Genomic DNA, 71,043 nt, shown 5'->3' with positions numbered 1-71,043 from the left:
AGGACAAGGTTTTTTAGGGTAAAGAGCTAAATAAATGGTTTCTTGAAAGCAGTCTGTAGATTTCCGCATAGGGAGGTGTGCGAATACAGCTGCATTCATGATGAAATGGTCTTTTATCTTTTATCTGTTGAAGGAATAGTTCAACAATTTGCGATATATACCCTTGAGTCTGTACCCTAAATATGAAGCTACAGCCAGAAGGTGGTTATCTTAACTTTGCATAAAACTGGAAATTTTAATTTAGGTTTTAAGATCACTAAATAACGCGTAATATCTTGTTTAAAACTCTCATCAAGAAAGCAAATAAGAGTATTTCCCAAAAATGTCTGAGGAGATATTCTTATAGTAATCAGGTGATTACAAGATATTTATTATTATTATCTATTACAAGATTTATGCTCAAATGTAGTGTGAAGCATTACATTGCACTCTCTATCTAACATAAGTTACACTTCACCAAAATCAGTGAAATACCACCTCGTACTTCTCATGGATGATCGTACGTGGAGCACAGAGCTACATAGTGCCAGAACGAGAAATGAGGCAAAGAATAAAATCTGTTCAAATCTGTTTCAATTTTTATGATGGAAAGTTACACAGTGTTGCTTTAAGAAAACGGAGCCAGCAAACTCGATTTTCGCTTGATGGTCTAAGTTAATTATTTCTTTATCAACAGTATCAGTGGTTGACTGACAAATAGCCTCTCATAGTTAATGGCTAAAATAATGGCTGTGATATCACTGCTTTCACGGTATATTTTACCAACATTTATCATTGGTTCTCCTGTTCTTAAGTAGCTATAGTTGTTAAACAATAACCATAGAGGTAGCAAAATTAAAACACCTTTATGAAACCACTTTTATTGTGGTAAAACTCACTGACAAACCAATTTTAATTTTTTTTGCTTAGCTTTGGGGCCTGGCTGGAGTCATCGATTCTCAGTATTTTTGTCCGTTTATTTTCTGTTGATTGATTTACCATCTCATCATTACTGTACTACTGGGACACACAAGGACATGAAGCGAGCAGACACAGTGAAAGAGAGCGATTTTATAAACAAACCGGGACGTAACAAGACAATGAAATAAGGCCACACAGCCTCAAGAGCAGGAGGTTAGATTCTCCTCTGCCTCTGAATTATATTAGCTTCATTAGATAAGATGTGATTTGTGAGTCGGCCATTTCCTCTGCCCCGTCCTCGCTGACACGCACGATGCTGAGGAGATTTCCCAGAATGTCTCTGCATGACGTCAACCATGTCGAGAGCTGGGCCAGAGGACACTTGCTGCTTGCAAACATACACGACATCAGACACACACATCGAGCGCTCACACACAAAAACACTTGGCGTTCAATTGGTGACATTGGTGAGTTAATGTCTAGGGGATCAGTAGAGGCAGGAAAGGGCTGTAAAAGGGTCAGAGAAGGAAAAGACAGAAGGGCCAGAAACCTCTGGGGAGAAGCCATCAAAAAGCCTGTGTTGAATTATAGATCCAACCTCCCTCCACATACATAAGTCAATATGTGACGTATATAACTGTCTTTCAAAATGCATGAAATACTGGAGGTGCTTTTACATTGATATATATATATTGGAATAGTAAATTCAATATCTTTGTTTCAGCCACTAGAGACGCACAACCTCCCCCTTATTAACATAAGACACCAGGTCCTTTTGTCTTTGTAAATTGTGATGCCTAGACTTTGCACCTAAATACAAGATCCTGCAGGATACCTCAGGTGTAAAACGCCTCAACCTCAGGTTGGTCGGCGCCAATACCTGCAATAGACAAAAGGGTGTGAAAAAACTTCCAGGAGGGGCCGACTCTTGCAGCAGATAAAGGGATGTGAAAGGGGGTGTGCCTCAGATATAAATGTTTAGGTGTCCCCCTAATGCTCGGTGTCTTTCTTCATCTTTGACCGCTCGCGTGTTGATTGACCTTTTCTTTGCGAAGAAAATAAAACCTTGTTGGCTGGCAGAAGTCTCTATTCCATTCTTCACCAGCAGCAGAGAAATTTCCACAACAATATATATATATATATACACACATTATATATATACACATTATATATATCACACATAATACATCATCTGCTAATTCCTACAGGATGATGTACAATGATGCTTTCTTGGAAAATCGTTTTTTAGAGCAGGATTCCTCTCCAACACAGCGGGGATGTGAAACAATATTGTGTGCATACGTGACTCCATAGCTACAGCTCTGGATGCGATGAAGCTTTACTGTGCAGAGTGCGGGACACTGGAGATGTGATTTCACTCTATATAGCCTGCATGCATTATGCATCTATGCCCCGACACACTGGAATCTCACTCGGAAATATGGCCTTAAATAATGAATTTGTTTTCCCTGCTGATACACAAATGTATGGACACAGTGTGCTGTGTATGTGTGAGGGAATATTTGCATAAAGATAATGCAAGTTTTGCGCATGTGTTTGAATAACTGGGTCCATCAATTATATTTTATGTTGCTCCATGAGTAAACATGTTGAAGATGTCAGCATCAGTCGTAGCTCAGATCAGATGTACTTTGTATTGTTCATATTCGTATTGTTGGCAGTTATTGATAGCTCCTTGTCACACTTACAAGGGTTTTCGGTTTTGGTGTGTACATCTTATTAATGTTAATACACAGTATTTTTAATAGATCTAGATTGAGGGCCTGTCACAAAGTGCAAATAAAGGATCATTAGCTAATAATTAATTGTCAAATTGTGACTTTTTTGTTCAAATACCCAATTTATTCAAAATAAGATCAGAGCATTTCCTCCATAGAAAGTATAAACCATGGATATTGTATCTGTGACATCATCCATGTGAAGCTCAAAGTGTGGGAGCCTTTGGCTGTGGCCATCTTGGCTGTCCTGCATCTGCTGCTCCTAGCTAATCTTAAAACAAAGTTGTGGGATCGTCGGTGGACAAAATGATGCGTGGGTGCTCAAACAAGCCGCCTGTGATGGCACTCACCTGTCAATCAAAAATCTGCAAAGACGTGGATCATTGGCGGATCTGACGCCTGGGTGCTCAAACAAGCTGTTTGTCAGGTGGCCATTTGAGAAATTGCAGTCTTCCACATTGGCTTCACTTTACAGCCACGGAGGTTCCCACTTGATTTCCTCCAACTTTGAGGAACTACCATGTGTGTAGAAAAAAAAAACTGATGTCCATATAAGGGGAACAATGTTGAAAGTCCACAACTTTTGACAGAGGGGAAGTGATTTTCCCTGGTACAAATATTGTCACTCCAAAAAAAGTACACTGCCATTCAATAGGAGCTTGTAAGTGAGGCGGGTATTTCCTACTTGAAAGCCTCGTGAGAAGTGAGAAGTGTTGTTTGATGTGTGCCGAAAACCCCTCATTTTCCAGAGAACTGCCTGCACAGTCACAATATATGTTTTTACTGTATTACTTTATTGCATACCAATGCAAATAGTCATATTAATGCAATGTAAATCATAATGTTCTCCAATGTTCTCCATACACATATGGCCTTGAATGATGTATAACACCCACAGATGTAAGCCTGGTAAAATCAGGACATGCGTAGTAGCGAGTTGTAGGGTACAAGGGGATGATATATATAGATTCCCGGAGAAAGAACACACTGTAGCATCAGTTCTCTCTCTCTCTCACTCCTTTCCTGTCTGTCTTTCTCTGTCACTCGCTGTTTGAGTGTGTGTTAAATACAGAGAGTGTGAGTGTGTCGCTCTTTCAAACTGCAGTTAGCTCTTATGTAAGCTCTGGCACTGGGATGGAGGCTACTGCAAGCTTTGGCATCTACTTCCCCTCTCTCTTTCTCTCTCTCTCTCTCTCTCTCTCTGTAGCATCTTTGCCATTCTTAGTAGACGGGGCTCACTATAAATATTTTATATGGCACAGTGCATGTGGGAAAAATGTATTTTTAGCCTCTTTCAGTGCTTAGGAGCCAGCTCTCTGTGAAGCCAGACAGATTTTTGGAGGTGGATTAATTCGTCTCTCATCGTCTGTGCATGCGTACGCACATGTGCATCAGGGTCGGCCTTGATTAATTCGATCAATTCTGACTGCCGTGCACTGGCAACAGTTATAGCATTGATTCTCAATGAGTTCCTTTGAGGTAGGACGCTCTATGTTAGCGTTAAGTTCCAGTTTTAAGGACCTGTGTCTCAGCACATGTGGGATTTTACTCAAGGTGATCCCTCTCTCCCAAATGACAGTTAAAAAGATAGAGACTGTGACAGAGCAAGATGGGAGACTGCAAGGGAAAATGAAAGAGAGAGAGAGCAGAGAGTAAAGCCTTTGCAGACGTCGCTAGTGAGGGATGGGTTGTTAAAATGCAAAGCACACCCTTCCCCCGGCCACAAAGACATGCATGCATGAACATGAGCAGCAGACAGCGGTCACACACTCACAGTCGCAGTGCTGCAAACACCCGAGGATGTAGCCTTTTTGCATTTGCTTAGACACAAGAGATAAGAGAAAGCACCACTCATTGGTAGCCAAGGCATTATCGACATCTTTGGATCATTAGTCACATCAGTGATACAATTTGTGTGTTTCCGTGCATGGGCAGAGGAGGATTTGTTCAGTTTTTTCAATCAAGACACACATCATCATCATCATGTGGATCTGAATGTGGAAACAACAAAGATACAATGCGATTATCCTTCTCTTATCTGTCTCTTTTTTACACCTGATCTGTTGCTTCTATATTTTTCTAACAAGGCTGCAGGTAACTGGGTCGATTACACACACACACACACTCCCGCGCCCAGAGTGCCCTCAATCTAACCTTGAAGGGTCATGATTGGATGAAAGCTCCAACAGCTCATCGAGCTCCCTTCCTCACCCATTTTATAAGCTCTCTCTCCGGTAAGATAGCGGACATAAATCATTAAGTCATTAAAAGGCGGTTGGATGTGCGCTGTATGTAACTGCAAAATAACCGTCAAATAACCGAGCTTTCACTCAGCAAAGTGTAACGGAGCAACAAATGCTATGGCAACAACCTTGGTGGATGTTTTTTTTTTTTCTTCTTCTTTTTTTTTTACAGGAGGATTTCTCTGCATTTTCTCACCTCTCCTGTCTACTTTTCCTCCCTAATTCATCTCTCTTCCTCCTGCCTCTCCTTGCCCTCCTTTCCTCGTCGTCTTCCTGACAGGAGGACAGCAGCCATCCTGACTGCTAATGAGGGACAGGGCTTTTTTTATATTTGTGTGTGTGTGTGTGTGTGTGTGTGTGTGTGTGTGTGTGTGTGTGTGTGTGTGTGTGTGTGTGTGTCTGTGTGTCTGTGTGTCTGTGTGACAGAGTCTGAAGGAGAAAGACGCAGAGAGAGTGTCTTTGTTTGTGTGTGAGTGTCTGTGTGCCTGTATTGGGATTTTGGAAGAGAGTAAGGCCAGGAGCAGAAAGAGAAAGAGTGAAAAAGATAAAGGGAGATGTGCTCTCCAGCTCTCTTCCTTCGATCTGTTTCCTCTCTGTTACTAGGCAACACCTGCAGGCATGCACTAAATAAAGCCTTGTACCCACTATTCACCCCACCACCACCACCACCGCCCCCCTTATCCTCGCCTCTAACTCCAACTCTAACTCTCCATCTCTCTCCTCATCAACCTCATCCATCTCTCCTTCTCTCATTCATGCCTCAACTCTCCAGGACCCCCCTAACCCTTCACCTCATCATCCCAGCAACCCATTACTTTCCCCTCACACATCCTGTGTCGCCCTCTTCCTTCGACTATCCTTCCCTCCGCACACCGGAAAGCAGGGGTGGGTTTTTTTTTTTAGTTCAGGATCTGGTTTGACAGTGAACAGGAACGACAGCGCTTCATGGTTTGAAAAAATAAAAAATAAGTTGAGGACACAGTTAGCAAGATAAACAAGATTACAGGAGCCAGTGTTGTGTTTAAGGACATCTTTTTTGTGCTGAAAAGTAACAATTTCTCAGGCTGCAGGTGTTGAATCCAAAACAACAGTAATGACTTACCTCTAGCTCAAATAGTGGCGGTCACATGTAGATAAATGTGATGTGGAAAAAGCAACGACACAAAGATTGGGTTGCACCAGCTGTTCCTAAATTGTAGATAACTTTATTTATATATATAACCTCTCAAGAGGGAGAGGCATTCACAAAAGAAATACACAAAAGTAAGTTTAAACAATTGAGTCCTGGGCTGCTTTTTAAAGGTGTCCACAGATATTAACTCCAAAGCTAGAGCTTTCCAGACTATAGGAGCCACAGCCTCAAAAACACCATCTCCTTTAGTGTTAAGTCTGGAACTGAAGAACAACCAGCAGACCCTGATCAGAGCATCTTAGAGCTGCAGTAGATCCCTATAATGTGAGCAGGGGTCTTTACAGGAACCTTGAATTGAATTCTGAATTTGATGGGAAAAATCAAGATCTGTGTCACATGAAAACTTTAGGAGAATCAACAGCATGTTGGACTGCCAGGACATGCAGGTCCATGATTCAGCCTCATAATGATTCATGTACAATCTGTGTTGTAGACAACAAAAACAATTAAATTAATCTTTTACTCTTTACTCTAAATGGGTCATATATTAGTAAAATAGCTAGCTGGCAGTGAATGAGTGGAAATATTTCCTGATAATTCATCTCACAGGTTTGTATGAGACATCCCTTTTTAAGGTAGTAATGCATAGATGTCCACTTAGTCAACACTTGTGTTATAGTCAGGCTAAGTATGAACTTAAGAAGAGCTGATGCAACCTGCTCCTGGTCTATAGAGGTTATTATCAGTTCTAATAATAACTTAAACATTTCAGACTTGGCACTTCCACAAAGACTTAATCAAAATCCTACAGTCACTGACTTATACGTGCACATTTACATTCCCTCTGGGAAGCTGCAATAAGTGCTTTGAGGCACTTTCACAGCAAAAAGGCAGTAAAATGCTTTATTATACGGCTAGCACAAAAGAAAAGTGAAAGCGGTTCTTATCAAAAAGAACTATTAAAAAAAAGAATGTGATTTCTAAGAAGTCTTCAAGTGGTTCTTTAGTGCAGGTAAGGAGGCTTTTCATGTTATTTTCTTTAAATGTCATTTTTTATGTTTGCTTTGTGTTTTTTATTCTTCATGCAAAGTGCAGCAGAGCTCCTCCAGAGCACCAATAAACCAGCATCAACAAACCGCCTCCGCAAACATCCACAGAAACACTCTCCATCCTTCCCTCCGCTGTTCTTTTAATACGGCTGCTATATGGAGCATTTCATACATTCTTCAAGAGTTCTGCGGTGGTAAAAGCATCCAGAACTATTTTCTGATGCTGTACTTGTTGAAGATTGTATTAGCCGAGCAGTAAAGTGCAAGAAAAGTTGAGTGCTATGAGCTATAGCTGTTACGAAACAGAGACATCGCTGCCAATTTAATGCTGGGGAATCCCATGAGTACACAGTATTAATGTGCCAGGTGAACAGGTGACCTGACCCTCACCTGGATTCTGCCTTGAACCCTCAATTCATTTACCTTGAGAATATCATTATGTCTTTTGGTGATTTGTCAGCTGAGACAGGATGAGGGCTGAGGTTAGAGAGACACAGAGACAGAGACAGAAAGAAAGAGTGAGGCAGTAGTTTAAGACATCGCACTTAGGGGCACAGGCAGGTAAAGCCAACCCCAAACTGTCACGCTGACGTACTAGCCCATCTTTCTTTCTGTGCTGCTGACGAGGATAAATCTTTGAACCATATATGAGATCAGTCAACCTGACAGGCAGCAAGTAAGTACAGTTTGTAAGCAATGACCCTGGACTGTGTTGTGATCTTGGGTTTGACCGATATGAAGGCATTTTGTACTTTTAGAGTGATCTTGGGTTTGACCGATATGAAGGCATTTTGTACTTTTAGAGTCCTCTTTTTAAACCCTGGTAAATAATAATAATCACATACATACCCATTTTTTTTGCATATTTATATTATATTAGTCTAAAATCTGACCTTATTTTATGTTGTATTTGGCTTCACATGAGGCTCAAGTGATACAAGCAGAGAGATTCATTGTGATGTCGATGGCATTCATCAGTTGATTACAAGAATCGTGAAGAGTACTCATGTCTGCCCTTTGAGGAATTAATTTGGCCTAATGCAGGAGTGGCTGTTTGCTCACCTGTGAGAGATGCTTTTATTACACATTAGAGGTAAACTCAGGCTTAAACCCTAGACGCGGTCCCTGGAGACGGCATGTTCAGACACACGCACACGTTTAGCACGAGTCAAGGACAGAGGACGAGAGGAAAGAAAGGATTAAAGCCTGTGAAAGCTGCAGCATCATACGCTAAAGAACCGGAGTGTGTGCCGGGAGATAGAAATAAAAATCATATAGGACGAGCTCTGTCTTTGTGCATGCGTGGAGTGGGAGGGGAGCTGCTTTACCATTGTTATGTTTGAGGCTGCACGTGCACACATGGATACAAACACACACACAGGCTTTGCACAATAACACTATCAGACAGAGCCAACATCCATAACCGGAGATTTACCAGCGGATTTTGAAAGGGCGAGCAGTTGTGTGTGTGTGTGTGTGTGTGTGTGTGTGTGTGTGTGTAAAGCTGAGTGGGATTTGGTTTAATCCAAACATGAAACACAAGATTCCCCCCACCACACACACACACACACCAACCCCTCCCTCCCTGTAACTCTCTCTCTCTCCCCCTAAGTGTGTGTGTGTGTGTGTGTGTGTGTGAATTTGCCTCAGTCTCTTTTAGTGTTGCGTAACAGCTTGATTATATAATCCCAAACATATATGCATGTCCATGAGGCTGAGCGCTAGAGCGCATGAAGCATGCAAGAGCATCAAACAGAGGAGAGGATGATGTGGAGGAGGAAAAGAAAAGAGAGAGGTGAAGAGGGGACACCATCCACGGTGGATTTCTTGTCTGGATCAGAATGACATCAAACATTTATTCCTGTAAATTCATTAATGCTGATGTAAACTAAAGGTGGCATGTTTTATATTATTAAATAGTTGCAAGTAAAGAATAAAGAAAATGTAAATCGATCTAATAACTTGTCAAATCATATAAGGCCATATACAGAATGTCATGTTGGGTTCTTCCAGTAACTACTGTGAGTACATTTTATGGCTTTTATTGAACATTACTCGAACTGCCAAGAGGCCACCTCCGTGGCTGTGAAGTGAAGCCAATACAGAAGTGCCAAAGACTGCAGTTCTTCAAATGGCCACTTGAGGCTGGCTACAGAATGAGTCAATCTCCATAAGATCCCATAGTAACTTCACAGCAGAAATAAACATGTTTACAGCCTGGTACAAAAAACAGTTTTGGTCTCTATAGTTAATTTCTGTATTTCTGAACTCACCGTTCAAATTATATTAAGCCTTAAAGTGATGCTGATTAAACAACACCCAGGTGTAATTCAATTTCTGTATGAAGCCTTAAATCTTTTTATTAATTAAGCTTTTAATTATCTGCCAATAAATCGATTAGATACAACATATTTCATGCAGAGTAAATGGACACGTGAGTGGGTGCAAATAGACCCTAATTCATGTGGGGTGGCTCCATGAGTTGAAAATGTTTCAACTTGAACTTAGATACTTTCTGGTGAATTCTGAAGAAGGCTGAGCTGCCACACAAACACACACCGTCAAACTACCTCACACATGGTCCATGTGTCCATTGCTAACTAGGTTACTTCTAAAAACAGTCACACAATATCATTTTCTTTTGATCCATTGTTGCTCAAAGTGAAAGAATATGCTGCTGGAACACTAGTTTTCCTCCTTCTCGTCTTTGGAGCCTTGAAAAAGATCATAATATACCCTACAACGGAGGATAGAAGAGCAACAGTGCTCCAATAAATACAATGGTGTATTGAGGGACAATTAAAACCAGAGACTTAAACAGAGAAGACAGTCTGAGAACATTTTGTGAGGTCTTTCCAAAAGCTCTTCCAGTGAGAAAGATCATCAAAATGGAAACAGGAAGTGAGTGGTATGAAAAAAAGTTAAAGGCAAGGACAGGATGGATACATTTAAATAAAAAGAAAAAGACAGGAGGAGGAGAGGATGAAGGAGAAAGAAGGTGAACTCGTGTTCCTTTGCAGAGTTGATGTCATCACTTGGATTAGTAGGTTGGCAGCAAACGTTAAAGCGAAAAAGGCACACCGACAAACCACCGCGCGCTCTTCAAGCGCACAAAAACAGGCTTTAGCCGGAGCGCACACACGTATTCACGCGCAGGCTTAACTCAAACACACACTCCCACATGCACAGACAGGCCTATGACTCAGTAACAACTTTCGCCTTATCTGCAAACCTTTCTCTATCTGTCCAATTCAATTTATTCATCCCCACTCTCTCTCTAACCCTCCATCCACTCATGTCTCTTCATCCTCCCAAGGCTTTTATCATTTTCATGCGCTATCCTCAACTCAGCTCGGAAAAAAAAGAGACTGTTTTTCTCTCCTCGGTCATCCTTGACTGACTCCACAAGCAGCTACCCACTCTGTTATGGCCTCGCTTTTACTCTGAAATACCTTGTTCTCTCCCTGTTCTTCCTCCCTCAGATATATTGTTCAATAGTCAAAGATTTTGTCTCATCTGTCTCTGTCATATAAGCTGCGATGAAGGTTGGAAATCAGCGCGCTACAACTGGATTTACTCTTCCACCGGATCTCCGCACACGTAACCCAAACACTGACCCTTCTTGTCACAGACTTGTCTCCTTCTGCCTCTGCAAACAGCGCTGTCACTGGCATATCCACAACCAGGGGAATTGACATGACAGGCGCTCTACTGCTTGGAAATCCCCACTGCCGTGCACTTTAGAGGTCACAGACCAAATCAAGAAAAGAAGAAGAAGAAGGGAAACAGAGGATAAAGAAGAAAAGTGAGGAGGGAGGTGAGAAGAGAGCAGAGGCGTGCAGGATGCTCTCCGTGGTCCCTCTGTTCTCCGTTCCCTCCTGTCGCCACAGAGAGAGAGAGAGAGGTGAGGGGGCTGGTTGTCATGACGGCTGTTGTCATGGCAGCTGGACTTGGTAATAAACAGGAGGAGAGAGGTCCATCCATCCGTCCATCCAGCGCAGTAAAGCTGCTGTGACAACCGCTGACAAGATGTGGCAAATACGCTGTTGTCACAGGAAGTTTCATTTCGTGTTTTACCATTTACGACACTTCTGTCTTTAAATACATCGGAGGTGGACCAGAAAGGTGTAAGATTTAGGAGTATTTACTGGCAGCAATGTAATACAATATTTATTAGTATGTTTCTATTAGAGTATAATAACCTGAAAATAAGAATCGTTGAGTTTTCGCTGTCTTAAAATGAGCCCCTCATATCCACAGAGAGAGCGGGTCCTCTTTCATGAAGGCAGCCATGTTGAACCACCATTTTTCTACAGTAGCCCAGAATAGACAAACCAAACCTTGATCTATATATGGACTTTTGCTTTTAATGTCACTTTGGCAGCAAGAATTTTTCTTACATGCTGGGACAGAGGGATGTGGGAGAGTATTCATTTGGTTGCAATATGCAACTTCACCACTAGGTCCCACTTAATCATACACACTTAACTTTTAATAAATTTATGCATAAGGTCTTATCAGTTATTAATGTTTATGTATGGATTAAGTGCAATAACTTTGATTCCAAACTTTCCATCTATTGCCATCATCAGGTCAAATTTTTAGTTTGCCCTATGCTTTTGATTTATGACTTCTGGTCTCAGCTCAACAAGCACTGTTAGAATGGTAACATGCCAAAATAAACAAAGTGACTGGCATTACCTACTAAAGATCAGCATGTTAGTATTAACAATTGTTCAGAAATAAAGAACTGCTGTACCCAAACATGGCCTTACAGAGCTCCTAGCACTGTTCACTCTGAAGCCTGATAAAGTTTGTCTTTCAGACTTACTCGGGATTATAGCTGAAACTGACCGCTATGAACTCAAAAAACTTGCATACTGGGGTCCCCAGTTTGCTTATCTGGTAGAGCATGCACCCGATGTACAACAGCTTGAGGCCTTGCTGCAGCAACCCAGGGTTCGATTCTGACCTGCGGCCCCTTTGCTGCCTGAAACCCTGACCATCCTGTCGCTCTTCAGCTGTCACTATCAAAGGTTCAAAAAGCCTAAAAAATAATCTTGCTGGAGACCGAGCTGCTATGACCCCTGGCAACTGTGAGATGTCGTCACCAGACTTAGTGATTACATAACTGTATTTTTTTATTCTTTTTTTAAACAGTGATTTCCATTAGTTTTGGTTTTCATTTTTCTACACTTGAAGAAATATGAAAATGTAGACAATATAAATATTACAACTAAAAAATGTCCAGCTAAAAAATATAACTTGCAGCACCCTTGGCCCGTCCTTAACTCACTTAATTTACCACAGTTTTAAGGGTTCATACTACATTAAGAATCTATTTAATTCCGCGTCGCTGTTTTAATCGGGCTGTAATTTGCAGAACCTAATCAACCTGTTCTCGGGCATGCCTTTTACACTTCAACACATCAGGAATGAGCTTAAAGTCTGAAATAATTTGATCGGTGACACAGTTAACCTTCAACACTTTTAATCAACTCCATATTTCGGCTTAATTACAGGTGTAGAAAATAAGACGGCAGTTAATATAAACCTCTCTAAACATGAGCAACTGAAAAAAAAATTGATGCCACTTTGTCAGTGGAAAAAATTTGTTAAACCATAAAAACAGCTATATAAAATAAGACAAGCCATTTAACTAAAAAGCTGACTCCTGGAGGGGCTCCAAAAATTTTTAAATCTCAAGGGAGTCCATCTCTGGGGAGGGAATCCGTGTGCAGTGGCAGTGTGGGAAACAGAGGCAGAGACCCTTAGAGGCACATCACCCTGCTCTAACCACATAATGTGGTCTTGGGACCTGGTCAACGGCTCTTCGAGCTCTAATACATCTTCAGTCAATCCTCCTTTCTCTCCGCCGTCTCCTCTACATTCTCAGCTGCTAGTCCCCTGGCTGCCGCTGTCAACCTTTGGTTGCGATGATCCGTTTTCATCACCGTTCTCCGAGTCCAGCTCTGCCTCATTTTCCACCGCTTCTACCTCCTCCTCTGCGTCCTTTGCCACCTCTTCCTTCCCTTCATCCTTCAGTTTCTGCCCGAGGCCCTGTTTGTCTCTGAAGACCTCCACACCTAACATTCGTAGGTAATGAAACCGCTCGTTGCGGGGGACGAAGGCTCGGATGGATGTCTTTCCCCTCCAGCCACACAGCTGGATGGGACACTGGGGCTCCGCTGGGGTACTGACAAATAAGAAGATTATGGAGGGAGTGAGAAATGACCGACGACATCATTTCAGAAGGATAATGACAAAGATGACACAGAAACACTTAAAAAGTAAAGAACTTACTTCGGGTTGGGAATATACTTCAACACAATGCTGCCCATAACTGTGGAGAGAATAAAAGAGTCATAAATATAGAGCAACACATATCTGAGAACTGCACAGTCTGACTACCAGTAACTAGTTTTTCCTTTTGCTGGGACCACTAAGCCCCTCTTGTGAGGCTTTCGGGGTCAGTGCCTTGCTCAAGGGCAGCTCAACACCAGGTGTTGAAGAAGACGGTATTACTCACTTTCCTCTTTTATTTTATGCCAGCCGAGCCAAAAACCTTCCAGTCACTAATCCAGCACTCTAAACTCTCGGCTGCTAGAGTATTAAATAGAAAGCTGTAATCTTAATTAGAGAGCATTACTTCTCTCAGTGGTTATTTAATTGTAATCTTATGTTTTCGGGCGAGAATCTTTTGCCGCGCGTTACCCAGTTTCTTGGCCTGAGCGTGAGCGTCGTCCTCCAGTTTGCTGAGGAAAGGGTTCTCCTGAGTCAGCAGCACTTTGATGTCCTCCACGCTCACTCTGATTATCCTGGAGCGAATGTACGGCTGAAGAGTGTAGATACCCTTGCGAGACAGAAGAGAGGAGTGGTTGAAATCTGCAGACCAAATTCCAGATTCTTTACAGTTACACGATGCATACTGAATAAATTAACTAAAAGTTTATTTGAGTGTGAACTCTGCCGTCGAGCCCTTTGGTGTTATTCATCTCTGTTCATCGCTTTGGTGGTGAGAACAGCAATGATCACAAGAAGCTGTTTCTACAGTGAAATTTAGTATAAAAATCAATGAATTTGTAAAGTGTTAACTATAAGCTCTAACTATAATTAAGGGCTGATTTGCATACAAAGAGGATTGTAGGAAAATGTGCAGCTACGGTGTAAGGACACAATGTTGTTACAATTAACGCAGCTTTCAATTCATAAGACGCTGCTCAGCAAAGAACAGGTGGATTTAAAGAAAACTGTTTTTACTCCACTGAAGGTTTAATGTGGGAGGAAAAAAAAAAGCAGTGTGTGCATGTGTTTTTGTTACCTCCTGAGCCAGTCTGAAGGCACAGCCAAACTCCTCTCCGTCACTGTTGCGAGACCACACCTTCACCCCTGTGTTAATGACCTGAAAAACAAGGGAAAACATGCACGCTTGACATATGGCTCAGCAAAACAACAACAACAGCACAACGATGCCAAATTCTGCTGACTTTAACTCTGCTAATTAATACGTCCCCTGATATCACAAACGAGGGTGGTTTTAAGTTTGAATGCTTTATTTTTTTAAAAAGGGACTGACTGTGTTACACGTCGACCATGGTGGTTTAACTGATGTTTACTGAACTGACTCGCTCGAGGCGTCTACTGTGCAAGATATCACAAAGCGGTGAAGGTAAACACAGCAGCTGGTCTCTGGTGTCCCAGCAGGAGTGGGAGGCAACTGTCAGTGATCTGCACAGTAAAATTCAACTGTGCTGCTGATATAAATAAACACACTGAACCTAAAGTGGAAGTAAATTTAGCTTTGCATTATATCTATATTTAATATGAGAACATTAAGGCAGGAGAAAGCCAAATGAAATACTCTTATTAAACTATTAATACTTTGAAAAAGCACAGTTCTGTAGAGATTTTCTGTGAAGCTCGATATAATACGAGAAGGGAAGCAAACGTAGCACCCTGTTTTTTTTTTTCCAATCACCACATCCAGAAGGTGGAGTCATGTGGAGAACAAAGAGAGTGAGGCGCACAAACAAACAGACAAACACAGACAGAGCCACCTGTGCAGGTGCTACTGGGTGGAGGACCAGAGGGATTTAGGATAGAAGAGGGTCCCATCTGTTAGGCTGGTTCCCTCTGATGGGATGGTACACGTACTCACACACACAAACAAATGCACACACTATAAAAAAAAAAAACTGATACCAATACGTCTGTATCCCAAAATGCTGCTCTAACAAACATAATGCAGTTTGTGTAGTTTGATCAATACCGGATGAGCCGTCTCCAAGAAACAATTGATTCTTGGTTTGTTGCTTCTATTTTTATCAGATTCCCATGCAAGGAAGTGCTTCATCATCATCATCATCATCATCATCATCACCAAAGCCAAGGCTTTGAAAGTGTGCGATCATCTAATACGTTGCCCCAAAACAAACACACACACACACACACACCTTCATGCGCTCGCTGTTATTAAGCAGCACATTGCGGAGCTCTTTGGAAACCATGTACAAGTGTCTCTTCTTGCCCTCGTGGGTCCTGGTCAGAACGTTGAGTTTGGGGAAGTTGGGCGACAGATCATAGAAAGACCTGAAGAAAAACAGGAAAAAATTTCAGAATACTGACAACGATCATTTCTGTAGCTTAAGCGCATCTAGAGCTACTCACTGTATGGTGGTGAAGACGGGGTCATCTTCGGTAAGGAACACAAAGGGGTCTTCTTTGTAACCAAACAGCCTCATCTTCTTAGAGGCTGGAGGGCTGGAAAACAGAGACAGACATTCAGTTATCCTTCAAAATTATTTATGTTTATATAAATTTCAAAAATGTAAAGCTTTCATGGAGGAAAAACATTTTGTATTGATCATAATGTCCAACGATCAAGTAAAGGAATACAAATGTGGACTAGTGATGGCTGTGTTAAGCCATTTCTCATTCAATATAACCGCTTAAGGCAGTTTCCCTTTGTTCATTAGCTCACTGGGCCACCATGACTCACCCACACACTCCATCCTGTTTAGCCGTGCTCTCCTGAGCAACGGCAGCTCCTTTGGGTGCCTCCTCTTCTGCCTCCCCGTCTATTTTTCCCTCTGGGCCTTCCACCTCCGCCTCCTCCGCAGCACTCTCGGGAAGGTGGGGGGTAGTGTCCGCGGGGGTCGAGGCCGCTGGAGAGTCTCCGGACTGGGCCGCTGAGAGGGATGAGGCTTCCTTCCTCAGCTGGAGACGATATGGGAAGGGAGATGAGCAGACAAAAGAAACGCAGACAGAAGAAATCCCAGCTGCCGCTTGGGAACGCTGAACAGGTGAGTGATGCAAAAAGGTGTGCTGGTTCAACGGACATGTCTCATACCCACATGGGGGGGAGTTCTGCATCATTTCTCTCTTCAAGTAAGACTGACAATCTAAATCACCCCATTAAGTGTTTGTATGTTTGTGAGGCGAGTACCTTGGGATATCTTTTGTTCCAAGGCATTGGGGCTTTCTTCACCAGCACGGCCACAAAGAAGCCTCCAGTGTTCTGGTGATGTGGCAGAATCCTCATACTGACATTAAAAAACACACAGACAGACGAACATAAATCACAGCTTTGAGTTTTATGGTGCCACCTAACTGTGAAGATCAACAAGGATTTTGCTTCAGCATTAAATAAAAAAAAAGGTGCTTTGAGAACGTGTGACAACAGCTCCATCTGGTGGCCGGCACTGTCTCGATTTGAGGCGTATAAGAGGGGAAATGACATCGTTCCTCATTATGAGCGTGGTGCTGTGCATATATATGCACATCCATGCACACTGTACGCGTGCGAGTGCCAGGAAAATACATCATACGTTACTTTGCTAATGAATCTGGCACCAACGGAAAGAGGAAACGCTGCACATGTACGTGTGTTTTGCTCGTCTTTCTCTGCTTTCATGAGGACAAAATTACTCACAGGAGGAACGTTTGCTATGTTGAGATAAGGATTTGTGTTTGGAAAGAGTTGGTGCTTTTCGATACGCTGAAAAACTAACTCCACCAATTAGATGAATATGTTTTATAATCACCTCCTCGCTACTGAGCTCACCAACAGAATACATGATTATCTTGGCACTCAGAGTGGCGTTTAACAAGGCCTCCTGCTCTCACTGCTCCTATTTGCTTTGGCTTCAGAGCCTTCAGACGAAAAGCCATTAGAACCGAATCAACCATGCGTGGACTTAAAGATTAAGGTTTGGGGCGGTTATGGGAAGGAGCTTAAAAAGGAGTCCTCTGGGTTTTGGTGCGCGAGTCTGTGTACATACCATCTCTCCAGATGCATGCTCGCAAGTTTCTCTGGGTCTTTTGGCGGGAACATGGTGGGGCGGATCTGTGTGTGACGACTGCTTGGAACATCAGACCAGTCGGAGAACCACTGACCCTCCTTGGTCATCAGCTGCAGAGACAACAACCACAGTCAGGACTTACAAAGTTCTGTCTTCCATGACTTAAACAGCCGTTTTTTTTTATTATATGGTTTTATGTTGAAGTGGTCGGTTTGTTGTAATTCCAGTACCTTCCAGGAAGTGACCCCGGGCATCCACTTCAGCCCTGGCAGATCAGCTGAGCTGTCGGCCAGCTCCAGCGCTCCTGGCAGCGGGGATAGGAAAGACATTACAACTTGGCGGGAAAAGCAGCGGTTATATTTAGATGTCATAATCGTATACTATATTTGAAACGTTTAGCAGCTCAAAAAGTGAAGATTTTATTGTGCGCTCTAAATCTCTGACCTCATAACATTTCGTACAACAAGAAGCTGCTTCAGCTCTGCTGTTCTGTCTTAGCGGACCAGTTTTACAATGTGACATACAGTGTTAAAGACCGCTGCGGCAGAAATAAAGTGAGACTTTGTTTTCTGGCAGTCTTTAGCGGCATGACATCACAGCAGAAAGGCTCCGTGTGGGCATTCAAACGTGTGCTGATGCAATATTTCTTCATCCAGAACATTCACAGCAGAGACTCATTTAGTTTTAGTTACATTATCACACTACACGGCTTTTTTCCAAATGGATCAGAATCTGATGCATTATGCATAAGTTATGTCATCATGAACATGTTACAGACTTATTTAGGGAGTGCTTGTTTCACGCCATCTCATACATCGATGAATTTAGAAACGTTTGTGAACCAGCTTCCAACGATCAATTCAGAAATCAATCAGCAACCATTTGGATAACTGACTGCTTATCTTAATAACGTTTTAAATCAAAATGTCAAAAATATGTTGTTTTCCCTCGTCTTGAATAGGATGAATACTGTTGGGTTTTATATTGCTCAACCTGGGACTTATTGTGATGATCCTTCGTCATTGTTTCTGCCATTATAGTTTAAAAGGTAACTGATAAATTGAGAAATGAATTGGGACAATAACAAAGATGGTTGGATGCAGCCCCCCTCGCTTCATTCACTCCTCCTCCTAGCAAGGAGAAACAACAGTGCATGTGAAATGTATGAAAAATGTGTAAGGCTCTATCTGGAGCCAGTATTTGATGTGCCCATTCTGGGCTACTGTAGAAACATGGCGTCTCAAGAAGGTGGACTGTGCATATAAAAGTCTCATTTTAAGGCAAAAAAACCCAAAATATAACAAGTCTTATATTCAGGTGCACTATGAAAAAATAGTTATGGAGTATTATATTCCATTTCTGCAATATTCTGTAAATAGCGCCCCCCTAAGGGTACATTGAGACAGAATCGGGCCCTGCCGTGAACTGTTGCAATGGTCAGGAAATAACCTTTTATTTAACTGATTAACCGGCGGCCTGATTGCAGCGTGACACCAGACTATGTTTTTCCAAGCACTGGATCCAGCTCAATTTCTCCATCGCAGCGCGCTGTATTTTTCAGGCCTGGCAGCCAGCACCGTCGGAGCCAAAACTCTTAATTGAATGGCAAAATTTGCATTTTTGCCAGGGGCACCAGATTATATCTAAATGCAGCTTAAATCTCACACACTGGAAATTTAAGCATTAGTGGTCTTGAAATGTTTCCCCATCAGAATATCAAGGGATTGCTACAACACAAAGTAAAGTAGTTGTAAAGTTGTTTTATGTGAGCTGAGAGCTAGTAAAAAAAAAAGCAACTTTATGACTATCACTGTGGTGGATATGGTCGAGTCAGGTCACATGAACTGCTCATCTATATGGACGCATGTTCCCACGTTTGAGAAACCTGTAGCTTGCTGTGTGAAGGGATAAAGACTTTTGACTTGTGTTTAACAGCTGGCAGCAGTGACCGAAGGTAAGAGATCATCGAGAAACCAATTACAAAAGATGAGAAAGCCCCATGTGGTCAGTTGAATGGATTATTCATGAAGAAACATTTAAGTAACAGGAAATAAAAGGTAACGAGTGGAGCATGAAACAAAACTTAAATGGAGCTCTCATTTGAATAAAAAGTCTGCACACAGCTGTCTCTATCAAATAAAGCTTGAAAAGGCCAAAAAAGAAATCTTAAAAAAAAATTAATAAATAAAAACTGTATAGCCCCGTGAGCATGTGTTTGCTACCTTCGCTCTTCTCCAGCAGCGCTGCTATGACGGCTTCGTCCTCTATAGGGTTGAGTGAGCAGGTGGAGTAGACCATCCTCCCTCCCACTGCCAGCTGTTCCACGCCACGCACTGCGATACGCAGCTGGAGCCTGGTGAACACACACAAACGCATGCACACACACGCTCTGTAATACTGCCAACTTTTTTTTTTTTTTTTTTAATTGGCAACAAAAGAGCACACTCCGTTCCCTTGTTGTCTAGTCAATTTAGTCTACCACAAGTACTGTGTTGTCACGAAAGCACACGCTTCCCCCGCCCCCCCACTCACCCGTGGAGGTGCAGGCTGTTGCTGGTCGTCCACTTCTTCCACACGTCTATGTTCTTCCTCATGGTGCCGTCCCCGCTGCGCAACACAGAGCAGACAGCGGCACCAGTCAGACACATCCCCAGTTTGGCCCGAGGCACTGAAACCAGCGGAGATCCCCGACACTTCTCACAGGGCAAAAAAAATGTCTGCCAAGCGCAAACTGTCTAAACGCCGGGCTTTAGCTGACTGCTCACATCACTGCTGCCTGCCTGCCTGCCTGCCTCTCTCGGTCTTCATTACAGCTTTTCCTCCCCTCCCCTCTCCCTATGTTGTGTTTGGCAAGGCCTCCTGGCTTCGCTGCTACAGCTGGCCGAACTAAGGCAGCATTTACAAACAAATCCAGTTCTGTTTTGGCCATAAAGTGACGCTCGATTTCAGGAGGAGAATGATGTACTGAAACATTAGGGACGAAACTTTAATAAACAGCCTTCTATAAAAAGGACCTGTGAATACCTCGCATTTGACAGACCGGGTGAAGCCTCATCTCCATCTGTCGCACTAAATCCCTTCTCCGGCCAAACACCCACACATACAGCAGAGATTATTAAACATATTTCTTTCTTTATCCGCTTCCTCTTCCTCCTCCTTTGGACTTCCAAACTCCAACTAACTGTCAGCAGAGACAATGCCCTCTAACCCTTTGCTGACCTGCAGGGCACGTCGCACAGGATTCGGTCGTAGAAGAGGATGTCCTTCTTGCCCTCGACGTCGATTTTGAGCGTGGGGATGCAGGAGGCGTCGTGGTTGACCACCATGATGCACGGGCTGTTGAGACGCTTGGCTTGGTGCACGAGCAGGTAGCAGCGCTTGTTGTCCACGTCATTGGCAATAACAAAGCCCTCTGGAGGGTAGAGGAGAGGATTAAACTTAAATATTATTAAAGCAGGAGCACATGGCATGGACTAGAATATCCAGTAGATACTGGATTCAGATTTTTTTTTACATTTAAATACAAAGTAATCAGTCATTGTAGCGTCTTTCCTGTTTTTAACTCTGTGTTTCTTACCTGGAAATGGCACTTCCATATCAGCATGGAGCATCTCAATGAGCTGGGCTGTCTTTGACCCCGGAGCTGCACACATGTCCAGGATCTGCGCAGAAAACACGTCAACACTACAAAACTATCTTTTTTTTTTTTTTGAAGACAGCTGATTTCATGCCAGGGGAGAAAGAGTCACACAAGGGAGAAAAAATAGAAAAATGCATTAAGCATTGACAGATGTACTAGTCTTAACCTTCAAAGAGGTCTGTGCTTTTACCTTGTGGTGGGACTCAATCTTCAGCAGGAGAGGAGGAATCATACTGACAGCTTCCTGTCGGCTGATGTTGCCCTACAAAGACAAACAGATTACTAACAGTCTTCTCCTCATTCTTTCAAACCACCTATCCGTGGTAAACGTAGGGAACACGGCCAACAACACTGCTGTAACAACAGGTTTTTCTTGCAAATTTTTCTGTGTGCTTTGAGTTTGACTCACCGACTCCGTCTCGCTGACCAGAAACTGGTGGAACTTCTCCAGCAGAGGAGACTTCCTAATGATCTTCCTGCTCATGTTGGTGTGCCAGGCCTGCTCATCGGGATACCTGGACACGACAGAGCAAAGTGTGTGTGTCCTGAGTTTCTAGTCTGAATCTGTGTGTCCTTTCAGCCTTGGGTAAAACCATGAGATCTTACCAGCTCAGAGGTTGTGGAGCCTCGATCTTCTGGCCCTCGAACTCCAGCTCCAGAATATCCTTAAAGTATTTTTCCTTCAGACAGTGGAGGATTTCCTTGGCATGGCTGGACAGAAGACAGAAAGTATCATGAGCCCAAATATTGGACCTTAGATCAAGATTATTCAGAAGTTCTTGAATGATCTTTTATGAGGTGATTGCCAGAAAGAAAAGGAAAGACAATGAGTCTGAGTGTGGGTTTTAAATGTGTCCAGCTCACCTCTTGTATCCGGTGATGCGGATGGTTGCTGGCAGTGGTTCCCTCATCGCCTCCATGAACTGTTCAAATTCTCCATCAGGCACCAGGCCTAGTTCCTTATAGTAGTGCTCAAACAGCTTATTCTCCTTGATAATGTCAGCATAGCCAGCTCCCCAGCCCTGAAGACATGAACATACATTGTATATTGTATTATTATTATTACTACACTGGAAAAGCACCTATTAAATGTGGATTTAAAAAACTTAAAGCTTTCTTGTTTATTGTTAAGGATATATGATAAGACATGATCTAGTGGTCTATTCGACATTTAGTAATCCATAAACAGACTTTTTTTTTCTGCAACCCTGCTTTACTTCTTAAACTATCCTCTTGCCTGTATGGCGCTGGCCACATAAAATCAACACATTTCTAAAGCTAAGTCACACAATATTTCCGCATCTAGACAAAGATTTAACACGACAAACGGTGCTACAGTAAAAAAAAAAAAAATAAAATAAAATGTAAAAAAAAGCTGTGACTGTGGTTGTTGCAGCTGTGTTTAGCAGCGTCACAGCAGCATGGATGCACAAGTTTGCTTCACACACACACACACACATATATATATATATATATAACCGTGTTCGCCCCAGCTCATCTCGCAGGTAACATGTGGCCTGACTGAGCTTTTACACCCAACATTAGCGACAGTTTGCTGCATGTTCTGTGTGAAACCTTACAGCCTTGTCTCTGTCGTCCCTGCCGGCAGCACTCTGGTTTCTCTGTCGCTGTCTGCTTCTTTTCCCCATGTTGGAATAACACACAACTCTGGAGAAAAGTCTACGCAACGACCCGATGGCTGAAAAATGTGACCTGCGACACGGATAAAACACAGACGAGCTGTGTGTTGATGATTGAAGATGTGTGTGTTTGTGTGTGTGTGTGTGTCCTCCTCGAAACGTGTTGCCTCTGACGCACGTGAATCAGGACCCCCCTCCTCCTTTTCGAGGTGTCCACGAAATGTGCCTGATATAAAGTAAAGCATTTGTTTATATTATATCTACATTATTTTTTTTACAGAGTTATCATTTACATAACTTTTGCGCAATAACACACTCCGATACCTTTAGTGTAATATGAAATTATTCGGCCACTAAACCACTATTATTACGTTTATTGTGTTCGTATTATCTTCTTAATTGTGTTTAATGCAGCTCGAATGCCGCATACACAAAATATATTAGCAAACAATATAATGAGACAGTTTGTTATTCTTTATAGCGAATTAACTTTATTAATATGCAGATTTATAACCGTTGCCTATATTAGTGACGTCAGACACCCCCCCGTGGTGTTGTAACCATAGACAACGGCCATACAAATTTAAAGCGTTCTGATTGGCTGATCGGAGTCTGTGCCATACGTGTTCGGGGGCTGTGATTGGTTCTCGATGGGACACCCGCGTTACGTCACTCGTCGTGTGTGTGTGTACTGTACCTATGCACACACAGCATAGTTAGTATTAGCTAGTGATGCAGCAAAGTGACAAATATTAGTTATATTTACAATTATTTAAAACATAATGGACTCACTGCTCTCCTGGCTCTTCTCCTCGGAAAAGGAGGAGCTGCACGTCTTGGACTGCATGGCTTACTTAATGTTTTTAATGGCAGCCTGCACTTGCGTAACTTTGCTCTTCGAAAACGTCCCATACGGACGATATGCCACCAGCAGGTATGGCTTTCCAGTTAATGTGAGGTTTGCTTGGTTCGTTCAGGAGCTGCCTGCCTTCATGGTGCCTCTGTGCTTGGTATTTTGGACATCTTCTGCCAAAACCTCACTGCTGCCCAACCAGCTGCTCATTGTCATGTATTTCTGCCACTATGTTCACAGGTAGGTCACTATAATCAATGAAGGCGCACTGCATCTTATATTACATGAGTGGTGCTGGATAAGTGCAAGTTATTTGAAATGACTTGATAACATTTTTTGTTCTGTTGCAGATCCCTTATTTATCCATTTTTAATCAGAGGAGGTAAACCGACACCGTTCGTCTCTTTCATCCTGGCCATTGTTTTCTGCCTCTATAATGGCTACATGCAGATCAGGTACATGAGTCATTATGCTGAGTACCCTGCGTGCTGGGTTACACATCCATGCTTCATCGCAGGTAAGTGTTTTGTCTGTTACAATCGAGTGTGAATTATTTTATTTTGAAGGGCTTGTCTTCTGTGTAAAATAGATCTGGCTTGCTGCCTTTCACAACACTCACACATTTAGTATAGGATAAACAAAGAATTGTTTTATGATGGCAGATGTTGGTATTTCAAAAATGTAAACATGGATAACAGAGAGGATGCACTGGTTTATAAAGACTCTGTTCTTTGAATGTGGTTGAAATAATTCAGTCTAGAATAATCCTGTTTATTCTCATCCAGATAATTTCTTTTTTTTTTAAAGCAACTTGATTGATTTGGATGAATCAATCTGTGAAAACAAAGCGCTCTTATTTTGAAGGCAAAATGAGTAGAGACTACAAACCATGATCATCATTCATATGATTGGCTGAGTGTAGATCATGTGGCTGACTGCAGGTGGGATGGGCCCCAACATGCACTGGAGCAATAGATTACTGGACTAAAAGTCTGAAAACTAAAACATTTCTGTGTGTTCCTGCATTGTTACTGCTGTTTTTCTCTTTCTTTTCTTTTTTTGCTAAGATAATAAAAGATAGACACAAGAGAAATTCACACAGCTCACAATATGCAAGGTAGATAAGAAAAATAGTCATAAATAGGGGCACTCTATTCCTGTGATCCATGGACGTTTCCTTTGCTGTGTGTCGTTCCTTCTCTCTCTTTGTGCTATCCTCTTCACTATCACAAGTTGAAAGCCATTCAGAGTTATTATCTACATTGTACGCAACAAGGTAAGATATTAGTGAAAAAATCAAATCTGTCTAAAACCTGGTTTAATTGTATGAACAATTTTCAGCCGAGTGTGTTCTGCAGGTAAACATTTCACTAATTTTAATGTTCAAATGACAAATTCTCATTTTAATGCGAAATTTAATACCATATGTTTAACATGTCAAGCCTCATCTGGTTTAGTTCTTAACTTACTTGTTCATTTTTATTTGATTTAGTTCAAATAATCATGCATCATTCAATTGAATTCAATTTTATTTTATACCGTGCCAAATCATCTCAAAACACTTAAAATGCAGAGCAGGTCTAGAAAGTACTCTTTATAATATTTTTTACAGATACTCAGCAATTCCCAAGTATAGGTATTTCTTAACTATGAAAATTTCAACAGATCATATCGTCTGTACAATCAAAAAATTGGCCTTAAGAGGTTATGCAACAACGCCAGATGAATTTTAAACCAGCTTGAAAGAACCAAAAGATCCACATTCAGTCATATGATCGCATTTTAATCTGAATAAATTAGCTATCCTCATAGGAAGAACGGTGCCCAAAAGAAGAATATTCATGTTAAATCAACATTTGTATTCAGAAAACCGATGAACTAAAGTAACTACTAAATGAACTACTCAAAGTACAAGTTACTGATTGTTTTAATTTTGTGTAGTGTAAATTTATATGAAAAAATAGCACTGGCTGAACATGTTTTTTAAAGCTTATATTTTGGGGCTTTTTTGAACCATTATTTTGATAGTGACAGGAAGGCAGAGAGAGAAAGAGTGGGGATAACATGCAGCAAATGGCCACAAGTTGGAATTGAACCCTCGACCACTGTAGCAAGGTCTTTGTACACGGTGTACACGCTCTACAGTCAGGATAACAACAGGATCCTTACCTCTTGCTCTCTCTCCCAGTTCATCTCTTCTACCCCTCTTTCTTCCCCCGTTCCATCGTTCTCTCTCCGTTTTAAATTAAATTAAATATCAAGGCTTTGCTTAAAAACATACCTGTCAGTCAAACAGGTTTGTCATCTCTAGGCTTTTGTTCCGCTGCAGGTGCTCCTCTTACGCTCTCCAAACCTCAAAGAGCTCAGCAGTTTTTCTTGGCTCTTGCTTGCTGTTCAAGCTAACGCAGGAAACTGTCGATTTAGAATACATGTTTTTCCATGGTACTGTCCCTGTACTCCCCTTACAGCCCCAGACCTTACATCTGCAGCAGATAAAGACATTAAAATACTCAAAAGAATGAAATTATTTATATTAGTTCCAATATTTGCAACCCACCCATGGCAGGACAAGAGGAATCCCAAATAGATATCCAACAATTACAGTGATTTAATTAATTAGCCCAGTCTGTCCGCGGTCCAGCTCAGAAGTCCAGATTCTTTATCATAATAAAAATCACGACAAACATGTCAGAAGTGAGAGAACGTCTGAAATATCATGCAAGTTAAGTGGGTTTTATTGTCATTTCAGCCATATACACAGTAGAGACAGCGTTTCGCCAAGCGCCACGGTGCTACATGGAACATAAAATATAGTGCAGACAGGACTACATTACACACACGTGATCTACTAAACATGCTAGACCACATCAATGTCAATCAACGATGCTGATGAATACTCAATGGATGTTGTAACTTTTACTGAAATGTTCAACATTTGGCAAATACATTTCTCTTTCCGACGATTAGATAAGAAAACTGAGCTCGTGTCTGTGCATGAAGTGTGGAGCTGGAGCCGGGAGGCGATTAGCATAAAGACTGGAATCACTTCCTATCGCACAGATATAGGAGTGGTATTGATCTGCTCGTCTCACTCAAATTAGTAGCGTTTCCCAAAAGTGTTTCTTCAAAAAACACGAATTGGCTGACTGGCTTTTGGTCAGGAAAATGTCGTGCTAAAGCAGCTTTCGGTTGGTTCATCTCCAGGGTCTGTGCTGTGGTTGGTCGGCTGGTTGGTGAATATGCACTCTGACCACATCCTGAGGAACCTGAGAAAGCCCGGAGAGACTGGTTACAAGATTCCCACAGGTAAGGGTTTTAGTCATGAAACACTGGGCGGACTATTGCTCTCACCATGGAGAACAAGTCCCATTACAGTACATCTAACTTTCACAGAGGAAAACTTAAGCAGTATACAATTAGAAATACTAAAATACTTCCATTTAACAAACCAAAGGGCACTATTCTCCAGATTATTTTTAATTTTGAATGCGGGACATTGACTTTTAAAGGCATATTTTACATTGCGATGCTACTGCTACTTAGGTTTACAGTTTGGATCCTTTTTTCCACCACTGCTGTGGGGTGACAAGAAAGTCAAGAAAGCAGTAATCACATCATGGCACAGAACTCTGCGGTCTTTTGTACATGCTAATTTTCCAGTGTGGTCGCATGATTATACAGGATCACACTGTAAGCAGAATCACAGGTTGTCAGGAGTTATCTTTTCCTCTCTGCCTTGCCCTCTGTGAGCCCTTACATTAGTGTTCTAAAAAGGTTCTTGCTGCTTTGACTCTAATATGGTCCAACTCAGCTTGTGACTCACTGACTCACAATACTTGTAGTGTTTGTGTGTGTGTGTGTGTGTAGTTTTTTTGCTTGACGTGACACATTTTCTACACCGCTCAAGTTTTGATAGTAATCATGTTAGACAGCAATCCAGCCCTGTACTGGAACATGCATATTATACTGTATGTCTGCACACAGACTGATTCATGCTAAAAAAGCACTCAGCCCATGGACTGTAAAGAAATGTTCATGTTATGGCAACATAACTTCTTTTGAAAACTGCACTTCCTCAAATGTCCACTTGAGGCTGGCTACAGAACTCTCTTGCTCTATAGCTAATATCCCCGTTTATTTAACTCTGTTTATTTAATGAGCGTGGCCTCAGCTCCACCTTCCATTTAATGATTCAAACACAAAGGGTTGGGGTTTTCAGGCTAGCTGTTTCCAATCAATAGGGCATCTCACTATGTATCATGAAAATGGTAAAACAATGAATAACAATGAAAACAATTCACTGACAAAACAGATGCAAGGAGGGTTTGCTGCATAGTTGGTTGCAGCGTATGACCTTTACAAGAGATGATGCGATGTGGCAAATACGTGGGTGGGGTTTGGGTAAACAACATTTTGGCCCACGTCCAAATTCTTTTTGACAAACAGCCTTGAGGGCGGTATGTATCAGAGAAGCTGAATAAAATCTATAGTACTGCTTTTCTAGATCGCATAATTGGCAAATTCAAACCATAAGTTGGATTTTTTCCCCCCCTCTGCTAAATCAATCAGTAATCATAACAGGGTCACACAGAGAGTGGCTCCCCTGACTAAGACCACAGTCACAACAATAGCACCTAGGGTCTGAACTTGCGGTGAACCTGTTGAAACAATCCATCCCGGACCCTCAAGGAAAACACAGTTGAGAAGGCGAAGCGGGAGGAAGCTGTGAGCCGCCCTGCTGCAAATGAACTTCCAGGCACGTCTGGAATCCCCTCAGCCAAGAATCTGACATTTTCACACAGACTGTAGCAACGGCACACATGGCCCGCAAATAAATAGTTAGTGCTCAGCCATCTATGGTCAGTGTATGTCCTTTTGAGTTTTTAGCAGCGTGCTGACTTGAAATTACACTGAGAGACAGCGTCAGGACTCATTCTGCTAAGCGTTGAATGGTAGTAAGCGAAAAATCAATCACGCGTTTATTTTCTATATTTGTGTTATTTTTGCTCCGGTGAATGTATGAAAGGATGAGCATACCTGTCTGTAATTCCTGTGTCTTCCGCCCACAGGAGGAATGTTTGAATATGTGTCTGGAGCCAACTTCTTAGGAGAGATAACAGAGTGGGCAGGCTTCGCTCTGGCTGGCCACTCTGTTCACAGTTCAGCCTTTGCAATCTTTACCACGGTAGTCCTTGCCAGCAGGGCTGTGGCCCACCACAAGTAAGAATAATAACACACACACACACTAATATATAAAAAGAATAAGCAGGTTTTCATGGAGTGTATTGCACCCTTTGAAGCAAATACTAGTATTAATAGAAGAAAATGACTCCTTTCCTTCTTTTTGTCTCTACAGATGGTACCTTGCAAAGTTCGAAGACTACCCTAAAAGTAGAAAGGCACTGATTCCCTTTGTGTTCTAACAAACGCCGTGGGTACTGGAAGCCTGCAAAGGTACCGTTTCTCACAACAGACGAGAAGAATATTCCCATCATCCTCTTTTCTAATTCAGGAAAGCTCTGATGTCAGAACAGAGTGAATGAAAAACACAGGTTTGCGTGCTTGTAAATGATCTCATCTGAGCTGCAAGCATGCAACAGTTAGAAGCCATCATCTTAAAAAGATTTTTATTATTGTCATTACTTATATATTATTATATTATAATGTCCGTGAAGCAAAGTAATTTCAGCAACCATTAAGTGAATGTAACGGAAGAGCTGTGTTTGCCGGAGAGGCAACATTTGGCACTCCCCCTCCAGAGGAGGAAATAAGATAGTGAGTGGAGCATACCTCAACGGTAATACGCTGGATTTATAACAGCGTGCACCAGCAGTAAACAGTTTTAAGACCCTCCGCTGATCTGCATATCCTTCCAGATGGAACATAAACCTGGAAATGCAAAGCAGACATAAAGTTTTCAGTCACTCTCGAGAGTCATCTGTTGCAAATGCGTCTTTTTAACATACAGTCGAATTAAAGAGACAAAAACGGGACCTTCAATTGAGCTTCATTTTGCTCATCAGAAAGACTTTACTACTTACCTCATTATCTCAAAAACCTGGAAACGCAAACACTCTGGATCAGAATGTAAGTGCATCACCACCCTGTAAAGACTGAGACTGGAGCAGGCTGGTTCCACAGGCTACTGGGCTGCAGGGAAATCAAATGGAGATCAAGCATGGCCCTCAATAACTCAGCCATGCCTGAAATGAGAAGAAGAGAGCGTTGCCTCAACACATCACTCTTGGCGGAGTGTCAGAGAGAGAAGAGGAGAAGAAGAAGAAGAAGTGGTGGAGAAATGAAAACTATTGAAGAGCACGCTGAGCATAAAAGAGGCTGAATGGACGAGGTGGTGTGTGATTTGAGTAAAAGGCTGAGAGAACAGAGAAGACAAGGTATCATTTTTAATAATAATCACCTTCATCAAGAGCCAACTTTTACAAGAATTATGCCTTATTTTGTACAATAATAATAATATTTGGGTCTGCTTAATGTTTTCAGTATTTTCAGTGTTTCTCAGGAGATGTTTAGTTTGGAAATAAGTGCGGCTTATCTCATCACTTAAATTCAAGTGAAAATGACATTGGTTCATGACACATGACAAAGAGTTGTGGCAGCTGAAGTTTCCTCCTGCAACTTCTATCCTTTTCTCATTGGAGGATTTTTCCCAACGCGGGTCACATCATTCTGAATTTTAAGAAAAACGTGTCGCATTTAAAATATTTTTATTTTACACATGGTTCTATCAATAAATAATAGGACTGCTAATGTTTGTTTGTGCTGAAAAATGAATCCTGTGTGTTGCCGATGGCTATGCAGAGTGACATCCTTCGTGTTTGAAGTCCCCACTGTCTCTCTCTTTCTCATGCAGGCTATTTCCCCTGTGTATCCTCTTTATCCTTGCTTCTTGTAATTGCATCACTATATTATACAGCCAGTATTTTCTGAGCCTGCCGTCTGACTGCAATACCATTCATCTTCAGGCAGACACCGTTGCATTTTCTTTTTATATGCAAAGCATTTCAATGAAGTGCCTTTTTAACTCTTGACACTCACATTCATTCAAGCAGGCTGCAGATACTCCAGATATTCAATTCACACATTGCAGCCAACCTGCGTCACCTTTAGGAAAGAAAAGCAGCAGCTTTTTAAACCTGCAACATCGCCATCTAGAGGCAAAGGTTGGAGTAGCGATTTTAATTTTACCACTTGCACCACCTGCAGGCAAAGAGTGTCACAGCAGTAGTTTTTCCTTTTGTTGTTGTGTGTGTTGATGGAGTTTTGAGAATTTAAATTGTTTCCATTAAACACCAATTGTTAGATTATGTAAAAAATATAATTTCATAACTGATCAAAGCTAACTATTCTGGAAATAAACAACATGCCAAATATTTCAATAACATGAAAAATGTATAGATCTTTGTCAGATTAAAATGCTAATTTTCTTTTGGCTTCCATATCCCATCACCATTATAAATTAAATTTCATTATGATCATCCTCCTCCCTTTTCAGAACAACCTGAGGCACAGAGGACAGACAGCAACACAGAGCGGTGTGAACTCTCTGTTCTTTTTAACAGAATATGCTCCAGTTAACAGCAAAAAGAAAAATACATTAAAAAAAAGGGGGTGTCAATCATTGCCTGCAGCTGGTGCAAGCATTAAAATCAAAGTAGCTATGTTTTTCCTTGCCTGTAGGAGGCACACATTAGCATGTCTACTGTACAACTTCAGGTCTAAACTGCTGTAAGATCATTTTTTTTGCCTGTAGGTGGCGTAGGTTGACTGGTACCGCAGGTCCAGATTTGAAGTTCTGAACCTGCTGCTCTGCTATTCACTGGGCCTATACTGACTCTGTCCTTGTTACACTGTGCATAACCCCAGTGTGGGTCTGATACACCACAGGCAACATGTTCACACATGTAAATGTGAAATAGCTGTTGATACAACAGTGTAAATGCAGCCTTCCACTAATGTGGGTTAATATCTGGAACATGCTGCGGCCTCATTATCATTCAAGCCACATGCAGTCTCAGACTACTGCCTGCTTCCTTAATATTATCTGCTATTACTGTTAAGCCTGAGAGCATACTGTTGACTTCTCCTGCCCTCTCTCTGTTTATATATATATATACATATATGTGTGTGTGTTTAGCATCCGTCAGCCATGGTCTAGTCATCACCAATGTGGTAATCCCATAAAAGCTGACAATGAGGCAAACCAGCCCTGAAATCACACACTTGGCACACAGTCAGTGTTTAGGCGTTTAGGCTTGAGCTGAGACTGTGATACATAAGAGAGATGAGAGGAATAAACTATGCAACGTGGTGTGTCACTCAAAAATGCCTGTGTTACAGACAAGTGTAACATGGAGGGAGATAGAAAGAGGAGTGTAGATTTCCACAGGCGTACAGTGGGAGTAAGCAGCTGCGTGTGTTATATGGCGAGATACATATCCTAGCTGGCACATAGTTGGCTCTGGGGGGTTTTCCTTGACTCTGTCACATGCTGCACGTGAGTAGCAGTGGTAGGGGGTGGGCATTATGCAAGACACTCTCTCCCTCACTCTCTCTTTTTATTTATTTTTTTACACGCATCCCAGAAGGTGTTGGTTATGCCTTTATCCAGCCTGCCTCCGCTCCATCATGGAGCTTAATGGGCTGAGAGATGGCTGTTACGGGTGCTGCAATGATCAACACCACCTGCTGTGTATTGCCCCTTGAAAATGAGCATTCGGATCCACAGGGCCGCAGCATAGCTACATCTGAAATAATAAACAGAAAGAAAGGAGCTCAATTTGCACTCGGACAGTGTGTGTATATATGTGTGTGTTACCCTGTGGAATGCAGTGTGAGGGTTTGTATGTATGTGAGCAGCATTTCAAGGACCAGAGGTTTTGATTATGCCCCCCGGGCCGTATTTAAGATGCCAGCTGACATCACAATGTGGTCTCCCTCTCTAATGTTATGTAAATTGTATTTTGCTGAGGAGTTATGTTGCCATGTTTTTCTATTTTTCAGGGGATTTTCAATGTTTACAGTGGGCGTTTTTTTTTTTTCTGTCAGAGCTTAAACAGAGGATCATGAAGACGTGGATGCGGGGTTACCCACAGAAAAGACAGTTTTCCTGGGGGATCCCAACCTATTAATGTGCCCAACTCAACATATTTGCTTACATATATAACAATGTAACATCCTTCTAATTTGGTTTACAGATAGATGGATTAAAAAAGAGCTATATACAATTAAGTATGTACCAATATTTCAAGATATTTGAGTTTATAGTGTCACTATATGTCACTCCTGCAAGATTCAGCCACTGTCCAGCCACATATTGATGGGGGATCCCCTATGAACCCACCCACCCTCTCCCTCCACCCTTTGCTGATGGCCGGGAGGTGGAGATAGAGTGCTCAGGGACCTCTGGGCTCCTAAGCCATGCCCTTTTTTTTAATTAATTTATTTTTTTTAGGAGCCACTGCTACCACATGACCCCTTTATTCATTACAGCCGTTTTACCATGCACTTCATTTGTTGCTCTATTAAATATTTCTCAAATTAAAAACTCAAATATTTTATTCCGTGCAATTCATCAGCCGGCCTCGGAGTGATGAAGGAGGAGTGGGCGGATGAGGGGGCGCAGTCGTCGTCGTTAAAGAAACCCCTCGCAGTGCGCATGCGCATGGATTTGAAGAGACTACGCCATATTGAATTCCCGTAGGGAAACGGCTAGCATTTTTTTTTTCCTCCAGCTAGCGGTGTAAAGGGGACACTTTATCAATGGTCCTAATTCGGTTTAATGTTTAAATACTTCTCTTTTCATTATCCGGGACAAGCGTAGCGACCTTTGAAAAGGTCCAGCAAGCGGCAGCAGATTCAAGACGGGCTCGCTAAAGTGTTAGTTAGATACTTGTAGGGGGGGGTTACCAGAGAAAGAAGTTGAATGGATCCGAGGGTAGCTTGGATTCAGCCCGAACAGAAAGGACCTGCGAACGCCTTATGGATGCACGTCTGGGAGACCTCTCAGGGAGTACGGACACTCTCCGCTCAGCAGCAGCAGCAGCTCCACAATCAAAACCACAACCAGTGCGTGAATTACGCTGCGTTGGATGTTTTAAAAAATGTGGCGACCGCGGTGGCATCGAGCAAGAGCATTTGCAGCAGCAACGGTAACGCCGCTGCTGCCAGTTTGAGCAACGGCAGCAGCCATCACAGCATCATGAACGGCACTACTACTAGTATTAACGGCACTGCGATTTCCTCGCTGGGGATAGCGCTGTCCAACGGGAACGTACATAACTCCTTCACCGCCATGGCCAACACCGTTGAACCAGGTGAGGGAAAAACCCAGCCCCAGAAGACGGGATCTGTCTCTTCTTCTTCCTCCTCCTCATCCTCATCGTCGTCCTCCTCCTCGCAGGAATCCAGGACGGACAGCCCCCCTTCCAGCTGCTCACTTGAGAGGACTATGGGTGGAAATGTAACGGGCAACATGAATAAAAACGTCGGGGGTGCCAATCTGCTTTTCAGCGTGAGTGGCGACAGCAGCGGCATGGACAATAATGTCAACCATTACCACCACCACCACCACCATCATCACCGTCACCTACAGGAGCACCCGGCGTTCAATTTACAGCAGATATGCGTGAAGCGCCAGCAGGTTCACACCTCCACCTCCGTACCTGTAAATCACACACACAGTCACCACCCAGGCCGAAGGAAAAGTGACAACAAAGCGAGCACTTATGGGATGAATTACTTGCTTTCAAACTGCACTAATGGTAATTATGCGAGCACTTGGACACCGTGGAAGACGAGGAAGTACAACCCCGGGGTCCTCGGGTGAGTGGCCGAACGCTGTAACGTTAACCGCCGTAGCTAGGATTTAAAAAAAAAAAAAAAAGATAACGGCTTTTTAACTGACGCTGCTCGGTTTAAACGGTCAAAAAAACGGTGTTAATTCACATTTATGTGCGTCAAGTAAGTACAACGTGATGGTGCTATTATTTTCCCAACGTAGTTATCGCTATGTATTTATATATTTATATATATGTGAGCGTACAGGCAGCGGTGCAGTGTGAACTGGAGTTGGGCTGTTTGCTGGATGGCCGTTAGCGAGGAGCGTAAAGAAGCGACAGTCGGCCCGAGCTAGACGGAAGTGGTGTGTTTTTCTCCGTTGAAGTTTGAACTGAGCCGTTAAAAAAAAATATAAAAAAAATAATAATAATAATACAAATTTATTACAACAAACTACCGAGAGGAAAATAAACGTTAACACACGATATGTGAAAGTGTGTAATTTAATTTAAATTTGATTAGAGTAATGAGCGTTGTTTATTTAGAAGGTTTTTACCGGATATGTTGCCTTCAAGTGTAGTTAGCCTGACCGAGGAGCTAACTCAGCTAACGGTTCTCCCGTGTGGCTCCATGTTAAAATTAGCAATGAAATAAAACATTTTATAAAAGTTTCACTGTCAAACAAATGGGCGTAAGTCGAATTAGAAACTAGAGAACCAAGAATAAATATAAAATGCTACATGACTAGGTATTAGCTGACATTTAACCTGTGCAGTAACTGTTCATACACACTGTGCAATGTGGCTAAACTATTCCCAATTGCTTATGAGTGATTATTACACAGAGAATATGATTTAAACTTCGGACTTATTGTGTGTTTTCATTACACTGAATTAAAGTGTAGTACGTTGAGTTATGCACACTGTATTCAGGTCTGCATAATTGGCTTTTATACCAAAGTTATTGTGGGTGCAGTCACAGTTAATTCTCTGTTTTTCCAGGCTCTTCTTTATGGAGCTCTGTCACTGTGACATGACAGACAGGCGTGGGCTTTAATGTGTATGTCCTGTTGATTTAAAAGAAGACCAGAGTGAAAATATCAACTTCAGACATTATTTGTATGGTACTTTTCATACAAACAAAACACAAAGTGCTTCATACAATAACTCCCTGCTCGATTATAAACGAAAGCACAGCTCTTATATGAACACAGCTTTAAGGACAACTTAACTGGAGTATATATTTTAATGTAATATTGCTTTTTTTTGCTCTTCGGTGTTAATAAATACTTAGTTGGTGTTTTGTAACTATCACAACTACATTGTTGGCGTAGTAAGAGTCATATAAATGAATATCCTCAGTGTTATTACTGTCTCCTTCTTCCTAAAAAATAAAAAATCAAATGGACAGGAAGCAGGAGCAGGAATCCAGATGTGTTGCAGGGCCTTGTGATATTTGTAATGGCTGCTTGCACCCAGCTGGGAATTTTCTGTACAAGGAATTGGCATGTGTCGTGAAAGCTCTTGCACATGCATGATGTTTTCACAATCACCACAACCATAAATCACTGAAGTTGTTCGTTTATGTTTTGTCCTTTTAAAAAAAAAATGTTCATGAACAGCCTGTTTCATTTTCTCTGGGTGCTTGTGATTCTTCAGGTTATCTCATGCGAGTTTTGGCTTGTGCACTGACTTGTCTCGCAGTAGTTGCCTTCAGGGTTACCCTTTTTGAAGTCCCACACTGGAGGATTTGCACTCAAATTGAAAATACCAATAATTGTTTAGTTATGCGACATTGACTGCCAAACAGTCCATGTATGGCAGTAAAACATTGCTTCCACAGTAAGATACCAATAAAAACCAGTTCTTATTTTGACTGTGTGGGGCCCAACAATCACCATGCCCTTCTGTAAGCAGCGGACTATTGGCATGGATACGCCCTGGCTTGCTAGCCGAGAGTTTTCACCAAAGAGTGGACACACGGGCGGACTGCATTTCCTCCAGGGCTCTGGTAATTGATTGTGACAGTCTCCCTGTCCTGTATTTCACACTGACATAATGGCATGCATTCCTAGAAAAATGAATGGCCACAGGGTTGAACAGAGTTCCACTGTTCGGAGGCATTTGACTGGTCAGAAATCTTTACATTGTATGTGCCCCCACCAGGGGCACAACATTAGCACCAGTTGAGCTCTGGTAAAACTTAAACATTTTTTTGCTCCACACCATATCAACAGTAACAATAAGGCCTGGGACTCAGCAGGCATACTCTGTAAGATATGGTCTGTAGTGTTTTACTAAAGCCTCTTTTCACATTCCTCCAAGATGTGTTGCTTTACCTTTGTAAATGTCCTCCCTTATAATGAGATTCTCCCTACTTACATGACCACTTTATTTCTGGGCTAGTGGTTGTGTTAATGGCCGTGGTTCCAGGTGCTGTTATGGAGAGAACTGGGTCTATTATTAAGGTTAGGTTAGAGAAATCTAGGCTTTGACTCAAATGATTTGTGATCCTAAAAGAAATGGGAAGAAGTTCTGTGTTTGATTTCGCCTCTAGTAAAGATACTGCTCATAGTTTCACACAGTTGTCAGCAAAATAGTAAATAACATTAAAGCAAATTAAAATGTAGTCATTGTACAACAATGAAAGGGCTTAGATTTTTATGGATTTCGGACTTTACAGATACATATGGCTTCAAGTAACGGCAACAATCTTATTCCAGTGTATCGCTGTGCAAATTGTTTTGTTTGTCTTTTTTTTCTTTGGTAATCTGACCAGCCAAGCAGAGTCAAGTAGGCGCTAATAAAATAGAAAGTACATAATGTCTTCTGTAGAACTGCTGTACTGTTGCTTTCATTCCCTGGCTCTGGTATATTTTTTTCAGAATGTAAGCTAAGCCATATCTGGTATGCGATGTGTACAAGTCAAGTTTTAGAAGATGTCCTCATGAGATTGTTAGTTCCCAATCCAGCTTTTCCACCAGTCTGCGTGTAGCAGAAATGTTTATGTGCCGAGAATAACCCTGATCTGTCCTTCTCCTGTCCGTCCAGACTACACGAGGAGGTGATGGACTTCTACAACTTCATGTCTCCTCGGCCAGAAGAAGCAGCTATGAGGAAGGAGGTGGTGAACCGGATAGAGATGATCATCAAGGAGCTGTGGCCCACTGCAGATGTAAAATATACACACACACACACACAAACACACATATACACGTCCTCTGTTTATTTGGATCAACTTTCCTTCTTTCGGGTTCTTAATATCTGAGAGCGCAGTCTCTTAAATCATACAGTCCACTCTTGGAAGAGGAATTATTGGCACACGGACAAACTGTGATCTCAGATTGCTCATAAATCTTCGTTGAGACACTGTTTCTTTTTAAAGACGAGGCTGTGTGCATAATAACAGCAACTTATATTTACATAGTGTTTTTAATTCTCTAACTACTTCACATGAGTCAGAACTTGCCCCCCAAAAAAATGAATTTGTTCATTTTAATTGTGGTTAAAATCTGGAGTGAGACCCTTTTATAGCTGCTTGGTATTCTGTAAAAGGTCGTGTGATTCGTCGTCAGAGATTCGCCTATTTATTCTCTTGTCAAGAGTTACACATCTGTACGCAAAGTATGAAGCTACTGCCAGCGGCCGACTAACTTAGCGGGGAAACGGCTAGACTGGCTTTGTCCAAAATTAACTAAATTGACCAGTGCATCGAAAGCTCACTAAGTAACACGTGTTTGCTTGTTTGTTCAGCTCGTACAGAAAGACAACAATTTGCAGTTTAATAGAGAGTTATGTACTGGACTATGTTTTGGTCAGAGCCAGTAAATTCTTTACTGGTTGCTTGGCAACTAGTCCCGGCCAAGAAATACTTTGGCACACATTGTCATTCCTTTTAAAGCTAACCAGGAAGTGCATTATCCTGGTGCTAATTGTAGTTTCCATAGATTAAAAAATCATCACAGAGTTGAAGTAATTTAATCAAAATTAATAATAAGTCATTGTCTTCATTTCTTTCTTTTTTTTTTTTCAAATGCACTCACTGTGCGTGTGCAGAAATAGTGATGGAGGATCCCGCAGCTCGTCGAGAGTAGTGCAGCGACATAGGCTGGATGTAATGCCCCCTCTCATTACTTAATCATGTAAAACACGTGCAGCAAGTGATTTGTTTGCTGCCAGTCTTCCACTCTTCTACTGTGAGTCAGATTGTCAGGTAAATGGATCAAGCCTGTGATTTGTAACAGGCTCCCTTTTCATTTCAACCTATTAATCCCGGCCTGTCTTTGTGCTATTGCCTTGTCGTATTTACCAGACGGGAAGGGAAAGGACTCTACTCTGCTTCCTTTGGAGAGCTTTCGCTTGCAGCCCCCAAACACAGCATTTCCCCCCCCCCTAGCTATTGTATACTTAATTTGGCAGCTTACTCAACTTGGCAGCTTTCACTGTCTCGGAAGTAGAACCCGGAAATACCTCTTTCCCGATAGTTTGCAAACATTTGAATTGGATATATACATCATTACGACAAATGAGCTGCGGTGCGATCCAGGATCTGTGCTGTCAAAAGCATGTAGCCATTATAGATGGAATGTGATTTCAGGTTTTTTGTTCGTCGTTTTCATATTTCTTCACCATTTGTTTTTCCAGGTCCAAATATTTGGCAGCTTCAGCACAGGGCTGTACCTTCCGACGAGGTAAGACCCCTGTATTCATGAGTGAAGAAAACAGTTTTTGTATCATTTTATACCTGCTGTGTTTTGCTGGACAATATTTTAAGATTCTTTTCTCTTTTTTTTGCCCTCAGCGACATCGACCTGGTGGTGTTTGGGAAGTGGGAGCGCCCCCCGCTGCAAGAGCTGGAACAAGCTCTCCGCAAGCATAACGTGGCAGAACCTTTCTCCATCAAAGTGCTGGACAAGGCTACAGTGAGTAGTGACAAGCAGGACGTGTTGCTCAGCTCTTAAGGCTTTAGAGACACGTGTCATGCTGTGTTTGTCTCGAGTCCTTTGAAAAAGAGCAACAGCTATTCAAAAATAGATCATCAAACACTAGCACTGATATTAACGTACAATTTATTAATAATCTAAGTGTAATAGAATTGTTTGATCGTTAATTTCTCTTGTTCTCTCTCTCTAAAGGCAGTTTCATGATTTTTTTTTTTTAAAAACACAACAAAAATAGTTGCTGAAAACATGTGAAAAGACTTTGAATGATATATTACTGAAATGTGGAGTTTCAAATGTGGCTCGATGACACGCTGAGGCCACCCTGAGCGTACCCCTGCACCTTCAGCAGAGAGATAGAGATAAATTCATCTCACTCAGAGTGTTTCAAAGTTAGTCATGTCATTTTCTGAACTCATCTGACACATTTCATACTGCTCATATTTACTCAATTTTGACACCTAATTTCATAAACTCGATATTTTTAATCATTCAAATTTGGCTGGGTCGTTAATAACACTTTCTTCTTTGGTCTGACGAACTAAGAACACACATTTATTCTTACTTTACGCGGACTCTAATGTTTTAAGTGATAAGATGTTACAGCCCCAGTCATCAAGAAACTAATGGGAATTAAACCCAGCAAAAACAACATTCTGCAGCATTTTTATGTTCAAGTTCATGTGGACTTCACAAGGTTAGTTGGAAGTACAAAGCACTTGCCTCCTTTACTCTTTTATCTCCGTGGAAATATGAGAGACATTTTATATCCATCTGTTTGGTACACTATAATGCACTATAATGTTACAACAGCAGCAGATACTTTGTCAGCTTTATTCACCCAAAATTCAAATTGTTCAGCAGCAGTGATACCTCACTGTTTACTTCTGTTTGTTTTGAAGTTTGACCTCTACTTTGCAGTTTCTAAAAGGGGCCATGTAATGTGGGAACCTACTCTGGTGGACGTGTTTATAGCTACATTCCCACAGTAGTGTGGTAGCTCCGTTGCAAGCACTATCATCCCATGGGGTGTGCACACGACCAGGTTAACCACTGCGAGCTGACTGACACGACAATAACTAGTTAATGGCTGAATGTTTTTTTTTTTTTGGATGAGCTATTCTAAAAGGCTGTCGGTCACAACAGATGGGGGGTTTCCCCCTTTGCTTTCATCACACACTGAATGTGTCCTTAGCTTGAGGGTAGTGTTTGCTCATACGTGTCACTTTTGTCACTTTTTCTCCGCTCAGGTGCCAATCATCAAGCTGACAGACCAGGAGACTGAGGTGAAGGTGGACATCAGTTTTAACGTCGAGACTGGAGTCAGGGCGGCAAGCTTCATTAAGGATTATGTTAAGGTGAGATATAGCAGCTTGCAGGTACACTTTTTTATCTCGGTGGTATTTTATTTAATCAGCGCATCAGACCAGAAGGCATCACACGATGCACAGAAACCAGGGATTATGAATTTAAGTCTTGTGGGACTGAAGGAAATCTGTCCACAACGCACGTTACAAGCAATTTAAAGATGGAGCGAGAGAGCAGGAAAAGGTCATGTAGACAAATTTCAATAAAAGCCACCAGAGGAGTCACATAATTACTATTTTATAGTGGAGTCTAAATACAGAACATTGGAAATTCCCTTTGTAAATCAGTCAAACCAGCATTTTTTTTAAAGCTTGACACTTTACTTCACTCCAATTTTACATTTGGCTCGTCTCATTTCCAAAGTGAAGCTGGAACGGACTCCAGCAGCCGCTGCTCATTATAATCTCCACTTAACTCAAACTGAGCGCGTGTGTTGCTGGAAACCTTGTCGCCAAATGCACCCAGCAGAGGTGAAACCCGCCCCGTGGCTTTGACAGAATTTCTGCTTAAGGTTGGATCTCTGCCTTGCTTTAGTCACAGGTTGTAGTAGCTTAATGCAGAAGAGGAATTCCAGGTGCTGATGTTCCAGCACGCTGACATTGTTTGGCATGTGTTCTTTGTCTTTGGTGCGCTTTTTTTTATGTCTTCTGCTTCTCTGAGAATGCATGCCACAGCTTGAAAGTTGACGGCAGCACTCAGTGTTAATCCAGTGATAGTTGATGTGGTTGCGTAGGCGTGCCGGGCTCCAGTGCGGTCTTGTCATTGTGGGGGATCACCTCAGAGTTAATCCTCGTACATCACATTCTCATGCAGCCCTCCCTAAAAGCATATTTGAAAAGTCAGCCTGCCACTCCACTGGCACAGATATGCACACACGTACTCCCAGAACGTAATGCGTTCTTTTCAATTGGGAAAAATAACATATTTGTAATTCCCATTCCCAGGCTCTGTGGGGTTTCAGCACACTATCAGCTCACAGTCACTGGGAAGCCTCATTGAATACCTTTTTTAGATGATTCACCCAGTTGGAAGCTGGATAGAGTATTTATATGGTAAGTAGGGGTGTAACAATTCATGCGTAGCATTGATTATTAATTAGAATTATTTAGATGCGTCTACTGACGAAAAAAAATAAGATTTGAGTCACTTTGGTTTCAGCAATAATTGCAGCATCAGCAGGGGAGTTTCACTGGTTTGGCAGCATTATAACTTCTAAAAAAGGACAAAACGGTATGTAATGGTGAATCAAAGTTACTATGGAAACATGACAAATTCTAAAACTACCTCAGGAAATTCACTCTAAAGCTGCAGGTAGTGCTGGTACATTTTCCAGTAAGTTGTCTGACCGGAAACCATCACAAAGTCCACTGCAAGGTTTATTTGCATGGATTCTTTGTTGCCTGATAGTTGCTAAATCAAATCACAATCTATAAAATTTAATTGACTGAAAGTTTAATGGGAAACAGGAGTTGAAATCGCCGACCACGAAATCACAAATCAAGCAAATCAAATGAACACTCCTGCTGCTAACTGATGTATTATAATTCTTTGCAGTTCTTTGAATCCTTTTCTCTTTTACTTTTAATGTTGTCTGGTCATATTCCTAACTCACTGAACTCTATGAACTCTACTCAAATGCAACCTGAGTCAATTATTTATTTATTTTTAGGATTCTCTCCTAGCCTCGAGTTTGATCAAATAAACTGTTCTCAATCCACACCTGTCTCTTTCAGATGTATCCAGTGCTGCCTTACCTGATCTTTGTGCTGAAGCAGTTTCTGCTGCAGAGAGATCTGAACGAAGTCTTCACCGGGGGAATCAGCTCTTACAGCCTCATCCTCATGGTCATCAGCTTCCTACAGGTACAGTAAGATACAGACACACACACACACACACACACACACACACACACACACACACACACACACACACCAGTAATGTTGTAATAAGAGCAGGAATTAGCTCTAGTGCAGGATGTGATAGCAGTTGCTCCTTAGAAGCAACTTTAGGGCCAGTAACCGTGCTTATGAAAGTAAATATAATGCCATTATATATATTTATACAATAATAAGAATATTATAGTGTAGTGTAGTGTAGTGTAGTATAGTGTGTTTGTTAAGATAGTGACACTGATAGTAGCAGCAATAACACCATTCATGGTAGAATAGTGACACTGATAGTAGCAGCAATAACACCATTCATGGTAGAATGAGTAGTAGTCAGTTGTACGCAGACATCAGTGCTGGTCTTTACTAACGTATAGTAATAATCGTTTTAATTATCCAGTCTTCCTATGCTTGCTCTCCAGCTCCATCCTCGCATTGACGCGAGGAACCCCAACGAGAACTTGGGCGTGTTGCTGATCGAGTTCTTCGAGCTGTACGGCCGCCATTTCAACTACTTGAAAACAGGGATCCGCATCAAAAACGGAGGCGCGTACATAGCCAAAGAGGAGATCATGAAGGCCATGACAAATGGATACAGGCCATCCATGCTTTGCATAGAGGACCCACTGCTTCCAGGTGAGTGTGAGTGTGAGTGTGAGTGTGAGTGTGTGTGTGTGTGTGTGTGTGTGTGTGTGTTTCACAGGTTTACATTGATTGTATGGTACTTGCACTGAAGAAGAAACACCTGTGCAAATAGCGACTTTCAAGCGGAAATGTATCCAGCTTACTAAGTTATACATCAGTGAGGATGAGGTTGAATACTGAAGAGCTCACTTTACCGTTTAATATTCACTATTGTGTTTCTGTGCTTGTCTTTACTCCATGTAGGTAATGATGTGGGGAGAGGTTCCTATGGTGCTATGCATGTCAAGCAGGTGCTTGACTATGCCTACACTGTCCTGAGTCACGCAGTGTCCCCGCTTGCACGGTCATATCCCAATAAAGACTCTGAAAGGTTAGTACTGAATCCACTGAAGAGTATTAAAGATACCCGGGATGAAAGTGGCTTTTAAAACCAGCTCTCTCTTCTCTCTTCCCTGTAGCACCTTGGGCAGGATAATCAGGTTGACCCAGGAAGTGATCGACTACAGGGAGTGGATCATTAAGAAGTGGGGTGGCAGGGATCTGGCTCGAACAGACAACAGAGGTATGATTCACACTTTATTCCACAGTAATGAAGAAAAAGTGAGACTGTATGAGGACAACATGAGGGAATTGATTTGAAGAGATACAGTGTTTATGTATAAATCATAAAATCCACTGAACAAGACGGGCACAATCTGTGAACTCATTTCTTCTTTGCATTTCGTAGTTTCGCCTCCAAAGGAGCCCGTGTCGGAGCAGGAGACCTGCGTGCTCGGTGGCGGTGTGAGTTCAGAGGAGCAGCAGAGGGACTCGGTGTCTCCCCACAGCGCAGACTCCCCCATGTCCATCTCCAGCCCCCATCAACACTCTTCAGCCTCCTCTGTCTCATCGCTGTCTGGATCAGACAACGTAAGATAACACAGTGGAAAAAAAACACACTCAATGTGTGTGATGGCAGCAAGACACATACAGTGTTTGCACATGTTGACTTCTGGATATATACGGGATAGCCATTATGTTACCTAACTCACAAACAAAAGTACAGTACAATTTCTCGTCACTGTGCAGTAATACTGCCACCCGCCTGATTTTACTCTCTCCGATCCAAAGTGACGTACCCAACCTTGTGTGTTTGTGTGATTTGCCAGGACTCTGATTCAGCGCTGCCGTGTCCCGTCCCACCGCCACCCCTGCCGCCGTACCCGTCTTTCCCGCCCCTGGGCCTAGCTTTACCACCAGGCCTCAGCATCGGCACGGGCAAGCCCGGCATGGGACACCATCTCCTCATGCCTCCAGGCTCACAGGTGGGCACTGAGTATATGTAGTGGTTAAGATTTGGAGAGAATGAAACGTAGCGTCTCTTTCCTGTAATTAATTATCATCCCTTTCCTTCCTCCAGGCTCGCGTCTCACTGCCCGGTGGTCTAGCAATGCACTCCATACCTGGCAGACAGGTGTGTATAGACACCGGGCTTCCCCCCTTCTTCCACATGCCCCCCCCAGCCCATGCTCATGCCCCTGCCCCCTCCAGCCCCCAGCCTCTGCCCAGCCCCCACTCCAGCCACACACACAAGGTAGGCGCCGGATGCCACAAACACACTCAAACGCACTGTCAAGGCAAACTTGTCTCTCTCACACACACACACACACACACACACACACACACAGTCTATCTCATATTTTCTGTCTCTGTCAAGTGTTTGATTTCTCTCTTTCTCTCTCGCACTCTCTCCCTTTTTAAGACGAATCATGTAACAGGTTACATAAAAAAATGAATTGCCATCTGTTGTTCATAACTGATCAGTAAACACTTATCGCTGCTGCTCTGAGGCCTGATGTTCCAACATCTGGCGTGGGCCTGTTGCTATGGGAAAATGACATTTTCCAAAACAGTGTAGTGGCTTATTAAAGAAGTCGTTTGACATTTTGGGAATGTGCTTATGCATCTTCTTGCCAACGCTACAGCAAGCAGGCAATTGGCTTAGCTTAGCTTGTGCATTTCATTGGTTAATGCAGAGTAATTCAGAAGTCTACATGTCAGTCTGCAGGCTTAACTGTTCTGTCCCATGAAAGAATGAAATGAACAAGCAGTATCCGTGAAGAAAATAGAAGTTTTATTGATTGCATCTTGTTTCTCTTCCCTCCATTCCTCCTCAGAACGGAGTAAAGTTCAACGTGAAGGGCTTCCACAACCCGCCGCTGGTCAACAACCCCGTTCTGGCTAACCGCGGACACACACACACTCACACGCACACACAGTATCACCGCAACACTTGGCGACGCAGGAAGAGGGACAGCCTACCGGTTAGCCTCAGCAGATAGAAACCACTCCTCCTCCTCCTCCTCCTCCTCCTCACCCGTAACCCCCCCCCACTTTTTCCTCCCTCTCCTCTCTGGCTGCAAAGACCCTGGCTCTTCTTCGTTCGTCTTGAAGGAGGATGGACAGGCAGACAGAGGACCAGAGACCAGCAGTTTTCACTCTGGGGCTGCCGCGACATTGGAACAGCAGCCCTCAGCTCTGCATCTTCCTCCTACTATCTCTACCTTTTACATTTCTGCATGACTTTTGTTCACAGTTTCGTAGTTTCAGTATTATGTTACTCTCAGTATTTTGTTTTCCTCATCCTGGTTTCAGGTCGGTTCCTGGTGTTTTTGTTTGTTTTCGTTGGACTTGGTGGCGATGCCATTGCCAAGTTCACTTGACCTCGTCTTGACCCTCGCAGCCAAGCTGCCTGTGGTTCAGTGTTACTTTTTTTTTTTTTTTTACAGTTTATACACTTTCATTTTGTGCAATAATGATAATTTTCTTTTTGGAACTAAAGTAAATGCTTATTTAATTTTGTGTGTGTATATGTAAAGGCATTTTTATACTGTTTTATTTTTGTAGAATTTTAAATTTTGTTTACGAAACCTTTCCCCAGGCAGCATCTCTGGAGCGTGTGTTCATCGGTTGTTGTTTCTGTGTAAGTGTGGGAGTGTATGCGCCTGTCTGTCATTAGGTTGAGATGGACCCCGGTTCAGAGCCCTCCCCCACTTTGTGTTGTTTTGTCTGATAAAGAGAAGTGCGAATACGGAGCTCCTATCTCGACATCCCCTCCATTTTTCTTGTGAAAATGGGCGAGGTTAACATGAGATTCCTTGTGGAAGATTTGTTCCTCGGTCCAGTTAGTCTAAGGCATCCTGGAGGGAGGTGGAGGGATGGAAATTGCACCCTGGGATAGCAGATAGAGCTCTAGCAGTGCCACCTCGAGATTGTGTATGTATGTGTTTATCTCTGTGTGTGTGTGTGTGCGTGTCCCTTATGGGACTGTGTTGTTGCCATATTTTGTCAGTCAGGGGAAGGCTGGCAGTGGCCTGCTAGTTTTGTCTCGGCCATCTTTCTCTCCACTGGAGGCGATTTTTGAAAAGAAAAGCTTCCAGACAGTGCAGGATTTTAGGTCTGAAAGAGCCTGTTCTGTTCAACATATATGCTAGTGTGTTTTCATTTTTGTGCTTGTCTCTTTTTTATTACATGTCATAGGAGGGTTGAGGCCAAGAAGGCAATGGCTTATCTGACTTGAATTTGAAGATCAAGATTAGGGTAAGAGGCAGGAAGCCACTGATTCCAGGTCAGAGATATCCTCTTATTCTCTCTAGTCGAGGGACACAGTTGTGGAAATCTGATCCCCGGGCTGAGGTCAACCCTCGCCCGCAGCTGTAAATCAGTGCAGACCAACACTAAGATGCTCAGCGATAAAGTTTTCTCCTTTGTGGTTCTGGACAAAGGAGAAAGGAGGGAGAGGGAGAGGGAGTCTTCCTGAACCAAGGACCCTAGTGAAAGGGAATTATATTTTGATTCCATTCAGGAATCTTGTGTATATTTGATTGCCAGGTACTTCCGCTAATTGTTTGCAATGCCTTTTCTTTGTGTTTACTTGGAGTGTGTGTACGTCGTTTTCCGCGAGCGCACTGTGTCACACGAATACACACACACACACACACACTCACAGACAGGACTGTCGAAGGCTGTGACTCGCCCAGAACACTACACACGCTGGTGTTATTACTATGCAAGTGGATTATTCTAATTATTGTGTCAACTCTATCGTCTTTCCATTTGGGTTTTTGTTTTGTTTTTTTCCCCAAATGACGAACACTGCTCGTTGGACTGGAGTAATGTTACTGACTGTCAGACTCGCAAGCCAACTCATGTGAAACTCAAACCGCACCCCCCTTGTATTTGTAAGAAGGTCCTGACATGTTTCAAAGTCTAGTTTTCTACATGTATCCGTCAAATGTAAGGAATGGGGAATGTTAATGTCAATGGTTGGGTCTGGGTCTGTGTAGCGTGTGACATAGTGAAACGTGTGTGAGAACGTATTGAGACTCATGACTTGCCACCACAGGTTTTTAATCAGATGCCCGACAGTTCATGAGAAAGTGCGCCCAGAGAGCGACTTGCACTCTGCCGGTGCGCTTCAGAAGGGGCCAAAGCATCCACCAACAATTCTTTACCTTTTTACCTGTTACACATTATGTTTTTCTTTTTCTTTAAACTATAGCAACTCTGAACTCAGTCAAAACTGCACCGGGCATCAATTTTTAATCTCAGATATGAAGGGTTTCTGTTTTGACCGATGGTTCACAGATGAAGCAGATTATGAGCTAATCATCAGAGAAATTCCTTTCATGTTTAATGATTTGACCATCTGTACTATCTCACCCTATCACCCTGTTATTTCCCATGGATGATCACTTTCTATATAATTGTTTCCATCCGTAGAGAAGTAATCACGTCGGCCGGCATGAAATTCTCAATTACAAGCAATCCCCACCCGATATTATAAATTAGATATGAAGTCGGCAAGCCCTTTCAAACTTCTCTTTTAAACTGCATCCCTGACAGCCATGTCTGCTTTCAGAGATTAGAACCAGCATTGATGAGAGGCTGAAAATGAAATTGGTAAGGCAAGGTTGATGACTGGGTCAGAGTTGCCTGCATCTTCACAGCAAAGACTTTGACATGCAGTATCTTAGGAAGTCTGTATGGATTCAAATCTCTGTGCATCTCAGCGGTCCAAACGCATCTGCGTTTTCCGCTTTCTCTCTGTCCGATGGCGATGGAAAATGGTTAAACAAAGGTCTTTGTTGTGCTCTGACACATTGCCTTCACTTCACACTGATTGGTCTAAGTGACGGGAAGAGGAAAGCAACACAGAGTGGCTAGGACCGCTGAGATTTCGACGTACACATGTACATGTAGATGCAATGTAATATTAGCCCCATTGCAATACAATGAGGGATTTTAAACTGGCGGCTGCTGTTTAGAAAAGGTGGCAGCCCCTCTGTGTCCTGGCTGATTCATGTGAGCAGTGGCCCTCGAAATGGCTAGCTACCAGTGGCCTGAGGGAACCACTGCCCAGCTTTTGTTTATTTTTTCCTTTTTTTTTTTTTGGTTTTGTTTTGTTTTTTTGACATTTTTATGTAAATATATTTTTTTCTATTTTATTTTTTAATAAACATTTTAAAACTGCCAGTCAAGGTGTGTTTTTTGACACTTAAAGCAACACTAACACTATATTTAGCTAACAAAGCACAATAAGCAAACATATCATCAGATTAGATGGATTTTAATGACCTGACACTGGGGAAATTCACGTCACAGCAGCTCATATACACAAGGTGGATAAGAAATTACTCCTAAATAAGAAATATATAGAAAAGGGCCCCACAGTCTCATGCAGCAGGTATATGAGGTATATGTTATGTTTTCAGCAGATACAAAGCAACAGTAGCATTTATTTGAGTTCATTTCAGATATGTATGTGTAGATAAATAAAAATGAGCAGTATTCAGCTCCAGGATTGTGGGGGGCGTGTCTGCTGAATATGCTGAAGCCACGCCCACTCGTGGGAGCTTTCAATCAGCAATTTTGAAGTGACTGAAACTTGTCAGATGAGTTCAGAAAATGACATGACTAACATTGAAACACTCTGAGTGAGATTAATTCATCTTTATCTCTCTGCTAGGGGTGCAGCGGGATGCTCAGGGTGGCCTCAGCGTGTCATCAAGCCACCCTTTAAGGACCGCCCAAAAAATCCTGGACTGAAAACTGTTTTAACCTCTAACTCCACATTTCAGTAATATATCGTTCAAAGTCTTTTCACATGTTTTCAGCAAATATTTTACAACATATTAAATGTGTTTTAGAAAGAAATCTCAGAATTGCCTTTACATGGGCTTTAAGCTTTGTTTCAGTCCCCCGCTGACTCCTGAGGGAAATATCTGGCTGCTTACCTGCTAAATGCTCCACTGTGTTCACCAGTTAGCTCTTACTTATTCCGCCTGTTGTTAGGCGGTGGTGGGGTACGGTGGGTTTATTAGAGCTTTATATGTTGGAAACAACAGCCTGCTGTGTCTGGAAGTAATGCTGACTGGAGCGTAAATGTTCAGGCCATAAAACAATGAGCTGAAAGACGCAGAGTACAGGAACTGCAGAGTCGGGTGATAATTCTCTGTGGGTTTGTTAGTACAAGTGACCCCTTTCACATTAGTCATTTGACCCGTTGTTCGTGTAAAAATATGCACTGGTGCAGATTTAATTTGCCATTCTTAAAAGTATTTGACTCTAATTAGTCTGAACTCCAAAGGCTTATTCCTACTGTGTCTGTGTGGCTCTGATATCTTCCTCAGTCGACATGTGATTCTTCTCATCGACACTGGGTGGTGCACATGTACTGCTGCTGGTGCTGAATAAGGCGCGCCTCTCAAACATAAGGCTGCTCTACATTGCTGAGCTCCCTGGTGGTGTCTTCAGTACGCTTAAACCCCCCCCAGAAACCAAATATAGAGGCGATAACTCCACATTGCCAGACTTTGTCCACAAGCTTCACATCCAGTCACACCGGAGCCTTCAGTGGATGTCAGGTGTTTTGAATGTGTGTGGTTTTGTTCAGGATTAGGTGTACCGTACTGTCTGCTGATGGCAGACTCAGTCCAGCCAGCTCTGAAGCACTTGCCCTAGCATTTTCGTGACAAAGCGTATGCACTCGTATTAACCTCGCTGATATGTCCTCTGTACAGCGATTAAAGCTGAACTACAGAAGAAGCTTCAAACGCTTTAGTTGAACATAGAGCGTTTGAATTGTAAAGCAACTATCTGTTATTACTGCTCAAAGCCTGGATGAACAACATAGATGAGGATGAAGTGATGAGGATCAAAGGTCTCTCTGGGGAGCCCGAGTTCTCTCAAAGGGGGACACACTCAATGAGAACGTTTAAAAACAGAGAGGTAAAGAGCTCATCTTTGCAAAGCTGTCGACATTTATTGGAGGAATCGGTCCAATAAACAGATTGCTGGCTTCAGTATGTCTGAGCAGTGCCAGCCTTACAACCTGATGACCCAGGCGAGCGGTCTCTCCTCAGCCAAAGCTGAATTAAAGAGTTTCAGTGGGAAAAAAAAAAAAAAAAAGCTTGATGAATGAAGAAGCCAATGATTTGCTGCATTCACGCTTTGATATTTTTATTTAAAAGCAGGGCAGAGAGAGTACAGGCAATTGAGACTTCTATTGTCTGACTCTTCAAAAAAGCATATTTGGCTTCACATTCTGACTATATTAAGAGCTATGAGGACTCTAAAGCGACTATAATCCATATTTTGAATTTTAATTTCACATTATTCTGCCGGTCTCTTCAGCTCTACAGAGTATTTCAGTATTTTTGAACTCATTGTTTTGGTTTTAGAGCCGCCAATTTTACTGTTTTGCGTGAAGCAAAACAGTAAAATTCTCCATTCTCATGAGAATCTTTTTTATTTTCTTTTTAAGAAAGCTCTAAAAAGCCGCTTTATGCTACTTCCACAGCGCCAAGCAGAAGATAGACTAAGTTAGTGACTAGCTGGGAAAAATAGTGTAACATTTAACAACAGAGATATTTCTTTGAAGGTCCAGTGTGTACAATTTAGGGGCAGAAATGGAGTATATGTTACAAAATTTTCATTAGTGTTACCTTAGAATGATCCTTTTATATCTACAGAGGCCTCAGGTCCTCTTCCATGTTGAACAGCCAACAACCATGTTTCTACGGTAGCCCAGAACAGACAAACCAAACTTTGGTACTGCAGTCTAAATTCAAAATACCGGAGAGTCGTCTTCCCGACCCCGTCCTCTTCTGACTCAAATCCCACTCAGGTCGCCATGTCAAAGACACAAACCTTCACAAACCTTCACAAGCTAAAAACAAGCTCAACATGGTTTATTTCATGAACCAGCTTCTACGAATAATTTGTATATAGCTCTATAGGATTTAAAAAGGAGATATTAGAGGTATTTGTTATGATTTCCTGCTTTAACAAGCACCAGGGCTCATTGTTTATGACCCAGTATATTCAGGGCTGTATTTACAGTGTGAGAGAAATCACCATCTCCAGCACTTAATGATGTTGTGAAGCACCCAGTATTTATCCAGGGAGTCTTCAAACTCAACGATCATCCACTTCTCAAGATTTTGTGCTGCAGAAAATGGAGCCAAACTGCATTTTAACAAGCCTGGTAAGAATCCTCTGAAGAATAGCAATCAAAGGCAATTAACAGCCTGATTGGCTTAGCATTTTGTCAATTCCCAGATACTTTGTGAAGCTCTTAAATAAGGAATTTTTGTCAAGGGATCAAATGCAAATGAGTGTACAACGTGGTTAAATCACTATGTTTGATTGAGCAAAACATTGCACGTAGTTTTTAATGAATCCCACAGTGTTTGTCTTAATGAGGAATCAGGAGTTCTCAATGTGGGTGGTACCCCCCCTCTCCATCACTGTCTCTCTCTCTTTCCCACCGTCCCACCTTGATTGCTACCCATCTAGGTCATCTCGGTGTGTTTTAATCACCGTTGGGTTGAGAGAGACCCAGTTAGGTGATGAAGCCCACTTTTCTCTCATCGTGGTGGTAAATCTGCTTCATTTCCAGCACGTCGTCAGTCCTGCTGTAATTATCATTGTTCGTGCTCAGCTGCATCTGTTCCCGTTCGATATTAACAAGATGCTCTTTAACCTACATCAATTTTTAGTCTTCGTCAACTTTATAGAATACAGAAGAGCAGATCATCTCTGACCTTTCATTATGTGTGCTTCAGTGAATCCATAAGGCAGCACTGATCTCCAACTCTCTTGATTTCCCATATGAGTGAAGGTGGAGATACAAATACGATTGTCCATATGCTGATTTCTGAAATCCTCCTGGGTGCACGGCTGTTTTGCTGTTGTTTGTGTACTTAAAACGGCGGCACACAGAGGAAACCACGCTACAATCCAATCGTAACTCTCTCTGTTCTTCTTGAGCTCATGCTGTTCTCTGTTAAAAAAAAAAAAAAAGAAAAAGTGACAAGCTGCAGAGCTCTCTCAGCAGGCCTGCCACCATCACTCATCCTAATTATTCATTTGATTTACAGAGAAAACCCTGACAGAAGAAACGTCCTGGAGCCACCCACAAAAAACATGCACATGAGCGGCACACAAATACCCTTTATCTCCACCACAATGCATTCGTGCAGGTCAAATGTTGCGGCCACTTCCCAGTCTTCCCAGTTCCAAGTCTATAAATACAACTTCTCACTGTCAACAAGCATCTTCAATCACGAACAGATCTGTGACCAATAGACCACATTGAATAAAAATAGAAAGATCCTGTGACATTCAGTCATTCTTAATATTTTTGTTTTGCTTTAGGAGTCAAGTGGCAAACACAGTTCTTCTTCATTTAAAACTAAAGATATGAGTATTTTGAATATTTTCTTCTGTCATAATATTATATACAGTACGTTATATACTTAATATTAAAATATTTTGGAACTACTGCACCCACAAACAACAAATAACTTCTAAACATCTACTTTAAATCATTCATCATGTCATTAAAGTTGCACCAATCAATATTTTAAACAAACAGTGGACCATATGACGTCAAGTATGACCTGTTCAATTATAATTATTTATCTACCCTCCTGCTGTTTTCTGAGGATCTTCTTAGGACAACACTTGTATTTTCAGGGTGTGAGATAAAGTCTATCATATCATATCTTAATTGTAATGTGAAAGAGGTTGCTTGTAGTGATGCACACACGAAGAAATCATCATCCTCTTTAACCTATGTTAAGATTAAAATGTTGTTATTGCTTTATAAACCATGAACGTAGTCTCTGTGATCACCCACAGGTTTTCTGAAGAGCTGTCTTGAAGCTCAGAGTGTGGCAGTCCTGCCTCTGCTAGCTCCCAGTTAATCCCGAGACATGGAGCACTCCGATAAACCCACATGTCCAGCACTGGTCGCTGAACAGGAATAAAATGATTTAATAGACCTTTTTTCACAGCAGCCATTTTGACATGAAATAGTAGGTAGACACAGGTCAAACGGAGTCAGGGTGCTGCTGTGGCACATGTCGGCTCACCGTAAAGTCTCTTAATTAGTATAATTACTATTTCATGTCAAAATGACTGCTGTGAAAAAGGTCTATTGTGTGGGACTTTCCAAATGTTACTGGACTGAACTGATCCAATTCACCAGAGGTTGTGAATTTAATCAATTCAGTCATTACTCGGTTTGGCCACTATGTCAAATCATCAAAACCTGGCACTGTTCCTGGAGGTTTTGGTGTAAATAGTCAACAGTTTGCTAACATAACAAGATCATGCAATATGTAATTCACTGTAAACAAGTACAAGGGTACAAAACATGCATTAAGTATGGTCATTAAACTGCAACTATGTTACTGCCAAAATAAAAACTGGAAAAATAAAATCATCTGGTGATAATATGCCACACTGTGTTTTTAGTTTTCCAGCAGTTTACAAGTTTGCAAGTTTACCACTTTATCGGGGCTCACATCTCACAGTTGCGGTATCTCCCACAGCACATGAAGGCAGCATAGCTCCATCGTCCTCTCCCCATCTGCTTCTGTTGCTTCGTCTTCCATCCTGACACTGTGCCTCTGTCTGTATGTGGGAGGGTGTTGTTGCAGAATTAGTGTGTTGAGGCCACTCTTCCTCAATGTGCTCTCATTCTGTCACTTCCTTTGGCGCTGTGTGTGTGTGTGTGTGTGTGTGTGTGTGTGTGTGTGTGGCTATGTGTCTGTGTGGGCAGCAGGTGGTCAGCACAATCACACCTGTTGTTAATGTGATGCAGTATAAGAGATATAAGAGAAAGCATAAAAGTGAGAATAGAATACTCCATTTATAGCACAATGAACACACACACACACACACACACACACACACACACACACATTTATATATATATATGGGTGATGAATGGGATGTAGTTTGACAACATGGTAAAAACAGGCGCTGTAGCATACTGTCTGCAGCTGACTGTCTCACACACACTTGCTTATTTCTGCTGGGCACTGTGTATGTGAATGTGTGTGTGTGTGTGTGTGTGTGTGTGTGTGTGTGTGTGTGTGTGTGTGTTTGACTTGATTTTTTGGGCTTGTTTCCTCCCTCAAGTTTCCCTCGTCCTTCTCCACTTAAAGTCTAAGTTACACTTCACCGACTAGCTCTACAGTGATGCTTCCGCCACTTAGGGAAGTGGTGGTGTGTGTGTGTGTGTGTGTGTGAGAGAGAGAGAGAGAGAGAGAGAGAGAGAGAGTGTGTGTGTGTTAATCTTGGTAAAGAATGGGATTCCCCTCATTTGAGCAACATTGCTCAAGGGCTCATGAATAACAACATTTATCACACTGAGCGAAGGACAAGTAGAATAAAGGAAAATGGCTCACAGTTCAAGCTATCTCTCTTTTGCACAATTACACACACACACACACACACACATGCACTCTTAAGCTGTCACAGAAGTTGTGTGTGTGTGTGTTTGCATGCAAGGAGCTCGGCTCATTTCATTAATCTTGTCTTTGTTGTGGCAAGGCAGACCTAATTAGATTACATTACACACGCTTATTCAAGGTAACCAAGTAGGAAGCATATGATATGCTGCAATATGGCATGAACACACAGACAAGCACACACACACACGTACACACAAACGCGGGGATAAAACAGACAGACGAACGCTGCAATTTAGACCTCATCACACGTTTGTCAAATCCCTCCATTACCACCAGCGGGGAGATTTGATGTGACAATGAAACACAGATTCACACCAATTTTTGCGAGGTCAAGAAGCCGACTTGCCGGCGCAGACTCACAGTCGCAAGAGGCAGAATGAGCAACACTGTAATGCTGTAAATACATCACACTTCATGTCATACAGCTATCAGCTTGTCAGGGGGAATCTGGGTTATTATGATTCGTGACTCCCGGTGTCAAGTCATCCCTTCCATTACACTGCTGTCTTTCCTGTTACTAAAATAAATATTTGGGCTTCGGCTGTTCCAGAAGGCCCCGATCTCTGACAGCAGCTCCCTGCTTTGCATTCAGGAGGTTACTGACACTGAGAACTTGATCCTTTTCTGATCAGCAGCTGACCTTGGGAAAGTTCAGACTTCAAATCTCGGTCCGTGTTCGAGACTGTGTTGTTTGTTGAAATGTCCCTTTTAGACATTTATCATATTACTTATATTACATCAAGTAATTAGGATGATAGACTTGTCATAAACACTTTATCTGTTGCCGAGTTTGTTTTTTATCGTAACTCCAGTATTGCTTTTACAAGTATTTTGTAGCTGTGTGACACTAAAGTTGCCCGTATATGCTCTTGCCTCAGACTATTTGTATTTTCCATCTTGTGTTTTATGGGGTTTTCGTCCATTAATTATAGAAGATTATTCAAAGAAAAATATCAGGCTACAGCGGGAGAGTAAAAAAAATAATATATACATTTATATATTTTTACTTAACGCAGTATTAAGTGATATTTTTAATATCAACACTGAGAAATAACAGCCTACTACCAAGTGGCAACCTCCGTGGCTGTGAAGTGAAGCCAAGTGAAGTTAGCTAACATGTCTGCCAAAGGAAAATTTGGAAACTCAGCGTCAAAAAGAGATTTAATACTTTATTTTATTCATTTATTGGAGCCTTCTTCCCATTGTCAACCATTCATTTTAAGTCTTTACACCTATGAGTAGCTCCTTACTTTACAGGTGCATTGTTTTGTGAGACAACACTCCTCATTCTTGTTTTTTACGGTAAGACATTTTGACTTGTCGTACACAGGAAGAGAACAGGTGTAACTGGCAGCCCTGGATCAGGCACCCCTAAATGGAAACAAATAACGCTATTAGACCCAGCTGTGCTGTTCCTGCTGTGGCGTATCAAAATGTCTGCCCTGAAAAAGCTCTACAGTATCCATCAACAGCACAATGAGAAAACCAACATCCTTTATTGTGATTGATGTTGTCGTTTCCTCTTTGTAAATACGTTACACTCTTGGACAGAAGCATATGTAATGTAATATAATACATTGTCAGAACCTAGGTAGATTCAGTATTGAATTGGGACATCCGATATGTCTCTGGATCATTTCTGTCCTCTAGTGGTCAAAAAATTGCCGAATGCAGCTTTGATTAAATGTATAACTAAGCAATACTTAATCAAAATTTTAATCAAGGCAATTAAGCATTTATACAGAAGCTCCACGCCGTCATACATTCATGCATTTTATTTCCCCTGTTTTCTCGTGATAACGAGTTCATTTAATTTGTTTTTTATTTGAGATCTTGGGAAAACAAATGGATAGTCTGGTATATTAAATCACTGCAAGAAACATCATTAAATTGAGCAACATCAGAGGAGCAGGACAATGTTGCAATTGCAATGATTTAATTTATCTCTGGAAAACAATGGTTCATTATCTTGAGATCTTGGGAAAACTTTCCCGTTATATCGGGGTAACAACATTTGTTATTTCGACATAATGACTCAAATAACTTGAGATCTCTAGAAAATGAAATTAACTTGTTATCACAAGAAAACAGAGGAAATGAACGTATGGGCTTCTGAATATTTATTACTGACATGCATGAAGTTTTTGTTTTGTATTCTACAATACAGCGTTTTCCTTTGAGACTTCACTTATCTGACAAAACCTGTAGGTAAAAACGATTGTGGTATCTTGAGGGGTTAACATACAGCGGGGCACAATGATGATGGGTGTCATTATCATTATCATGTGTCATTATCGTCATTACATTAGCCAATTGGATGATTCTCTATAAATTTCTCAGTGTGATCTCGCAGTGATTGATTTCCCTTCTCTGCACTCTTTCTCAAAATTGATTTAAAATGTCTCTTCTTCTTTGTCCGGACGTATGTCAAACATTGGGCGGCCACAGCTGCTTTCAGCTCAGCGCTCTCGGATTTCCAGCTTTTTGTACTGCTGTTGATTCAGGAACTGAAGCTTGATATAACCCATAATCTCTGTGAGTAACCATTAAGTCCATTCATGTGTTTGTCCTTCCGTTACAGATCATTTCTCAGATATTATTGAACAAACGCTGTTACACTCCGGGATTTTTTAAATTACATTGAATGTCTGAAGGAGGTGGACAGTTGGAGATGAAATATAGTGTACCCATGTGTCCTTTTTGTAATAATCTGCCCACAGGACCTTTACATTCATGTACTGGCAAACACTGTGCGTTGGATAGGTCACCAAATCCCCTGACAATGTGTCCAAACACAACCCTTTGACTTTAAATGTCTTGACACCAGTTTTATTTATTACCATAAAGGTTGGCTGAGACATTTAAATGAAACATTTATGTTTTAATTGTACATGGTCCCTAATAAACATAAACAAAAAAAACAAAAAAAAGGTGAGAATGAATCCTCATTATCAGGTCAAACTTTCCAGTCAGTCTGGTGCAGTCCTTAATTTTCCATTCTGAATAATTTATATTAATTTTGGTGATTCCCTGACTTTTCATTTACCATCTTTAGGTCAAAGTTTAGATGTATTGCCCCAAATTTTGGTTTATGTCTTGCAAAACTAATGACACTTCCATCAGCCTCAAATGTTTTACAGGAAAATTAGCTATAGAGACCGAAACTGTTTTTATCTACCAGGCTGTAAACATGTTTATTTCTGCTGTGAAGCTGGACATTTTAACATGGGGGTTTTATGGAGATTGACTCGTTCTGTAGCCAGCCTCGAGTGGACGTTTGAGGAACTGCAGTTTTTGTTACTTCCACATTGGCTTCACTCCACAGCCACAGCAGTTTGCCACTTGCTGCTACACATCAGCATTTTCACACGTTGAGTGTGAGAATTTTGGCGGGCACTGTTAGAGGCTGCTGTACAGTCTGCTCCATTTGTATAAGTTGTTACCAGTTTGCCCACAGGCTGGGTGCATTGTGGGATATCATTCACAGTTATTCACTTGGGGATGATATGCTCGTTGCTTTGCTCATGGCTGCTTGTAAATTTCTGATGCTCTGGGACAGACAGCCTATTCTGTTACCTTCACTTCATCCCTGAAACGAGATCAACACTGCGCTATTGTCTGACGCCTATAGTCTGTAAAAGATGGCCTTCAGGTCTATGTACAGTATTTACCATTATCAGATAAGCAATACAGACTCTCTCTTTCTCTCTCTCTGCCTGGTTGGCGTGTGAGGAAAGTATGTGGATTTGACACGTCGAAGTGCCACGGCCATTTTCACACTTCACAGAGCATCACATGTAGCATGGGCAAGAGGTGAGAGAGGGAGAACGGGAGTCAGAACGAAAGGAGGAGAGCAATGAAAGCTGGGAGAAGGAAGAGGAGGAGGAGGAGGAGGGGGAGGAGGAGAGGAATATTGGGATTTTGGTTTGTCAGATCTTATTTTACTCCCACCAACCAAGACACACAGACACTGACGCTCTCAAACTTTCACTCATTACCAGCTCTCACTCTCTCCCTCCTCGTTTGAAGCACCGATCTCTCTTCCTCCCACACTCTTTCTGTCTCCTGAGGTTTTTCCTTCCTGACTTTGTTTCTTCTTCCTTTTCCTCCCTGTCCTTCCCCCTTCTGTCTCTCTGTCTCTTTGTGGGTGTGTGTGTGTGTGTGTGTGTGTGTGTTTCTTGCCCGTCCTTTTATCTCGTCACCGGCTGCTGCTGCTGGATGGCATTTTATTTTTTTCCGTCTTTCCCTCCACACTCCACTCTGCTGTTCATCTTGTTTTTAGCACAGCTGTTACAACACACACACACACACACACATGAACACATGCTGACGAACACACACTTCTTCTTCTTCTTTTTCTTCCTCTCTTCTTCTGTTCTGCCAACTTCACACTGTCTGCTGTTTCTCTCTTATGTAAATTTCTAGGTCTCTTCTTTTTTTTTTGTACCTTGCACACACACACACACACACACACACACACACGCACACACACACACACACACACACACGCGCGCACACACACAGTCTTGAGTCATATACCAGTTCTCTCCACGTTGGCTAATCTCACACATCACCATTCTCACATTTCCACTCGCTCTCATAGGTACAGCACACACACACAAACACACACACTTTTACCCAGTAGCTCTCCCCACCACACACATTGGTACACACCCTCTCTCCTCTCGCTCTCTTGCCTCCCTCCCAGTTATTCATTCTCTCTCTCTCTCTCTCTCTCTCTCCCTCTTTCCCTCTCAGTCCTCATCTGCACCTCAGCAGAGTAACATGTTGCCTCGTCGCAGAGCCACGGCGCAGAGCGCAGAGCGGAGGCTGCCTTGACCAAACATAAAGAGCAAACAAGAAGGAAGAAGCGAGAGGAAGGGAAGTGAAGTCTCGTCTCTCCTCTTTTGGCGTCCGTGCACCTTCTTCTGAGGGGACGAGGTGGAAGGAGAAGACAGGCTTTCACACTGTCCTGACTCAGTTTGTCGCCTCGAGCAGAGGGAGCAGCAGAGGATGCAAGGGAACCCGGAGGAGCTGGAAAGTTGCATCTCTTTCACGCAGATGTCCATCCATCCCACACGGCTGACCAAACTTTTTTAAACCAAACAGGAGGAGGAGGAGGAGGAGGTGGACTGAGGAAGGTGAGGAGGAAGGAAGAGGGAAGGAAAAGCATCCCTCACTCTGGTGACTTCTGTGCACACTTGTTTTGGTCAGTCAGAAAGCAGAAAGCATCCTTCCAGAGGCAGCTACCCATGTGGCAGGAGGCTCTGTGGACCCGAGGACGCTACCTGCTGGAGAAGAGCGATGGCGGCGAGGGCGGTGAGGGGCCCGAGAGCCTGGGAGACGGGTGCCCAGGGTTCCAGGGTGAGGTGTGTGTGGAGGGCGAGAAGCCTCAGGACTGGCTGTACGAGTCCTACTACAGAATGAGCCAGCAGCATCCGCTGATCGTGTTCTTGCTGCTGATCGTCATGGGAACCTGCCTCGCACTGCTGGCGGTGTTCTTTGCTTCAGGACTGGTGAGTGTGTGTGTGTGTGTGTGTTAACAGTGTGTGTGTGTGTGCAGAGGTAAGTGTTCAGACAGGTCTTTAGAGGTAAGATGGATAGGATATTTTGATCTGTAATACAACATTATTATTGAGTTTTTATAATTAATAGAAGCTTTCTTAAAGAAGACATAGTTTGCTTTCTTGCAGTGAGTTCAATCCTTATGAATCTGGAGCCAGTAAGCAGTTAGCTTAGCATAAAGACATGTAACATCTGATCTGATATAATCATTGCAAAATATCAAAAATGTAAAAATGAATTCATCATTTCACAGAAGTTTCCGGTCTTTATGCTAAGCTGTTGGCTCCAGTTTCATATTTATTGTACTGGCATGAGAGTGGTATTGATCTTCTCATCTCTCAGCAAGAAGACAAAGTATTGACCTTTATCATGGGCTGTGTGTCACCTATAGAAACATGCACACGCTGAATGTTTCCAATGAAATATGTCATCTGAAAAATTCAAGCATATGACTTTCATTATTTCATTTTGGACTTCAACCCCTCCAAACTGTCCTTCTTTGCCTCCTTGCACTCGTTCTTCTCTCTACTGTGGTTGTAGAGCAAGACCATAGGTACACCCCCCCCTTATAATAACCACATTGATCAAAACATTAAAGTGCATTTCAAAAAAATATAGAAAAAAAGGCTGCAGCGTGGTTTTAATGTGGTGAAATGCTGCACCATAAAAGATTCTGCACGGCTGAAAGCTACATCAGATAGAGACCTTCTTGTCAGAAGAAGAGTTTCGGGGTTTTTTGCACGAGACCGAATGATTCAGCGAGGCGTGTGCATGTGTATGAATATGTGCGACAACATAAGTGGCCGTGAAGCGGCACTTTAAATTGCAACGCCGGGTTTGCAGAGTGGATCAAGAGCGGGATGAGAGTTTGGTTCGCAGCTGTGTGGGTGTTGGTGCTTTTGTCAAGTGAAAAGTGTTGTTTTGGCCACAAACACTCATCCACAAACACGAGCTATTGTTTCTCAAGTACTGCTTTTGTGATTTTATGAAATAGCCGTACAAAAGGAAGCCCACTCATTGCTGTGGTCGCAGTTGTTTCGAAATTATTGTTTTGCTGATATATGTCCGTAGACTGGCCATGCTTTTTCTCTCCGTGTGCGTCATGTGCTCTCAAAGTAGCACATGCAGGCCAAAGGCAAAACCTTCATGCAGACACTGACAGTTAGGAGTATGTTGAAAATAGTTCAGTAACCTTCCATTGTGTTTTTGAGTCCGAAAATTTGCTTTCTATTAGCTTTCAGAGAGATTGAATGATGTTAGGAATATCCGGGGGGTTGGCTTGCTGGAGGCTGAAGTCACTGAAGCACTAAGGTCCTGTTACATTCAATTGAACTCCATAACGGGGTCGATCCCTGGAGAACCTCCACCTAAACCGATCTCTTTACTTCTATTTAAGACCAATCAATACATTTTATTGCCCTTGGCTGGTCGATCTTCTGGTGCTGTAGACGTGTGTGTTCCCAGGTTAGGTTACAATCTCCCCCTAATGATTTCCCATCATTCACAGTATCAGTCGAAAAAAACATTCTCCATTTCCATTCATTCATTTTTTTCCTAATTTGTTCCCATTAAATGACAGACAGGCCGGTCTATACTTACGGAATGGTTGTTCAGTGATGTGTGTTTATTACTGCTGGAAGAAGAAGAATGGCAGGAATAAATAGAGGGTAGGTTTAGAGCTGAGGGCTGAGCAGCGGAGGGAGGAGAGGATGTTGTTGTAAGCGTTCTGGCTTTATCAGTGAGCCGGCAGAAACCCGAACCAAAGCAGCGCTAATGTTCCCAAAATTACTGCATACTTTTATCTTTCTCCTCAGATCAGGGCTGGAGTGGAGTTTTTTTTAAGTCGCAGACTCCTCCACCCATACTGTACTAATGTGATGTGTGTGTACGTGTGTGTTAGTATGTATATATATATTTATATATGTGTGTTTGTCAGAGGAAGTCTCTCAATTCCTTATCTGCAATTTTGTAGAGAAAATGTTGGAAGTAGCATTGATTGGATAGTGTGTGTGTGTGTGTGTGTGTGTGTGTGTGTGTGTGTGTGTGTGTGTGTGTGTGTGTGTGTGTGTCTATTTTTACTCCCAAATGTCTGTACAGGACCAGCAATTACACGGCAGGGTGTTAACCTAATGGCGTCTGAGAGTTTAATAGAAATCAATATTCTCATCAACATCACTGATTATCATAATTTATCAGCGTTCATTTATTAACTTCACTGCTCGTTTCCGTTTCCAGTCTCTGATCATTTGTACTTTTAGTCTTTGCGTATTAAGATTTTGTTGATATCATATTAATAGTATCTGTATTCTGTTCCACTTCGTTGACAGTTTGATAGATGCGGGGCAGTGAGAGCCGGGTGTTTTTGTAATGATGGATCACCAATCCATTACTTCGGGGCAGGAAGGTGAATGAATGAGGTGAAATAGATGTTGTGACATCACTGCTACAGACTGACGACAAAGCACTAATGCTCCACACGTACAGTATATGTTTGTATGGTACTTCATGCAATAATCGTTGAGTTTGATCTAGAAAAAAATGGGATGTTTTGTTTTGTTTTCCACAATTATGTATTCGTGATTTGTTTCAAATTTGAATAAAACTTCGGCTCCTACGTGGTGACTAAAGCCACATCTGCCTGTTGGTTGAATATTCGACACAGTTCAAATGAAGCATGTAGCCAGCAGCTCGTGTCACAAGGTTGAAAGAAGCTAACATGGACGTTTGGCCTGCCAAGGTTGGTCTGGTTCACACATGACACGTACTGACTGTAAATAAGTTATCTCATCTAGTACATCAGATCTCTGTATCTCTACAGAAAACACACTGAATGTAATATTCATGAGGAGTTAATTGCTCGTAGCCTGCTGCTTACAGCATAATCGCAACGTGATGCGAATGTGACAAGCTGTGCAATGTTCGGGAACATATGTGTAGATTTTGATTCACAGGGCATCCCATTGGTGATACCATTCATCATTAATCATCCCCACAACATCAAAAGACTCCAGCAGTCATCCACTGCTCAGTAGATCATGAAGCCAAAAAAAAAATAAATTCGATATCCACTATTTTACAACCACTTCTTTCATAATGTAAGCTGATGGGAAAAAGTCTTTTGTGTGCAGATGTGATTACACAGTTTGGCCACTATGTCGAATTGGCTTCAACGCTTCCGTGAAATTATGAAAAAAGGGGGGCAGTTCAGCCAAACGTGTTGCTCCTTGTGCAACTTTAGTCCAGGCTTTGTGCACATACACCACGTCCTCCACGTCCTCTAGAATGACACAAAGACGTTTTTTTGACATTGTTTCTAAGTGCCTCCCAATCTGTTCTATGATGTGACATTTATGCACAAAGGTTTAAGGAAACTAAGTACTTTAATGTGTAGGAGACCTTAATTAAGGTTAATTTGCTCGACAGATTTTTGTGAAATTCTTACTGTTGATAGAAACCAGCTTTCTCAGTTACAATTTCACGTTACTATTTTTGCTGGCCATCTTAATCTGAATGTTATTTATTATTCAGCTAGATCTCCGCTTGTATGAATGCGTTTCAAACCGGTTCGGTCCACTCAACAACTCTGTGCCACTACTGTGCCCTCTGACATATTTCTTTGGTCTTGGTTAAGAAACAACCATTTCTTCAACCCTGTACTGAAGAAGACGTTCCCAGGGGTGCTGTGATGAATGGATGAAGATCCAGACGCAGCTGAAGTAACCCAACCAACACCTCGAATTCTCCCATGATAGAAACAATCGTAATACTTCAGTATGTGCCATGAACGAGCTGCTCTCCGTTTGCTTTATATTATTTAGTGCTGGTAACTTTTTAAGCCTTATCTTATCTTCTTTACATGGATTCTCTGGTATTTGAAACTAAACTCTTTTTGTGAGAATGGACTGATGAACGATCAAATAGCTGAAATAACAAAATCTCTCTCGATAGCCACAAAAATGAGGTCCTATAGAAAAGTGTTTAGGCTTCCGATAAGCCACTTATAGTGCTTCAAAGTAGTTTTAATAATTTGTATCACAATCTTTCGAGTCAAATACTGGTTGTTCTGCTTCACAGATCTGTTAACCAGATTTTTATAACCAAGCTGAGAGCATATTGTGTTGTTATAACGTCACCAATATATAGAAAGTGCGTACGCTGTCACGATTTCAACACAAGCGTCTGCACACTCTCGCTCCTTCTCCCCCTTACTTTCTGACTATTGGGTGTGTTTGTGTCATTTCACTGCTGAATAATTAGATTACTGCATCTCGTTCCCTCTTTCTGCTGCCGCTCCTGCTCCTGCTTCTATGACTGCCTGTTCCCCCCTTTTTTCCTACCAGTATAATAGCTGGATAAGCCAGACTGGGCTAAAAAAGGAAATAATTGTTCTGGATGACAATGCAGTATATTATGGCAGGCAGGCACAACTCCCTCCCTGTATGCCATGTCGAGGGAAATGGCTTTAAATGGTTTCAAAAAGGGGTTTTAACAGGATTAGATGGGCTACAATCAGAAATGTGCAAAGTGCAGATGCATCTTTTTTTTTTTTACCACAAATATGTGAAAACACTGAAGTGGTGAGAGCAGCTTCCTCCCTCTGTAAACCGTGTGTGCATTGCTGTGTGTGAGTTTAAGGCAAATGATGCCAAAGGAAGGGTCAGGTTTATCACTAATGTCCACTCAGATACCCCTCCTGGTTTTTGCAGTCTTGCTTACATCCTCATTGAAATTCAATCTGCGCTCCAGGCTGACTGTATAGCTGGCATGGCGTCAGCAGCAGCCAGGTCCCATGGGATCCTTTCTCCAGACCCTGACTCACACTACCTCTGCTACACTAACACAGCTCTCTTCTTGAATTTTGCTCTAGCTTCAAATAGCACGAGTGAATAAACTGTCAAATCAGCCACAAATTCGAGGGTTGAGTCTGTGGGATCTTTTTCTTTCTGTTACATAAAAAGCTGCTCCGAGCGAGCTTCACGTTAAGAGAATCAAACACATTTCTATGCCCACACAAATGTTCACTTCACTGCAAAAAAAAAAAAATCTGTGGCATCTAATCACGCAGCAGCTCGCTAATTTAACATTTACATCTGCTGGACCTGTCAGTGCAATTATGACTTTGGAATAACTTAATATGGTTTACGTGGGCGTCATGCAGGATCAAGTCTGTGGAAGTGTGCTCAGTGTGTGGAAGCTCTCAGCAAACCATGTTCCATAATTCACACAGCATGGAGAAGGGCAAAAGGACACGGGGAGTATTTTCCTCTTATTCTGACCACATTTATGTGTGTGTGTGTGTGTGTGTGTGTGTGTGTGTGTGTGTGTTTGCGGGATGTGTTTGTGTGTGCTTGGATTTTTTTGCATGGTCATGTGTTTTTTCGGGCAAAATCAGAAGAGCCACAGAATGTACAATGAGAAATATGCTTTTAGTGCTCAGGATGAAGACGTTAAAGGGAACTGAATGCTGCCGCTCCAGGTAACACAAATAATTCATCACAAAGACACAGATGAAGCTGAGTTACCTGAAGCTTGCCAAGTAACGGCACATCCTCGATTCATAATGTCTCCATATAGAGAACACGAACTATCCGTCCTACCGTAAAAAGTTTGGTGAAGTGATTTGCAAGAATTACGGAAAAGTCTGATGTGAAGTCATTTCTCTGTCTCGCACAGAGACAGAGATCATCGTGAGATCATTTGCACTTCATTTTGGTAGATTCAAAGGAATATCTTCACAAGACAGAGTGAGGCAGAAAATGGCACCAAGATATGAGAAGATATGAAAAGCTGAAAAAACTACAGACAGATGACCCCCCACCCCCCCATTTTTTAACACAATGGTTTTTGTTGTGTACATCCTCTTGAGGATACTACTGAGGAAGAGGCTGTGGAGAGGATGAAGAAGTGAGTGAGGGAGGTCTGGACAGAGTCAAAGAGAGAGAGATTGTGTGTGTGAATGTGCGTGCGTGTGTGTGCATGTGTGTGCGTGTGTGTGTGTGTGTGTGTTGACAGCCTCTAAATGCTGACTTTGACAGTGCGAGTGCAGAAGTGATGCAGTAGCACATTCTCCGGGCTCAGACTGTCTGTCTGCCAATCTGTGTGCCGTCTGTTCATCTGTGTGTGTGTGTGTGTGTGTGTTTGTGTGTGTGTGTGTGTGTGTGTGTGTGTGTGTGTGTGTGTGTGTGCGTGCGTGTGCGTGTGTGTGTCATGTTGCACCTCTTTTCTCATAAGGACACAAACATTCTCCCAAAGTAGGCCCATTGTTTCCTTATTTTGACAGCGTTTGTTGTGTTTGAGGTTTCATGAAAGTTTTGGATTAAACTAATCTGTAATAAATATTCAAAGCTTTCTGAACTGTGTGTCTCTGGTTTGATCTGTGGTCCTCTGTGCTAACTCTGCAGCACAAACTATATTTGTGTGTGAGTAGCCTTTAAAATACGCAAACAGGATTGTACTGTGAATCTTACTGTACTGTAAACTAATAATCCTCTCCGTCTCTCTCCCCAGAATACAGAGGACCACTTGACGTTCTTGATCACGGTTCCCGCCGCCCTCTTCCTCTTCCTGTCCATCTTCATCCTCGTCTGCATTGAATCGGTCTTCAAGCGGATGCTCCGCCTCTTCTCTCTCCTTATATGGGCCTGTCTGGTCACCATGGGTTACCTGTTCATGTTCTCAGGAGGGATACTCAGCCCCTGGGACCAGGTATATAATAATCTTGTGTGTTTGTTTTGTGTGTGTGTGTGTGTGAGGGAGTTCAATCGATTTGTTTGACTGTTCGCTAAGCTCCACCCGCCTTAGTTACTTTTGTAACATCTGTTAAGGTTTGTATTCCTGTGTGGCACATTTTGAGGTTTATAACTTTGTGGATGACGGTGAATCAAAATTATAATCATAGTCACCTGATGAGACAGAGATAGACAAAAGCAGTGACCATCGATTTTGTCTGCTGGAATGACAGTTGATTTTATTAGCTGCCTAGATAATTCCCGAGTTGGTGAAAAACACTGTCTCTGACTGATTTTGTAACGTTTCTGCTATAAGAATTTCTTAGAGTGACCCTTCAATAAGGAAGACTGGATTCGAAGCATCAAAGTTTAAGTTGAATTTATTATTCTTGTACAAGAACTGAATGTTACCTAACCCTGCCAGGCTTAGCAACAAAGTCATATTAGAGAAGTGAAAACAGAAATAGGAACTCACGTACACATTGTATGATTTAAAACATCTGAAACACAGTATCAACCTAATTTTTATAACAGTTTCCATTTGACATGAAATGAGAGAGTTGTGCAAAGGGGTCTTAAATATTCAACCGATGGCTACATAGATGATAGTTTGGTTAATTTGGTCCAGAACAAGGCAAAAAAAAATAAGGATACAATGTTGCTGGTTCCTGTTCACACTGACCAAGAGCAGTAAAACATACAGACTGACAGGAAACTCATTGATTGGACATTGTGGTGATTGTCATCATGCATCATCAGTGCAGGGTGCAGGGACTTATTTTGTAGTCGATATTGGGTGTATCCCCTTCTAAATCATTCAGTAGTGTTCTGTGAGCTGAATATTTTTTTTTAGGATTGCGAAGGCATGACATAGTCCATTATATTTATGAGTGGATGGTGTACAGAATAAATAATACTTCACTCAAAATGCATTATTCTGCAGCTCACCCGTCTGTGTATTCCAGCAATAATCTGCACCTCTTTCTGTTGATTTATGATGTTGATTTTATAACGATCTGTACACTGTGAAGTCAAGCAGCGTTAGTTAAGTGACAATGTGCAAATACAGCTGACCAAATTGAGTGAGCTAAACATGCAAGAGTAGTCTTATATGTCGCTGTTTGGACGGGCTGCTTTAAAAAAGACTTTAGGACGCACTTGATTTCTAATTCTAGTGATTGATGCTTCTAATATGAGCATATTCAAGTACCTGTATATTTATGTTGTTTGGTATTACGAAGAGCTCGCGATCAAATAACTGATTATTAGACTGCAAATCGACCACATGTTATGAATAATGACTAACGGGTAGAGACGGGACCAACAGGAGGTGTCTACAGTAATGATGTTCGGCTTATTACCGTGGGATCACTGTCACACACTCTTTAATAGACTTAATGAACTGACAAAGTACACAGAGTAGGCTACAAGCACAGCAGTTTAAATACCTTTTAACAGCCTATTAATCCGGAAAAAAAACACCCACGCTGACGGGCAGTTACTAGATATTTGCATAAATTCATACATGGCTTGTACAGATCAATTATAAGATCGCTTCCTGAGCAGATTTCAACAGATCAACAGATGGATTTATTAGCGTAGTAAAATCACATATCTGCTATAATAAAATCCTGTGGTTTGCCTTCACACCACAGACGAAGTCTGCTTGAAAGCCGACCCAGAGTCCTCGTCCACTGGGCGTATTTTATTGTAACACTCCTCTGAAGTTTGGTGCAGTTCTGACACGTGCATGTGTATTCATGAGTGTTCTTGTCATTGCATACAGGTGTGGGAGTTTGTTTTTTGTTTTTTTTTTACACATCTACGTCAGGTTTAGGTGTGCCTTTTTTATAAGCCTTCATGATTGTGTGTGTGTGTGTGTGTGTGTGTGTGTGTGCTCAGAGTACAGAATTAATTCCATGTGTGACAAGTGTTAATGAGGCCTGATGAGAGCTGGAGGTGAGCAGATCAGCAGACAGACGCATTAGTTTTCAGTGCCAGACTCCTTCTCTCTCTCTCTCTCTCTCTCTCTCTCTCTCTCTCTCTCTCTCTCTCCCTCTCTCTCTCTCTCTCTCTGTCCCTCTCTGTCTCAGGAATCCTATTTTCTCATGCTAGCGCCCTGTCTCGCCCTATTCATCAAATCCCATTTCTCTCTCCTCAGCTTCTCCACCTGCCTCCTCCTCTCCTGTTAAGACCCCCAACCACCCCACCCGCATCCCATCCCATGCCCACATTTCCTCTCTCTCTCTCCCCATCTCTCAATCCCTCCTCTGGGGTGAGGATATTTTTATCATCAGCCACCTGTGAGAGCATAATCATTCTGCATTATTAATCACTCTATTCTGCTCCCATGACTCTCCCACTTATCTATCTATCTATCTATCTATCTATCTATCTATCCATCTATCTATCTTCGTCCCTCTGCGGCTTTTAGTCCATGAGAAGAAAGAAAGACCAAAATTTGGAGGGGAGCAGAAATCCGGTGAAAAGAGAACAGCTGGAATTGCAGCTCGCTCTCAGTGGGTTGGATTGATTGTGATTACCGAGAGAACAGCACGTCTGATGGAGTACACCGAGCTAATAACAGCAGAGGCCTGAACAGACGGAGAGAAAATAGTCCTCTGCTCGGCCATTCACTTTCAATCCCTCCACCCTGCCCCAAACACGTTCGCCTGCTCACCCTCTCTCAGGACACACACAAATATCTCGTCCACATGCAGTACAGTAGTTGTATCTGCCACCATCTAGCTGCATCACCCTATTAGTCCGGGCTTTGTTCAGTTTCTCAGAAGGCCACAGCTTTTCCCAGAAGGCAGATGGAACACGGCTGCCACACCTGGTACATCTGAAGATGTAGCCACGCTGACTCGTGTGTCACTTTTTGAATCCAAGAAATGCAGCCGAGCCTCTCGCGCTGGTGAATGCCGAAGCGAGCAAAGAGCAAAACATTTTTGATGTGGGTATTCAAGCGCGCATCTTTGTGTGTATTTCGGAAGCAAGTGACCATGTGCTGCTTTTGTCTGAAACAAAGAGGAGGGTTGTGCGCGCGAAAACAAGAAATGGAGAGAGAGAGCGAAAGAGAGAGAGAGAGGGGAACAAAAAGTTATCGAAGAAGTGAGATGATGGCAGCAATTCCTATCTGGAGGTGTTTGGAGGGTGTATTAGGATTCAGGCCAGAGTGCTGAGGGGATGGAGTGTGTCTGGCATGCCTGCGTAGCAGAGAGAAGCAGGTGACGCACCTGAAATTGGACTGCCACTCTTGATTCCCACAGCTACCCAAACAGACCGGACGTCACGCACACTCACAACTGTTCTCTGTCCGTCGCCTGCTGGCTCAGGGTTAGGAGTTGAAGGTTATGGTAAAATATGCTAGACCTTGAAAACAATACATATGCTCCGACGTCAGCATCCTTTCCTATATTGGTTCCCCTAGTAACAGAAAGTCTAAGCCTCTCTCTCTCTCTCTGTCTGTCCTCTGTGTTCAGGTCTTTTAGAAGGAACTCGGTCAACCAAACAATCACTTAAATCCAATGTTCTTGTCACGTGTTTGCTTCACAACAGAGTACACGTCATTGGTTTGAGTTATAATACTGTCATGACTCATCACCATGTGCCCTGCAAATAATGTTTATGATATTGATGTCATAAACACTCTGGAACATGTGAGCTCTTCCCTGCTAATGCTCAAAGGAGGGAAAGTACAGTATCTATTTTAAAATTTTCTACGTCTAATAACCAGCACATCGCGGCCCAGGTCCAAGCAAGATCACTTTCTGTCAGTTTTGTTTTTTAGCAAATCCGATTCCCTCCA

At 42.2% G+C, this 71,043-nt stretch overlaps 4 protein-coding genes across 10 annotated transcripts in view; 3 read left to right on the top strand and 1 right to left on the bottom strand.

Moving 5' to 3' along the window:
- Positions 1–12,537: 12,537 nt before the first annotated feature.
- On the bottom strand, positions 12,538–22,828 carry nsun2 (NOP2/Sun RNA methyltransferase 2). The gene is made up of 19 exons (XM_010735691.3): positions 22,585–22,828; positions 21,869–22,026; positions 21,611–21,715; positions 21,414–21,519; positions 21,195–21,266; positions 20,942–21,026; positions 20,584–20,776; positions 19,897–19,971; positions 19,587–19,717; positions 17,595–17,668; positions 17,344–17,474; positions 16,509–16,605; positions 16,062–16,279; positions 15,731–15,823; positions 15,517–15,652; positions 14,385–14,465; positions 13,778–13,916; positions 13,367–13,406; positions 12,538–13,259 (listed from the first exon to the last, which is right to left on the bottom strand). The coding sequence occupies exons 1-19, from the start codon at positions 22,651–22,653 to the stop codon at positions 12,956–12,958; spliced, it is 2,307 nt and encodes a 768-aa protein (XP_010733993.3). The 5' UTR covers positions 22,654–22,828; the 3' UTR covers positions 12,538–12,955.
- A 471-nt stretch (positions 22,829–23,299) lies between these two features.
- On the top strand, positions 23,300–37,453 carry srd5a1 (steroid-5-alpha-reductase, alpha polypeptide 1 (3-oxo-5 alpha-steroid delta 4-dehydrogenase alpha 1)). Of its 3 annotated transcripts, none has more exons than XM_027286111.1 (6): positions 23,300–23,737; positions 23,848–24,014; positions 26,702–26,803; positions 28,567–28,717; positions 28,854–28,951; positions 37,345–37,453. In XM_027286111.1, the coding sequence occupies exons 1-5, from the start codon at positions 23,427–23,429 to the stop codon at positions 28,918–28,920; spliced, it is 798 nt and encodes a 265-aa protein (XP_027141912.1). In that variant the 5' UTR covers positions 23,300–23,426; the 3' UTR covers positions 28,921–28,951; positions 37,345–37,453. The 3 variants fall into 3 exon arrangements, with proteins under 3 accessions (XP_027141912.1, XP_027141913.1, XP_010733992.2); XM_027286112.1 differs by lacking the exon at positions 37,345–37,453 and adding an exon at positions 32,564–32,660; XM_010735690.3 differs by lacking the exon at positions 37,345–37,453 and having other exon boundaries at positions 23,301–23,737; positions 28,854–29,776.
- Positions 32,578–47,812, top strand: tent4a (terminal nucleotidyltransferase 4A). 2 transcript variants are annotated; one of them, XM_010735700.3, is made up of 13 exons: positions 32,578–34,339; positions 37,345–37,468; positions 38,938–38,984; positions 39,095–39,215; positions 40,484–40,591; positions 42,335–42,463; positions 42,910–43,123; positions 43,376–43,502; positions 43,591–43,694; positions 43,860–44,041; positions 44,281–44,436; positions 44,532–44,705; positions 45,289–47,812. In XM_010735700.3, the coding sequence occupies exons 1-13, from the start codon at positions 33,441–33,443 to the stop codon at positions 45,451–45,453; spliced, it is 2,550 nt and encodes an 849-aa protein (XP_010734002.3). In that variant the 5' UTR covers positions 32,578–33,440; the 3' UTR covers positions 45,454–47,812. The 2 variants fall into 2 exon arrangements, with proteins under 2 accessions (XP_010734002.3, XP_019131165.2); XM_019275620.2 differs by having other exon boundaries at positions 33,163–34,339; positions 44,532–44,585.
- An 11,300-nt stretch (positions 47,813–59,112) lies between these two features.
- adcy2b (adenylate cyclase 2b (brain)) overlaps positions 59,113–71,043 on the top strand; it is a 45,377-nt gene continuing 33,446 nt past the window's right edge. For 3 of the 4 annotated variants that reach the window (XM_010752822.3, XM_019275598.2, XM_027287415.1), the window contains exons 1-2: positions 60,192–60,455; positions 67,012–67,209. In XM_010752822.3, coding sequence (XP_010751124.3) covers positions 60,192–60,455; positions 67,012–67,209 — 462 coding nt within the window. Of the gene's footprint in view, positions 59,543–59,697; positions 60,456–67,011; positions 67,210–71,043 lie in introns of those variants that run through there. The other variant, XM_027287413.1, reaches the window with a different exon arrangement.

Source organism: Larimichthys crocea, chromosome XIII (assembly GCF_000972845.2).
Source record: "Larimichthys crocea isolate SSNF chromosome XIII, L_crocea_2.0, whole genome shotgun sequence".
Taxonomy (NCBI): Eukaryota; Metazoa; Chordata; class Actinopteri; family Sciaenidae; genus Larimichthys; species Larimichthys crocea.
The sequence above is the reverse complement of the archived record's forward strand: the minus strand, read 5'-3'. Positions and strand labels throughout refer to the sequence as shown.

Bases quoted from the DNA above. Each gene is read 5' to 3' on its own strand.
- nsun2 (XM_010735691.3), bottom strand. From the start codon at position 22,653: ATGGGGAAAAGAAGCAGACAGCGACAGAGAAACCAGAGTGCTGCCGGC. The intron at 16,280-16,508 runs GTACTCGCCTCA...TATCGTCTCCAG, and splicing joins GGAACAAAAGATATCCCAAG to CTGAGGAAGGAAGCCTCATC. The intron at 15,824-16,061 runs GTGAGTCATGGT...TCTGTTTTCCAG, and splicing joins AAACAGGATGGAGTGTGTGG to CCCTCCAGCCTCTAAGAAGA.
- srd5a1 (XM_027286111.1), top strand. From the start codon at position 23,427: ATGGACTCACTGCTCTCCTGGCTCTTCTCCTCGGAAAAGGAGGAGCTG. The intron at 24,015-26,701 runs GTAAGTGTTTTG...GTTCATCTCCAG, and splicing joins ACATCCATGCTTCATCGCAG to GGTCTGTGCTGTGGTTGGTC. The intron at 28,718-28,853 runs GTAAGAATAATA...TTGTCTCTACAG, and splicing joins AGGGCTGTGGCCCACCACAA to ATGGTACCTTGCAAAGTTCG.
- tent4a (XM_010735700.3), top strand. From the start codon at position 33,441: ATGGATCCGAGGGTAGCTTGGATTCAGCCCGAACAGAAAGGACCTGCG. The intron at 43,124-43,375 runs GTGAGTGTGAGT...TACTCCATGTAG, and splicing joins AGAGGACCCACTGCTTCCAG to GTAATGATGTGGGGAGAGGT. The intron at 43,695-43,859 runs GTATGATTCACA...TGCATTTCGTAG, and splicing joins GGCTCGAACAGACAACAGAG to TTTCGCCTCCAAAGGAGCCC.